Source organism: Arvicola amphibius, chromosome 6, assembly GCF_903992535.2.
Source record: "Arvicola amphibius chromosome 6, mArvAmp1.2, whole genome shotgun sequence".
Classification (NCBI taxonomy): domain Eukaryota; kingdom Metazoa; phylum Chordata; class Mammalia; order Rodentia; family Cricetidae; genus Arvicola; species Arvicola amphibius.
In genome coordinates, this window is record NC_052052.2 from 355,600 (window position 1) to 424,574 (window position 68,975).

General features: G+C 48.3%; 5 protein-coding genes and 1 non-coding gene across 10 annotated transcripts; 3 read left to right on the plus strand and 3 right to left on the minus strand.

The window, feature by feature from the left end:
• The first annotated feature begins 10,050 nt into the window (after positions 1–10,050).
• Positions 10,051–26,579, plus strand: Ttll10 (tubulin tyrosine ligase like 10). 2 transcript variants are annotated; one of them, XM_038335525.2, is made up of 13 exons: positions 10,051–10,154; positions 11,772–12,247; positions 12,920–13,000; positions 13,085–13,217; positions 13,345–13,463; positions 13,543–13,669; positions 14,657–14,742; positions 15,214–15,385; positions 16,282–16,453; positions 16,849–16,989; positions 22,171–22,287; positions 22,595–22,688; positions 22,974–26,579. In XM_038335525.2, the coding sequence occupies exons 2-13, from the start codon at positions 11,779–11,781 to the stop codon at positions 23,432–23,434; spliced, it is 2,172 nt and encodes a 723-aa protein (XP_038191453.1). In that variant the 5' UTR covers positions 10,051–10,154; positions 11,772–11,778; the 3' UTR covers positions 23,435–26,579. The 2 variants fall into 2 exon arrangements, with proteins under 2 accessions (XP_038191453.1, XP_038191454.1); XM_038335526.2 differs by having other exon boundaries at positions 10,056–10,154; positions 11,826–12,247.
• Positions 26,580–28,874: 2,295 nt separating this feature from the next.
• Positions 28,875–32,999, minus strand: Tnfrsf18 (TNF receptor superfamily member 18). Its single transcript, XM_038335151.1, has 6 exons — positions 32,873–32,999; positions 31,170–31,343; positions 30,296–30,418; positions 29,601–29,688; positions 29,248–29,450; positions 28,875–29,180 (listed from the first exon to the last, which is right to left on the minus strand). The coding sequence occupies exons 2-6, from the start codon at positions 31,318–31,320 to the stop codon at positions 29,056–29,058; spliced, it is 690 nt and encodes a 229-aa protein (XP_038191079.1). The 5' UTR covers positions 31,321–31,343; positions 32,873–32,999; the 3' UTR covers positions 28,875–29,055.
• Positions 32,473–32,576, plus strand: LOC119818093. The gene has a single exon (XR_005286008.1). It is a non-coding gene; the product is annotated as a U6 spliceosomal RNA (small nuclear RNA).
• Positions 33,000–35,451: 2,452 nt separating the features above from the next.
• On the minus strand, positions 35,452–38,216 carry Tnfrsf4 (TNF receptor superfamily member 4). The gene is given in 10 exon segments (XM_038335412.1): positions 35,452–35,727; positions 35,818–35,937; positions 36,018–36,090; positions 36,093–36,216; positions 36,657–36,723; positions 37,053–37,086; positions 37,089–37,112; positions 37,114–37,166; positions 37,700–37,822; positions 38,082–38,216. Coding segments are annotated over 10 exon segments (819 nt in total). The 5' UTR covers positions 38,212–38,216; the 3' UTR covers positions 35,452–35,656.
• Positions 38,217–42,013: 3,797 nt separating this feature from the next.
• On the minus strand, positions 42,014–55,325 carry Sdf4 (stromal cell derived factor 4). Of its 4 annotated transcripts, none has more exons than XM_038333943.2 (7): positions 55,210–55,325; positions 51,549–51,878; positions 48,348–48,484; positions 47,289–47,402; positions 43,266–43,424; positions 42,886–43,061; positions 42,014–42,447 (listed from the first exon to the last, which is right to left on the minus strand). In XM_038333943.2, the coding sequence occupies exons 2-7, from the start codon at positions 51,851–51,853 to the stop codon at positions 42,271–42,273; spliced, it is 1,068 nt and encodes a 355-aa protein (XP_038189871.1). In that variant the 5' UTR covers positions 51,854–51,878; positions 55,210–55,325; the 3' UTR covers positions 42,014–42,270. The 4 variants fall into 4 exon arrangements, with proteins under 4 accessions (XP_038189871.1, XP_038189869.1, XP_038189870.1 ...); XM_038333941.2 differs by having other exon boundaries at positions 55,141–55,295; XM_038333942.2 differs by lacking the exon at positions 55,210–55,325 and adding an exon at positions 54,889–55,044.
• Positions 55,326–55,425: 100 nt separating this feature from the next.
• B3galt6 (beta-1,3-galactosyltransferase 6) lies at positions 55,426–57,317 on the plus strand. The gene has a single exon (XM_038333945.1). It carries the CDS (start codon positions 55,569–55,571, stop codon positions 56,544–56,546), a length of 978 nt encoding a protein of 325 aa, XP_038189873.1. The 5' UTR covers positions 55,426–55,568; the 3' UTR covers positions 56,547–57,317.
• The last annotated feature ends 11,658 nt before the right edge of the window (positions 57,318–68,975 follow it).

Sequence of the window (68,975 nt, forward strand, 5' to 3'; positions counted from 1 at the left end):
GCACCATGCCAGCCAGGCCCCACAGGGGCCTCCCTACCCTGGTTTTTGTTCAACCTGGCTTGGCGGGCAAGGTGGGGGCAGGAATGCGTGGGCCTACCGCCCCTTGCCTGCGTCACCAGAGCTGCCTCCCTCTCGTCCTATCGGAGCCCAGGGGACACACCTGTTGGGGGCCAGGAGCAGAGATTGGAGGGGGGGAACAGACACCTGCAGGGGGGTGAGGAGCTACATGTAAGGCGAGCTCAGGCCGAACTGTCCTTCCCCTTCCTGGCTGCGAGCTGTTTCTTTCCTCCCCATTGTCCCTGGATTGTCGGCCTGTGCCAGTCCGCCGTGCACCCTAGTTTTCTTTGTGTTTGAGACTCACCTGAAGGGGAGACAGTCATTCTTCCCTGTGACTCCCCAGCTACAACGCCTGAGGCTGAATCCTGGCCGAGGGAAAGTTTGGGTTGACGCCAAAGCTGGGCGCCCAGCTCTATCCAACACGGCTGACAGGTATATGGGGATGGTAAATGCCTAGGCCTCTCTATATCCTTTATAAACTTCGGTTTACTTCCCACCTGGAGGGTCCTAGGCACAGGCACAGTGCTACCTCAATACTGGGGGTGGAGCGGCTTGCAGCTCTGCTCAGCAGCGGAGGATCCTGTCAGGAACCTGTTGGGGCAGGTAGGGGCGGCAGGCGGGAGGCCAGACAGGCCCCAGAATACCACTCTGTAGGGAGAGGTTGGAGGGCCCCTAAGTGACATGGGAAGGATGAATGGTGGTGACAGACCTGCGGCTCGCAGATCAGCCTCTGGCTAGTGAGTTTCTGTGAATCGGTGGATGCAGAACAGAGCAGGCTTCCTTTCCAAAGAAGAAAGTGTCTCCTTCAACCATGCCACAGCCGGGATTCAGATGTGGAGCCATCTTGGGCTAGGCTTGGGCACCTCCAGGGGTCCACAGGCTGCATCTTTATACCAGGTGGGTTCAAGCACCTGGGGGGCAGAAAGCAGACTCCTGCCATTCCTGGAAATAGATCCTTCTGGAATGTTCTTTCATAAAGCAGCCACTGCTGTTCCTGAGATACTTTTTCCACCATGGTAGGCTGCCGCCTCAGAGGTGGGTACAGAGAAGGGTGCGGCTCGCGGGTATGAGAACCTCATCTCTGTTGTTGGGTTTCTGTGTCGGGAAGAGCTTGCTTTTGCCAGCAGCCATGACCCGTGGTAAGAGGTTGACTGAGACATTTAGGTCGGTGGCGATGTAAGATCAGAATTGGTCACTCTTGAACTCAGCTTTTTCTCGCTTGTTCATTTCTGAAGTGCCAAACAAAGCCGGGACCGAACAGGTTTTTCAAACCATTACTCAGGATCAAGGCCAAAGTCCATTTTTTAAAAAAAAAAAAAAATTTTTTTTTTACTTTAATGCCAAATAATAGCACGGCAGCCATGAATAGCCCATATAGGCGCCTGGTTTGAGGAACATTTAGCCTGTGCTATGGCATCCAGGCATGCTCAGCTTTGAGTTTGCACCCAGACGGCCAGCTCTCTGAGTTTAAACTTAGGAGCTGATAATGTTGAAGGGAAGTAAGGTTAATTTTCTTTAGGCATAATGTCGAGTATGTTGTTTTAACTGTTCTTGAACAAAATCCATAGAATGTAAGAGTATTTTGATTAATATGTGGTGAACATTTTAAGCCTTTTTTATTTTGATTAATATGTGGTGAACATTGTAAGCCTTTTTTATTTTGATTAGTATGTGGTGAACATTTTAAGCCTTTTTTATTTTGATTAGTATGTGGTGAACATTTAAGCCTTTTTTAGGCTGAGCATCCGGAAAAGCAGCACAGCTTTGTTTTGTTTTTCTGGTAACCCAGATAAAAACGTCGGACCAATTGGCAGATTGTTGAATTAAGCAAAATGTTTTGCATTTATGAAAATGCAAATGAGCCATAAAATATGGATGGAGTCCTTTGTTAATTTTCAGGCACCTTGGTAATTTGCAAATACTTTATTTGCAAAATCAGTTTCTCAGGATGTTCTTAGTGTGCTTAGGATCAGGTAAATGGCCTAGGAAGTTTTCCACTGCAGGAACTTGGCACTCAGAGGCGCAGCGGACTTGAAAGGTGTGCTATACAACTGGGAAGGCTGGGGACAAGGCTGACCGCTGTGTGGACGAAATGGCGGCTTTGCCTTGAAGACACGTAGTTCCAACCGACGCTAAGAAGTAGCCTGAGTGTAGCCAAGAGGAGCCGTTCCTGCCCCCGCCCCCCACAGCTACTGGCGTCTAGGTTTGGCTGATCTGCTGTAGGAGAGGTTGAATTTCAGAGCTTTGTTCTCTGGCCTCACCATTGATAAGGCCCGTTGGGCGAGTTTAACCAGAGACTCGCTTTTTCACACTGGGATTGCATTCCTCTGCCACAAAATCCTCAAACTTCTCTGTACTTGAGTGCAGGTGGGGACAAAGGCAACCAGGAAAGGGGGTGGGGATGTTGCTGCAGAGGAGGCTTGGTGGCCCTGGGCTTCTTGATCCATTTCTCAATTTTCCTAAACTGAGCCTAGTGATGCTGATAACTAACTAGCTGTGGGGAACATGATCTGAACCCACTTCCCAGTTACAGCTGACCAGCTGGGGTACCACACAGGGCTCGAAATAGAACCTCTGTTTTAGCTTTTCATTTCTTGACTTGTGGGCTACAGTTCTGTCCTATTCTTGACTATCCCTTAGGACCCCTGTGTTGAATAAAAAACAGGGTAAGCAGGGTCTCCCCAACACTCAGTGGTGCTTTGATACCAGGACACCCATTCCCAACTCATGACTTTTAGCCTGTTCAGCGTTAAGTTTCGCTGGATGCTCTGCGTTTGGGTGATGTCTCTCTCTCTCACACACACACACACACATGCACACCCCACTGCTGTCTGGGCACCTGTCTCTGTACCTCTCAACCTGCTAGGCAAGAATAGGATTCAGTACACAGAGGGTGACCTGTCCATTTGGCTTATGGCCTGGCCAGCTTCATACTTGGCAGGGTCCCCTAGCCTTTCATGTTCCCTGAAATGTGTTCCCTCTGAGTAGTCAAAGACACGGGGGCACCAGTGTCTTTTCCCAGCGTCTTGACCAAACGGAAAAAGGCAACACCCTTGACTCTCACCCTCATCCAGCTCCCACTCTCTTTGTGACTCAGCAGCCACAGAGCAAACTGAAATCCACTTAGTTCTCAAACAGATCCCCAAAGCTCAAGAAAAGAAAAGAAGAGAAGAAGAACAAAAGAAGAGAAGAAGAAAAGAAAGAAAAGAAAGAAAGGAAGAAAAGAAGAAAGCAAGAAGAAAGAAGAAAGAAAGGAAAAGGAAGAAAGAAAGAAGAAAGGAAGAAAGAGAAAAGAAAGAAGAAAGAAAGAAGAAAGGAAAGAAAAAGAAAGAAAGAAAGGAAGGAAGGAAGGAAGGAAGGAAGGAAGAAAGAAAGAAAAAAAGAAAGAAAGGAAAAATAAATCCTTCTTGCAACACTGATTTTTTTATGGGTCTGATAGGATGGAGCTAAAAAAAGCTCAGGAAAGGGGAAGCGTATCTGGGGGGTGTTTGAGAGCACAGGAAGCCTGGAAGTATGATAGATACTTAGGACAGTTATCAAGAAGGCTTCTGCAGTCTTCCCAACCCCATCTGTTAGGCCTGTGCTTGGGTCAGATCCTTTGAGAAATGTTGACTTTGGGGAGAGAGCTGGAGAACCAGCAGCTGCCTGGAGGCAGTGAGGCCTTTGTTGTGATCCAAGGAATCAGTTCAGGGCCTGAGTCACCTGTATGGCCTCTGTGATGGAAGATGCCAGAAAAATGTGAGAAGCTGCTTTGGCAGGCTCTCCAAACTCAGGAAATACTTGTGTAAAGACCGAGATGGGATGCAGGGAGGCATGGACTGGATCTCTTTCAATCCCGAGAGTCCCTAGGGCAGATGCTCAGTCTCCTGGCTCTAAATGGGGATTACAGACTTAGTCCTTAGCAACAGGAGGGTCAAAGAACACACCTATTCTAAACACCCCTACGCAGCTTGGCACTGCAGGCCTGTGGGTGTGATCGTTGTATTTCTGTTGGTGACTGCTGTTCCCATGTGCTTAAAATGTCAGACCCCAGACCATCAGACAACAAATACCACCATCTGGTCCCTCATCCCAGTACCCTTCTTGGGCCCTGAGAAAGGCTGGACAGGAAAGTAAACAATGTCCTGGAGACAGAGGCCAATTGTCCAGTAGCTGAACCTCAAAATACACTGTGGACCCTGATGGGACTGGTCCTGATGTTTAGGCTATTCTCTGGTGGGTATACTTAGATGGAGAGCCCATCCATGACCTGATCCCAACACGGCCCTTGGTCACATGGAACTCTAGCCTGCCTCCCAGATCTGTGGGGGTGTCAGCCTCTGGAAGAGACTCTTTGGCCCTCCCAAGTTCTCACCTTGGCTCCAAGCTAGTCCACTGTAGGCCACCATTTGTGGCCGAGGCAGACAGAGGCCCCAGGGTTCATGAGACCCATTCTAACTGTTTTCCACCACATTTCTCAGAGATGACTTGATTCTACTTCATGCTGTTTGGAGTTGTAAGGTGCTACAGGGTCAGCCCCTCTCTGACCTCTAGAACAAAGGGCTTCCTACTGTTGTCCTGGGGGGCGGGGGCCTGCCCATGGAATCTAGTCCTCTTCAACTCCCTGCCAGGCGGCCTCCATATCCAACTTGGGCAGCCGTGGCCATCTTACTGGGCAGCATTGGATAGTGTCTGATCTCTAATACTGCCTGGTAATGATGGCGGCGGAGCCCTGCATGCAGCAGTGGGGCCGCCTCCTGATCCCAGCCCTCGGGGGCTCTAGTTCCACACCTCATCTACCCTGTCCTGAGATGAGGGGTTCACTACCATTGCCCTGGAGGTGCCGCCTCCCAGTGCTCTGGGGGCGAGGACACTCAGGTACCAGGGTACTGCCTACAACACCCCCAGGCAGGTGTGCTGCACCACACTAGCAGGTGTGGGCTGGGTTAGAACTGTAACAAAGCTCTAACTAAAGCCCAACCTGGGCTCAGAGGGCCTCATGCCAAATTTTGCCTCACCTAGATCTGAGAGATGTGTGCTGACCCCTAGTGGGGCTACTCCAGGCCTAGGATGCCTTCCCTTCCTGCATCAAGTGGGCACTGACCTACAGACCAACAGCACCTCTATCATAGGTATCGGCCCAATGTGTACAGTCCCCTTGCTTTGGATGAACCAGACAGTAGAGTCTAGGTCAGCTCTCTCTTGCTGGCCTGTCCCAATGCGAATATAATGCCTAGTTGTTCACCGGCACCAGGGCTCTACTGGTCCTCCCTTGAGGGTGGAAACCACCAAATCCTACTCTACTCTGTGTCTTCCTGCCAAAGCTACCTGGGCCTATGTGGGCATCTTACAGGACACGTGGCTGGATTTTTTGGCTTGACCTCTAACATACTGTCATGGTAACGATGTTCAAAGATGACCCACCACTCGCCGAAGACAGTCTGATGATGCTCTTGCCCTAGCTCCTGGACTACAGATAGGGCCAAGGCTAAGGATGTGCTGGGCTTGCAATGGGCCTGGCTCAGCTCTACAGCTCAGCAGTCAGTGGAGGCTGGGCTCATGCCCCAGTGGGAATCCTGTCTATTACTTGGGGCAAGGACTGGTTTCTCCATTGCCAGGGGGTACTGGGGTAGAGGGTAGCATTGTCACTTATTCCTAGAGCAGCTATGCCCATCTTTGCCAACTCCTCTGTTGTCTAGATTTTGGGGTTCATTGATTCCTAGAGATTGTTGGGGTTGGTCAGGATGCTGGGCAAAACAAGGAGGTACGGTGGACGGCACTGTTTGCATAAGGATCAACCGTGCTTTTGGGACTAGTGGCAAGGGCGGGCTCAGGAAACCTGAGCCTTGCACACAGCATTGTGATGTCCAACCAGCTGGTTCCTAATTAAGGACAAGGAATCTCCATTCCTTCCCAGTGGCTGTCCAGAAGAGGAACTTTGCTCCCAAACTCGAATCCAGGATTACTTCTTATCTTTCTTTATTTGAAGCCAGAGTACAGGGACAGGGAACCCCACCCAGCATGAGACCAGGTGCCTCTCCCTGGGGAGGGGGTGGGGGTGGGGGGGTCTGTTCCTGGCCTCAATGTTACTCATTAACCTGAGCCATTCAGAGCACCAAAGAGGTGCTGTGATGAGCATTTGCCAAGTAAGAACAAGAAGTGAACAGATGACTCTCCTGGTTCACCCACAGATTTACACACTGGGGGACCAGGCGCTGGGCTGAGGCCTGGTAAGAAAGTCCTCAGAGTAATCCCAGGTCCTAGGAGGACCCAGCCACCCCCATAAATAGCCCTTGGATCAGCTCTGCAGAAAGATGAGGGAGGAGAGCAGTCAGGGACCGCACCCCACCCTACCTTCCCTTCGCAGGTACTGGATCAGAACTAACAGCCCAGATGGGGAGGTCCTTGCACAGTTCACTGCCTGCTGATGGATGTCTTACCAGACATGGTTAGATCTGGATGCCTCTGTCTAATACTGTCTGGTAATGCCGTCCATCCATGGCCTTATCGCCGCTGGAGACGACGTCCTCACCTCCTCAAGGCCACTGGAAAGAGAGCAAGGCCTAAGTACAATAGCACAACTGTCCAGGGCTGGGGCCATCACGCCCTTATCCAAAGAGACCACAGTCTGAGCCTACAGGCCCCCTGGGCCTGACTACCTCCCTCCGACCCAGCCACAGAAGATGTTGTATAACAAGGATGTGAGGCCCTGAGGCCTCTCTGTCTGTTCCTTTCAGGAGCAGTCAGTGTAGCCCTCACAGTGCCTGTGGCCCCCGTAGCCCACTGGGCGTCACACCGAGACACCTCAAGCTGTAGTCAGCCAGCTCCTGCAGATTCTGCAGTACCTGTACGGTCAACACTGGCGTGCAGCCAGAGAAGGCCCAAAGCCTTGGTCCTCAGTTCCCTCCCTGATGTCTCAGGTCACGGGGCCAAGGAGAACAGAAATGACTCTGATCACTGTGCCGAAATCCAGAGTGGAGAATAGGGCATATGGGTTTCAGGGATGGAGGTACTGCCCAGGTACCAGACCAGGTGAACATGACCCAGTCCAGGAATGTGCGGAAGGCTGTAGAGTCCTGCATTGCCATCTGTTCATGAGCCCTCTCTCTGCAGGCCACCTCCAGTTTTTAGGATCAGAGAGCCACCCTTCAACCTAACGCTGGATGCTGAAGACCCTGCTCCCCTAGCCCTGAGAATTTTCAAAAAGGCCTCTTTCTAAAACTGCACTTCAGAATAATCCCCAACTCTTACATCATTTATTGTATGAGCAGCATGTATTTTGCTGTGATAAGAACTAGAACTGGCCAGGTGGTGGTGGCACATGCCTTTAATCCCAACACTTGGAAGGCAGAGGCAGGAGGATCTCTGAGTTCGAGGCTAGACTGCTCTACAAAATAACTTCCAGGACAGTCAGTACTATTGTACAAAGAAACCCTGTCTCAAAAAAAAAAAAAAAAGAGCTAGAACTGAACCTCTTCTCTTCTCAGACCCCTCATAACCGTCATTTACCTCTGCGCCTCGACTCATGCAAACCTGAAGTTGGTCAATACAGCCTGAGTCCAGCACAGCCAAGTCCTGCCTCACCTACTGCCCCTCTAGAAAGGACCCAACATGTTCTTCCAGGGTTCTTAGTACTGGTCAGGCCATTCCCTCCAGAGAACCATTATATGAAAATTGAACTTTACCTCCTACAGAAGCTTGCTGTGCCCCAAGTGAGTAACTGGACCCTGCATTGAAGGTTGTTTTCTATGTGGCTGAGGGGTTGTCTGTCCATTGTGCTCCCTGTGATGGACAGTCCTCCTTATTGTCCTCTCTTTAAGCATTGTAAACAAAGGCAGTAAAAAAAAACTATAAGACAATAAATTTTATGCTTTGTAAAATTATATTTGATCATCTCATTTTAACCCTACAAAACATTGACAAGCAGCTTTGCAAAGGACCAGGCTGAGGAAACAGGGATTCCAATGGTCTGTGCTCCCACCAGAGAGAAGGCCTGCAGAAGTGAGATATAGAGCTCACTATACCCCACCATACACAAGCTGGCTCTGGTATGCAATCTATATGCCACAAAATACACCAAGTCAAGTGATCCCTGGAAATAGGGCTTCCATCCCAAGCCAAGAGTCAGCATCGGAGTGAGAAGTGGGTGGTGGTGTTTGTGCAGTGCCGAGAGCCCAGGGTCTCATGAATGTAAAGATCATTCTAACCACTGAAGTGAGAATGGAAATGCCCTTCATACCCCAGGGTCAGTGACTCTGGCTACTTGTCCAAAGCCTCTCCAGGACTGGATGTGCTACCTGCTCAGGCTGGGGACCATAAGCCCAAATATTCAGCCCAGGCCTCGGCTGAAGTGCTGTGTGAGCCAACTCACCTGCAGTCCCACCCTACTAATCTGGGGCAGAGGAGTTTCTTGGGCCAGCTCTAGACTGGCTTCAAAGACCCCTGACCCCTACACAGCATAGAAAGGGCAGGATCCATGACAGTAAGCAGTCCCACAAGTAGAGAATGACATCTCATGGGGGCCACTCCTATTCCCACAGGGCTCTGGGCACAGCTGGGAGAAGAATGCCTTGCCAGCTATGCTAGCACAAACCTCCTGCTCCCGCAGCTTAGACTGGGGAAGAGACCCCAAAGGAGGAGCCATATTAGTAGAGCCTAGGGGTGGGTGCACAGCCTCTAAGGGGATGACGGAGCTGCTTAGCATGGGCAGAACCACAAAGAAACCTGAGGGTGAGGAGGGCTAGAGGGTAGCCTAAAACAACAGAAGTTGTTTTTCAAAATTTCCAAAATTCACCCAACACCTCACCAAGGCCCTAAGGGGAGCCCCTGTGTTTCCTCCTCTTAGTTCACAGGTCCTGTGGCTTATAGCCGCATACCCTTATATCTGCTTCCCTCTGAGGACATTATCAGTCGTTGGGTTTAGGGCAAGATGATTCTCGCAAGATTCTAACTCAATCACATCTGTACAGACCTTTCTTTATAAAATAGTCATGTCCATGGGCTCCAAGACACAAGATATGGTTTTGTTTTTTGAAAGCACCATATATCCCATCAAACTTTGTAGCCCTTACAAGGCTCTGAAAGATGACATATGTGGTTCATATGGATGGAAACCTGGGGTCAAAAGCAGGACCTCACACTGAGTCCTAAGGACCTCAGGAGGAAAACTACAAATTGGCACAAGAGCCACTTTGAGCCGTGCTTGGTGTCAGAGCCTAGATTACTAGGTCTGGATTAAGGAGTCCCCGTGAATGCTCGGGATGATGCTGGAAGAATTCACGAGAGGATGCACAAAGAGGATGGTTCAGACAAAAGGGGGTGTCTATACCAGACCCCTACTTATCCTCAGCCTCCTCAGACCAGTTTGACTTCCCTTCTGAAACTCTTGCTTTGCCTCTCAGCTCACACAATGGCCCCTTTCACCATCCACCTGAAACTTTTGTTTACCTCTGGGCAGCTGCTGAATCATAGTTCCTTGGTAACAGTTGCCTGGAGACAGTTGCCAGGTCACCACTGTTGTATCCCAGCAAAGAGTTCCTAAGACCTTGCAGAGCAGGTAAGAGACACTGGCTGGTCACCAGCTGAGGGTCCTGACCAGGGCTGAGGCTTGTCCTCCTGTACCCTGTTATTTGCCCTTCCCAGAAGTAGACAAACAGGAGAGAGGACCGGCCAGAGACTGGGCAGCTTGGCTGAGCTCAGTCCTCTGCCGAGGCCACTCTCTCTCCAAACCCCGGTGTTTTAGCCAAGAGAAGAATGTCTTGTGGGGTGGGGCTGACCCATGTGGGTAACTCAAGCTCTGGGGAGGGCTGGGATCCCTCAGGATGAGCTCTTTGCCTAGAGCCATGTCTGTCTCCCCAGAACTGACCCCTCAGAAGGGCCACCTCCTGAGATCCACAGAGAACGCATCCCCAGACAGTGAGCGCTGCTCGGGAGGCACCAGCCCTTCAAAAAAATGTCAGCACCTTCTCAGAGCCCTGTGTTGCCAAACGTTGTGTCTGGGGAAAACTTCAGCAGAACACTGATGTGGTCATTTTCTTGGCCGTCTTCTTCAGGTTTAAACGCATCTCCTGCCCATTGTACCGGGGTGTGATTTCCTGCCGGTCTTTTTATCTGACCAGGTAAAAAGTTTATTTTAAATTTATTATAAAGACTTGACGCTTCTGTCTAGCTCCTCGCCTGGAGCTTTCCCCAAGACCCATGACCACATGACTTGTTCCACTATTGGACAGCTTGCTTTCTGAAATAGTAACTGACATTCTTACTGTGAAACTTTCTTTCTGGATTCTGGGTCTCACCCTCAGAGAGACTCTGGAACACACTCCTTAGACTGGGGCAGCCGCTGGCAGTGTCCCAGCTTAGATGCTGCCTCGCAGCCCTTCCTCTCTCGGGTAGACATATTCCTACTCACCCAGTAGGGTTTTTAAAGAAAGTTTTTGTCATTTTGTGGGTTTTTTTTTTTTTATTTTTGAAAGAAGCTCAGGCTAGTTTCCAACTTCCCTAGGTTCCTGGAGTTGGCACTCCAACGTGTGCCCTTCTCAAAGGGTAGAGGGCTCTCTCTGGTTGACCACAGGGCAACCCCGCCCCTAACTCCAAATAGTATGTCCAACTTCCTTTCTTTCCTCGTCTCTCAACTAGCTATAATGTTGAGTCTCTTTGGATTTGTATTTGGTTTGATCCTTTTGGCCCTGTCCTCAGTTCTTCCTGAACAATTTCCTGGACTTAATTCTGACCTTTGTGTTTCATGTTTAATTCCCACAGGCTCCTTCCTGTCCTGTTAGAATTCAGCACCTTTTTAGGAAACAGTATCTCTCCCACTCCCAAACACATTCTAGAAGTGAGTTAGAGTCCTTCAGTTTCCACATTCTTCTTCCTCTGTGTGTGTCTGTATGCTCATCTTGTTCATACCTAGAAGACCTCCTAAGAGCTCCCTGGGGTCAGGCCGCCTCTTATGCTGTAGACAATACTGGACACCGGTGTCTTAAGGTCCCATTTCCATAGCAGGTCCCCATGGCTCTAGGTTCTGGAAACCCACTGGAGTGCACTAAGGCTTCCCCAGTGATTGCAGACTGCACGCCCACACCTACAATCCTGCTCAGTTTTAAAGCTCCTACCTCAGCCTCTTCCTGGAAGCTTTTCTAAGTGAAAATGGATCTCCAGACACTCTGGATTCCTCCACATTTGCAGCCTACCCTCTACAGAAGTATGAGGTTCTCAATCTAGGCTTTCTCTCCACCCTACAGAACTTTTTGAAAATTTTTTCCTGTCTTGTCAGTTCAGGGGGCGTGGAATTGGTAGACATATGTAATGCCTGAATGGCTTGACTTTCATTTGGTTACTGTCCTTGGCTTTTTTTTGCCAAAGTCAGTCACTCCATAGCCACAGACCTGCTTCCTTTTTAGAGCTGACCTTCTCCTATCCAAGGGCAGCAACTTGTCTTCCCCTCCCAGTCACAAGACTCTGTGTGCTGTCTCCTCACTCAGTCCTATCCAACAAACTGGGTTTATTTCCTTAAAGTGAGGCACAAAGATTCATCTAGGAATAGATTTTAAATGCCTTAAAATGTTCTAAAGATGGAAAATAAAGAAAAATGGCAGTGTCCAGGGCAGGAGTGGTAGGGAAGGAAAAGTGACGTTGGCTTTAAATAGGTGGTGTTAGTAGAACCAGGACTGAGCACCTGGGTAGCCATAAACTGGTAGGAATTTTGATCGGGGCTAGGAGCCTTTTTGCCCTTCAAGCCTGCAGATGGGACACCCTATCAACAGCAAGACTGATGGGCACCCTGTTTGCAGCAGACACAGAGGCCACACTCGTCGAGGTCGGGGCCGTCTTGGCCGAAGGAGACTCACCCGGCGGAGACGGAATGCAAAGATGGCCTTGCACCCACGGGCTGGAAGGTCCCATGGCCATCACAGAGTTGGGAGTGAGCCACAAGCTGAAGCCACAGCCCAGAACATGGGGAGTCAGCCTTCCCCAGGCAGGGTGGGCCCAGCTGTCTGCCCCATCCGAGGGCTGGGATCTCAAGCTGCTCGAAGACCCCGAAGGGGTGTAGGGACTACATCTTCCTCAAAGGTTCATCGCCCTGGTGCCCTCCTGCCTGCAACACGCAGTCGTACAAGATTCATCCACTGCCGGGGTAAGCCCCCTCGGACACATGTCAGCTCCAAGAGACCCAAACGGTCCAGGATCCGTCGATGCCACACTCGGGCACCAGGTGAATGCAGAGTATCCCTGAGACTGGTTCCACATACGCTCAAGTCAGGGCCTCCAGGGACAGCATTTCACAGGAAAGGGAACTAGGCTTACCCCAGGCCATGTCCAGTCAGCCAGCCAGGCTCTGAGAGAAGCTAGCAGGGGACAACATACTAGGGACACTATGCTCAAGAATCTGCATGAATCACATGGTTCTACCTGTCCGTGCCATTACAGTGGGCACTCTCTGCCCCAACTCCACTTAGTGCAGCCTCTCATCTCTCCTGGTTGATCATAGACCCTTGGGTCACCCATGATGTCATCATAGACATTGTGACCCCTGCCCTCTGGAGATATACATCCCCACATCATGTCTGTAAGGGCTCCTGCCTCACACCTCGGCCCACTCCCTGCATGGAGCCGGCCCTGCTGGTAAGGAGGGTGGAGGTGGGGTCACCCTTTTCATCCCCTCTGTAGTCTCTACATTACCTGGACTCTGCGTGACTTAAGGCTGGTGGAAACTGCCTCCTTTCAAGGGTGCAATGACCCTCAGACCCATCAGGCAGGTCTGTGTTGGGCCAAAGAGAGGTCCAGAGAGGTTGGGTTAGTTCCCAGCAGCTTCTGGCATTGGCTGGGCTTGGGCAGATAGAGTGGGTACCTCCCCATTCCTCTACCTGACAGCACTGATCTCCAGGCTGGACCCATGAGAAACGGATGGCGAGCAGTGTCGAGGAGGGCCTCCAGCCTGAGCCAAGTCAGCTGGACCAAGATGCAGGTGGGGCCTCTGGCAGCTGGCAGGGGCAGGAAAAACCCTACTGAGCCAGAAGCCTGAGGCCTCTGACCACCTACCTGCCCACAGACCTCTTGGAGGAAGAAGAAGCTGCCAGACTCCCTGTGACCTCCCTGGAGGGGCTCTTTCTGGAAGGGGACAAGCAGCCCAGTCCAGGTCAGGGCCCTTTCTTTTACATCGGAGGCACCAACGGAGCATCAGTGTGAGTGGACTTTGGGCAGCCCTGGTGTGGACTTAGCCCATGATGCTGCTATAGGGTGGCCACTCCTGCCCTGTCTTCCTCAGACAACCCCAGGGCCCCCCAGTTACTACTGCCTTTTACCCCACAGAATCAGCAGCTACTGTGAGAGCAAGGGCTGGCAACGCACGCAGGATAGCCGCTGTGAGGATTACAAGCTGAAGTGGTGTGAGATCAAGTCTAGGGAAAACTACTGCAGCTTCCGGGAAGGTAGAGGTCACCCTGAGGGAAGCGGATGTGGCAGAGCAGCTTCAAGGCACCACCCACATAATCCTTTCTGTCCTGCCAGGCCAGCAGTTGCTGTTCCAGCTCCCCAACAATAAGCTGCTTACCACCAAGATCGGGTTGCTCAGTGCCCTGCGGGAGCATGCACGCACTTTGAGCAAAGCCAGGCTGCTGCCCAGTGCCCAAGCCAAGTGAGCCCACCCTGCCCAACCCCAGGGGCGCACCCACTTCTACCTCTGTCTGTCTCTTTAGGACCGTTTTCCCCATTCCATAAATGTTCCTCAGCAACCACTCTCCTTTAAATGTTCCTCCCCTCTCCCTGCTGGTCTACCAATCTGCTTCTCCTCCAGTACATGCCCACCATCCTTTGCTCAGATATCTTTACTCTCTGCCCACAATAGTCACCCATGGATGTCCTTCTGTATTCATCCATTGCTCCACCCACTTAGCCAACATTTTGCTCCCACTCATTCTTGTCCACTGAGCCATATCCATCTGGTTTCCTCTAACCCTACCAAGCTGAACCACTCAATGGTTCACTGATTACCTGCCCAGCCATTTATTCACCCAAATGTTTATTTAGAGATCTATCTTCTCATCCAACCAACTGCTCACCGTCAGCCCCTCAAGGTAGCATTTAAACACAGCCATCTATAACACCATTTAGACATCTGTGTCTCCAGCTGTCTACTTCTTACTAACTTTGACCAGCAACTCGTCTGCCAGCCTACCCTCAGACCCCCTCCCCCCCTTGGGAGCTTCCATGGCCCAGCTCAGGATGCCTTGGGCCACAGGGGTAGATGGCTGAGAGAGACCAGAACTGCGTTATAATAAAAGGCAGTTTGGGAGCTCAGAAACATACTATGATTCTATGCCAGGCACAGTCTTGGCATTGGAAGTCAACCCACATAGAAGAGAGCAATGGGGAGAGAGAAAGCAAGGAGATGGGATGGAGGAGCCACAGTGGGTCTGGCAGCCAGAAGGCTGGCTGCCGCAGAGAAGCTGAGAGTATGAGACACATAAAAGGATATTCTGCAAGGACACGGCCTTGCAAAGGAAATAGCTGGGGGACACCTGGTAGCCCCTTCCAGCCAGCCTACAGGTCACACTACCAGATCATTGGCCAAGTTGAAGTCGGAGGACAGCCCTCCCATGTCTTCACTCCCTGCTCTCCCAAGGGTCTTGAAAATGGACGAGTTTTTCCCAGAGACCTATCGGCTGGACATCAGGGACGAGAGACAGACTTTCTTCACGCTATTTGATGGTGAGAGGCCTCTGGGTAGGGCCAGGCACTCTAAAAGGGTAGACAAGATGAGGTTGGGAGCCCAGCAGGGTGGGCAGAGGGTTGGGCGGGCGAGGCCTGGAAAAAGTGGAATAGTTCTTGAGAGGAAGCAAAACCACGGCTTGGGACTTGGTGGCTCCTGGTGTTAAGGGGTTGGAAAAAGAGGGTGGTGGTAGCCTTAGTTAGGGGTAGGGGTGTGGCAGGGCCATAGCCAGATTACGGGTGTGATTAAGGTGAGACAAAGGAACCGCCCTCTAAACTGGGGTGAGGTAGTGAAATCAGGGTAGGACAACGGTTGGAGCCAGTTGGAGCTGGTCGAAGTGGTCAGGGCTGAGGGGGAGGGGTAAAGAAAGGGAAGGTCAAGGCTGGGGTGTGGTCAGGGCCAGGGCAGGGTGAGGGATGGGAGGGGCAAGGAGTACTCAGGGCCAGAGGCTCAGGGGTTACTCCCTGCAGAAACCGAGATATGGATCTGCAAGCCCACGGCCTCCAACCAGGGAAAGGGCATCTTTCTGATCAGGAGCCAGGAGGAGGCTGCTGCCCTGCAGGCCAAGACCCAGAGCATTGAGGACGACCCCATCTACCGCAAGATGCCCTTCCGTGCACCTCAGGCGCGGGTGGTGCAGAGGTGTGGGCGTGGATGCCAGGAAGGGCCTGGGTCTCAGCTGGGATAATCCAGATTAGTTAACAGTGCTGCGGAGAAGCCCTCGGCCATTGCAGGCTGTAGCGTCCAAACAACTCGCCTCCACGTCTAGCCCCACAGCCTGCGCAGAGGAGGTGCCACTTTTAGCTGGGGTGGCAGATAAGACTGCCCCTAAACACAGGCTCAGTAGGGAGTGGGGGCGGGACTTGTCAAGGAGGGCTCGGTCCCTAGGTCCTCTGTCCTATATCTGTCTTCCCTACTCTCCAGCCTAGCTACAACCTATTTGCAACACAGAGCTGACCAATGGCCCATCTGCCTACAGTGGGGTCCAGATCCTCAGCGTCACATAGGACTAGGAGGGAAAATTCAGATCACCCTTAGAAAGGTCCTAGTAGTGCCTTACCCTCTGCCAATATTTACCCCCTTCTCTGGCCATGGCTGCTATTTCCTGCCTTGTTCCCCTTCTGTAGGGCCCTCCCAAACATGCTCTCCCTACCTTAAGTCTTGAAGATCTGAAGACTATATAGAACGCCCTCTCCCTTCTAAAGCCATTCACCATTCAGGATCCAGTGTCAGCCTTCCTCCTCCAGATGGCCCTCCCTGCCACAGGGGCCCAATCTGCTCCCATAAGCTTCCTAAGGGAGCTACACTTTAAGGTGGCCAGACACTTGCAGTAGATAGAGATTTGGTTATGAGGCCCTCTTCGCAATTCCTCTGACCAGTTCAAACTCAGAAATGTCCTCTGACCATGGACAGTGTTCAGCTAGCTGTCATGTCTAGGACAGGAGGGAGGCAATGAGGAATGGTTCTTGTGAGGATGACAGCTCTAGGCCAGCTGGCCAAGCAACTCAGTCCCAGGTGCCCCTTATGGTACCCCCTAGATATATCCAGAACCCGCTGCTGCTAGATGGGAAGAAGTTTGATGTGCGCTCCTACCTGCTCATCGCCTGTGCCATGCCCTACATGGTCTTTTTTGGCCATGGCTATGCCCGCCTCACCCTCAGCCTGTATGACCCTCATTCCAGTGATCTCAGTGGTCACTTGACCAATCAGGTAAGAACCCCTTATGGATGAAGCCCCTTTTCTATAGGCATGGATGAGCTCAGAGAAACACTCTGATTGCTTGGGAGCATAGAGGAAGGGTCTGGTTATAGACTGCCTGCCCAGGGTTGGGAGTAACTTAGTAGCCTTTGTTTATTACCCCAGCAGAGACTCAGGTGTCCTACAGAAGGACCTTAGAGCCAAAGGTCGAACGGAGTCTGGAACAAGAGATCCCTTGTTTAGGGTCTGTGGGGATTTTCTGACTGGGAGGTGTATGCATGAGCATCTCAGAGGCAGTTGTCATGGGAGACAGGAATGGAGCTTCTGTGAAGGTCAGAAGGTTAGGATAAAGCCTCCATAGAGTGGTCTCACTGGAGAGTGACCTCTAAGCTCTGCTTTTGCTGTAGTTCATGCAGAAGAAGAGTCCACTGTACATGCTTCTGAAAGAAGGCACTGTGTGGAGCATGGAGCACCTCAACCGATACATCAATGAAAAGTTTAGAAAGACCAAGGGCCTCCCCAGAGACTGGGTCTTCACCACCTTCACGGTCAGTCTGGCTTGGAGTTGGGGATCTGTGTCCATCCTGCCCTTGGGTTGGGCGAGGCTCATGGCTTTTCGTGGGTCAATGTGTAGTTGTAGTAAAGCTATGTCTAATTGTTCTAGGTGTCATTTTCAATATCACATTGAAGAGGCAAAAGTAGACATCCTTATATTTCTTCCGATTTGAGAGAAAGTCTCACAAATTCCCTTCTCTCCCTAGTGTACTAAGTATTTTTTAAGGGTAGGATGCTGTAAAATGCTATTCCTATACTGATGAAGATGATCATGTGTTATTTTTCCAACATTCTGTTTGTGTGTATTACACTGATTAACTTTCACTGCTCTACGTATCCGGAATAAATTCCAGGTGGTAGTGGTATGTAATAGTTCTAATAAGCTTTTGAGTATGATTTTATTGTATTTAAGTATTTTTGTGTCTGTGCTCATAAGTAATGCTGATCTATAGCTTTTCTTTAATGTTTTATCTGATTTTGATATGAAAATGTATCATTTCCCTTTACTATAGAAAATGTCTTGATGTTTGTTTTTTTTTTTTTTTTTTTTGGTTTTTCGAGACAGGGTTTCTCTGCAGCTTTAGAGCCTGTCCTGGAACTAGCTCTTGTAGACCAGGCTGGTCTCGAACTCACAGAGATCCGCCTGCCTCTGCCTCCCGAGTGCTGGGATTAAAGGCGTGCGCCACCACCGCCCGGCTTGATGTTTTATTCTGGCTCATAATTTTAGAAGTTTGAGGTCTATGATCAAATTGATGAAGAGGTGAGCAGGCTCTGACACATTCTCGCTCCTGTGATGGTTTGCCCTGCTCAAACCTGAGAAACTGTAGTTGGAAACCTATGAAACTATGAAGCAAAAAGTCCTTACTCTTTGAAAGTAATTCTCTCAGGTATTTGCTTTTAATGAGAAAAACAAAAACAAAAAATTGGCACACCCTGTGAAATAGCCTGGACTTTTTGTTGGAGGGAAGGTTTGTTATTAACACTGGTTTCCCATTACCCCTCAGTCTCACTTGGTTGATGTCGATTAAGATTTTATTTTCTTGTTTGTTTTTAATTTTGATATTTATTAGTTTTTCCTAGTGATTTTTGCAGTTCTCCTTGCTTATATAATATATTTAGTGTACAGATATTTACAGTGTTTCCTTAAATTCATTTTACTATGCTGGGCATGGTGGTACACAACTTTCATCCCAACACATGGGAGGCAGAGGCAAACATCTCTGTGAGTTCAAAGCCAGTCTGATCTATATAGCTTCAGGCCAATTAGGTCTACTGGGGGGCAAGGGAAGAGGAGAGGAGAGAGAAGAGAAGGAAGAGAAAGAGAGAGAGAAAGGAAGGGAGAGAAAGAAGAAAGGAAGGAAGAAAAAAAGAAAGAAATAGAAAGGAAAGAAGAAAGAAAAAGGAAAGCAAGAAGGAAGAGGGAAGGAAGGAAGAGGAAAGGAAGGAAGGAAGCAAGGAAGAAAGGAAGGAAAGGAAAGGAAAGAAAAGTTGAGCAAGAAAAAGCCAGGAGCCAGGTGGGGTAGCACAGTGCCTGTAATCCTACCATTTGGGAGGTAGAGGCAGGAGTTTCAATAACTCAACATATATTCAGCTACACAGAGAATTCAAAGATAGCCTGGTTTATATGAGATCCTGACTCAAACAAAACAAAATGTTGAGGGCTAGGATTACGCTCAGTGGTAGAGCATTTACCTAGCATGCACAAGAGCTTTGGGCTCTAACCTACAACACAAAAAAAAATAATAAATAAACACCTTTTACCCCAATATATGTTGTATCTTTAAAATGTTCTTTGGAGGCTAAGGAGCTTAATCTGTGGTCAAGAGCACTTTATCTACAAGCATGAGTTAGAGTCTCCAACAACCATGTAAAGAGCCATATGTGGCTGTGCATGCCTGGGACCCAGCACTGAAGAGTGGAGGCAGTTAGATCCTAGGATCTAATCCTAGCCTCCTGAGTGCTAGGATTAAAGGCATAGGCTACCACATTCAATGTTAAATACATTTTTAACATCCTTTTTGGGGTGGGGAGGAAGGTCACCACACATATTTGGAGGTCAAAGGATGACTTTCAGGAATTCTCCCTCCACCATGTGGGTCCTGGAACGAAACTTGTGGTTAGGCTTGGCATCAAGCACCCTTACTAGCTAAGCCACCTTACCTGCCCTTGTTTTATACATTATTGTATGTGTGTGAGCGCAGGCAAACACGTGCCATGGTGAGAATGTTGAGGTCAGAGGGCAGCATCTTTCATCCTCTGTGGGACCTGGGGGCTGAGCTCACATCCTGAGACTGGTGTGACAAGTGTCCTTACCCACTGAGCCATCTTGTTGTCCACTGTGTGTGTGTGTGGTGTGTGTGATGTTGTATGTGCTGAGGCCACAACAGGTTCTAGGAATCACCAGGCTTGCACAGCGAGCACCATCATCCACTAAGCCATCTTACAAGTCCTGTCCAACCCATTTGTTCATAGTACTGGTCAAGTCTTCTGCTTGCTTTTTAGCCATCTATGTATGTAGTCCAACCGTTATCTATCTATCTATCTATCTGTCTGTCTGTCTGTCTGTCTGTCTCTATCTATCTATCTATCTATCTATATCTATCTATCTATCTATCTACCTATCTATCATCTATCTGTCTGTCTATCTCTATCTATCTATCTATCTATCTATCATCTATCTATCTATCTATCTATCATCTATCTATCTATCTATCTATCTATCTATCTATCTATCTATCATCTATCTATCTATCTATCTATCTATCATCTATCTATCTATCTATCAATCATCTATCTATCCTACCTATCATCTATCTATCTGTCTGTCTATCTCTATCTATCTATCTACCTATCTATCATCTATCTACCTATCATCTATCTATCTATCATCTATCTATCTACCTATTTATCTACCTATCTATTATTTATTTTGTCTTTTTAAGACAAGGTTTTTCTGTGTATCCCTGGCTGTCCTGACACTCTGTAGACCAGATTTGCTTTGAACTCACAGAAATCCCCCTGCCTCTGCTTCCTAAGTGCTGGGATTAAAGGTTCTGGCCTTCACTGCCTGGCATTGTTTATTTTCTATGTCTCATATGTCTTCTGTTTACTTCCTCAACTACTACTTCTTATTGGAGCAGATATATGTTTTCTAGTGTGTCTTTTAGTTGTAATCTTATTGTTTTCTTAGTGGTTGTATTTGGGATTACCATTAACATCTTAATCCTAATTATTCTGATTCACATAGTTAATTTCAATAACATAGAAAAACATTGTTCCTATTTTATAGCTCTATTCTCATTGTGCTGACTTTAGATCTGATTTCTTCAGTTGTCTTTTTAGGAAAATCAATTTCAGGTTATAAAAAAAACCACGTATGCTCTCTTTTACTTAACGTAGTCACCTTTACTAGGGTTCTTATTTTAATTTCTTCATGTGAGTTCAAGTTACTGTTGGAAAGACTACAGGGCAGGCATGCCTCTGCTTTTCCTTATGTGGAAATGCCTTTTTGTTTATATATTTTTTGAGACTGAATCTCACCATGTAGATCAGGCTGGCCTCAAACTCACAGAGATCTGCCTGCCTCTTCCTCTTGAGTGCTGGTATTAAAGGAATGCGCCACCACACCTGGCCTTATGTGGGAATGTCTTAATTTTTTCATTAAAAAAAAAGATTTAAAAACTTTTTATGTGCTTGAGTGCCTGCATGTATGTATGGGTACCATGTATGTGCCTGGCACTCACAGAGGCCAGAGGAAGGCTTTGGATCCCTTGGGACTGGAGTTAGAGGAGATTGTGGACGGCCTTATGTGGACTCTGGAAACCTAAATGGGGTCCTTTGCAAGAACAGTCAAGTGTTCTTAACAGCTGAGCCATTTCTCCAGTTCCTAATGTCCCTATTCTTGAAATATGATTTTGCTGTTTAGAGACATTCTTTTTACTATTTGTGTGTGCATATGTGCTGTGCATGTATGTGATGTCTGTACATGTAGCACATGCATGTGGAGGCCTGTAGCCGATGTCTTGTGTCTGTCCTCGGTCACTCTCCACCTTTATTTTTGGGACAGGGTCTCTTATAAGAGAATCTGCCTCTATCACCACCAAAGACTAGGGTTACAGGCATGCACTTGCTATCTTTGGCTATTTATATATTCTAGGGCACCAAAATCAGTCTGTGCTTGTACAGATGGCACTTGGCCAACTAAACATTTCTCTTTTTAGCCTCTGTAGAGAGAATTCTTGGTTGGCAGTTTTTCCTGTCAGCATTTAGAATAAGTCATTCCATTCGGGCCTCATGGTTTCTGATGAGAAATTGACTATTAATCTTATTGACTATCCCTTTTATGTGATGAATAGGTTCTCTCTTGCTAATTTCAACATTTTTTGTCTTAGATTTTGTATGTGCATGTATGTCTGTGTATATGTTCATGCCTGTGGGTATGTGTGTGCAATTATGGAGGTCAGAGGTCAACCTCAGATGCTGTTCCCCAGATGGCATCCTCATTATTAAAGACAGAGTCATGTCTTCATTGAATTGAAGTTTACTGGATCTGTTTTTCTCTGCTGTCCCGGCACAAGGACTGCAAATAAAGAACCATCCCACCAGCGTACACGGGTTCTGAGGCCCGAACTCAAGTCCTCATGCTTGTTAACCTGTGCTTTGTTGACTGGGCTGCCACCCAAGCCCTCTTTATCCTTTGAAAGTCTGATTATGATATGATAAGTCTATTAATTTATCCTTCTCGGGCTTAATTGCATCATTTAAATTTAGAGATTAATGTCTTACATCAAATTTAGGAACTTTTGTATCATTTCTTACAATACCTTGCCCCTTTCCTTTCTTTCTGGGGTTCTCAGTACCTATACCTGCGGGGTTGATTCCTCTCCCCAAGCTTCTAACTAAGGCAACTTGAAGTGCTAGAGTGTTCTCTGTTCTACCAGGGTTTTGTGTGTTCTAGCTGTCTGTCTCTCTGCTGCGAGTTCTAATTTTCTTCACTTTTGTATCTCCTGGCACCTGCCTCACAGTATGATTTTGCTGAATGTGTTTCTGACTGTGAGCCTGTAACTCTGAGCATGGGAAAGTGCAGGCAGTTAGAGCTACGCGAGGGCGGGAGAGAGGTGACTTCACCTGGGTCAACCCACCACAGCCAGGATCTCTCCCTGCTTTCCCCACAGAAGCGGATGCAACAGATCATGGCCCACTGCTTCCTGGCAGTCAAGTCCAAGCTGGAATGCAAGCTGGGTTACTTTGATCTCATTGGCTGTGATTTCCTGATTGATGAGAACTTCAAGGTGCTGTCTTGGGAAGATGAGGTCTGGTAGGCTGGCACAAGGAGGTAGGGCCCATCTGTACAATGAGCACGTAAGCAGGCCCAGTGGGTGGGCTCAGCCCTAAAGTCAGGTGTGTCATAAAGCTCTCCTACTGGAACTGAGCAGCCCTCAAGAGCAGTCTTAACTCCTTGAGCAAACATGGGGAAGAAAGCCGTGGAAAGATACAATCTGCCCAGAATCACATAGCTTGATAGGGACCAGAGTACAATCTTCTTACTGGCCATCTGGGCTGTCGGTGGATAGGGATGCTGACCGCTGTCTGCCGCAGGTGTGGCTGCTGGAGATGAACTCCAATCCTGCCCTACATACCAACTGTGAAGTCCTGAAGGAGGTGATCCCTAGAGTGGTTATGGAGACTTTGGGTGAGCTCTGAGCAGCCCCTTGTCACAGTATTCCCATCTGCTTTTTTGTCTGGTTCTGGGTAACCCATCCAGCTTGCCTCCAAGTTCAGACTCCACAAGTCTGGTTTCCCAACACCCCATAATCTGCAAGGCCCCCAAGCCCTCTTTCTGCTCCAACGTCTCTGTCACCTGACCCACCTACGCCTAACCCTTCACGGATCCCTTTCCTCCGTTATTTCCAGACATGCTGGAGAAGTTGCCCTGCTCCAAACTGACCTCTCATCAGTCACCTTGTCCTCCTCACAGATCTAGCTCTTGAGACCTGCCAAAAGAGCTTGCATTGTCAGAAGATGCTGCCTTTGCTGTCACAGCGTCGCTTTGTGCTCCTTTACAACGGGGAGACTATGGACATGTGGCCGCGCTTCGGGGGCTCGCGCCCCCTTGCCCGCCTGCCTCCGCCGCCGCCGCCGCCGCCGCCGCCTCCCAGGCCCGCCAGTGAGGTAGCATCCTCCACACTGTCCTCAGCACGTGCCACAGCAGACCGACCTGGAGCACGCAAGCCGGTGCCTTCCAGGGCTGCTCCCATATGCGCCTTCCGCAAATCGCGGCTGCCTGACTCCAGCGGAGGGCCCGGAGCGGAGTCCGAGCCCTCTCTTTGTCCTGGGTCCCCAGAAGACAGCAGGGACGCGACTGGGGAGCCCTCCCTGGGGCCGTCCGAGGAAGAGCGCGAGGAGGAACAGAGGAGCGCGAGCCACCGGGGCTCCTAGCCGCCACAAGCAACCAGCGACCCTGATTTGGGCCGTGCCCTCTCCGGGACCTATAAAAGCTACTTTGTGACAAACGCGGCCTCCAGAAGCCGGTCCCACCTGGGCGCCCCAAGCCCTTCCTTCACCCTCCTCTCTTTGCTCCTCGGTTGTCCTTAGCGGAAGGAGAGGGAGCTGCATGCAGAATGGGAGTGCATCCTTCAGAAAGGGAAAAACTTCGCTGACCTGTTTTTCCTTCTATGGGGCAGCCCACCAAATTCTGGGTTCCCACTTATTGCTCTTTCTCATTCTGTAAGATCCTCCTGAAACTCCATGGCCTTCATGACCTCTGCAGCCTGGCTTTGGGACTCACCCTCTGTTCCATGGAGTCCCCAGGAAAGGTCTTGGATGCCCATGGAACTCTGGAAGTCCTACCCTGCTCCATTACTATTCTGGAGCAGTGCCCGGGTTCATCCTCATTCTGCCCACCACCTTTCTTCTGGCCTTTCAGACACAATGGAACAGGGTCTACAGCCTACTTCCCCACAAAGGCCCTGGAGTTTGTCAGGGGTGGGAGGTACAGAGGAATTGGCCAAGACAGGGTAGTTCCCATGAGAAGGAAGACATTAAGCTGACATTCGAGATTGCTCTCCCTCCTCCCCTGCCACCCCCTGCAATAATCACGTTCCTAGTTAGCATGGAGGTTTGAAAGGAGACCTCTGACCACCTCACATTTTACACCAAAGTGGCCAGAATCCTGCCTTTAAGTCCCTGCAGCCAACTCCTATCCCCTCAAGTTACCCCACCCCTAAAAAACTCCAAAGACAACCTCCTACCAACATCCAAAAGGATCTGCTCAGCTTGAATACTCTCTTGCATATCCTCTTCCTTGTTCTCCCTTCTGACCTTTAATTGGTCCCAAACATCAGGCTTAGCTCCATCACATGGGAGAAATGCCAGACTGGTCCCTGTTCTTTATTGGAGCAAAATCCCTCGGGAAGTAAGGGATCTTTCCTTGCACAACAATCTAAACTGTGGCAGTTTCTAAGATGCAATGCCTGGCCACCAGTAGAGGGCTCTGTCAGCATACAGGGAAGTTCCCTTCCAGGAACTCCTCACAGTTGAACAACTGAGGCTCAGATCCCAAGGAAATTATCATAGAGACCCTACTTTAGCTCGTGAGCATCCCACATCTCTGCACACCCCTACAACCCTTCTCCATTCAGACTTCCTGCTCCACCCCAGATGCTCTAAGTTCATTCTTGCTGTGGCCTAGGGAATGAGGTACAAGGTGTAGTACAAACACAGTCTTGTCTGTAGGTGACCAAGCCCAGCGTTTCCTGTAACAGTCCAGGAAAAACCTGTCCCTAGTCAGAGGGTCTCTGGTCTATTGGCTCTGAAGCCCACTAAAGCTAAGCAAATGGAAACAAGCCTCCCCCAAAAGTGCCCTAGGTCTTCGCGAATCCACATCTGTTCCTGGCAGCCATGGTGCTACTAGCCATGTCCCTTGGGGCCACCTGTCACTACATTCTCAACTTGTGCCCCCTCTAAGACCTAGGTTTCCCAAAGCCACTCCCCCTCCTCACAGTTCCCTGACCATGTATCCCCATCACTGGCCTCACAAATATTTCTGCTCTCAGCACCACATGGAGCTACAGCCCTGTCCCCCTCCCGTGGTGCGGGGGTCGTCTCATGTCAGTACAGGCTACAAAGCTCTCAGGAGGAAGATGGCTTCCTCTGCTGTTGTGGGGGCATGGAGCCTCTACTCAGACCACGATGTAACAAATACTTGTTGGCAGTAGCCTGTCCTGCTGTGCCAACCACAGGCTCCCCAAGGGCTTGGGCTGTCTGCTACCCTTCATTCCTGGCAGCTGCAGAGCATGTCAAAGAATACGGGTTTCAGGGACCTCTTGCTGCCCACTCATTCCACGGGAGCCATAAGCGATGGCCCCATCAACCCCCTCCAGGCCCTCCTCAACTCTTTGTTTTTGTTTTTGTTGTTTTTTGAGACAGGGTTTCCCTGTAGTTTCTAGAGCCTGTCCTGGAACTAGCTCTTGTAGACCAGGCTGACCTCGAACTCAGAGATCCGCCTGCCTCTGCCTCCTCAACTCTTTACAGCCCACGTGCAAGTCCCCCAGAGCCCTGAGTTTAGGACCTCATCAGACTCTGGGGAGAGAGGGACTGTGGGACATCTGAGCATCTGGCACCTGGCAGCTTCAAGGTATTCTCTAATATTCAAACAATATGACAGAACCAGGGGTTAAGGAGCTGAATGGCATCAACTCTGGGCTGGCCCTACAGAGCAACCGATTGCTACTGGAGTTGGCCACCCAAGAACAGGGCTCCTGGCAGCTGAATACATATTGTCTCTTGCTTCTATATCACCCTTTCCCTGTTCTCCTGAGAGAATCCTGAGACCCTCCTGTTAAAAGTGTCAAGAGTTTCCTTCAGAAGATGTGGGGAACTGAGCTACTCACGGCTCTGACCCAAGCACCCTGTGCCTTCTGTTGTCCCTGCAGTCAGACCTTTACCACACACATGCACACACGTGCACACATGTGCACACGCACACACGCACACACATGTACATGCATAGGGTCTGGAGCTTTCTGCGTGTTTTAGCTTCGGTCAGACAATAGTGGGACATCCTACATACCTTCCCACTCTAGTCCCCCCCCCCATCTAAAAAAGGGGCTAGAACAGATAGTTCCTGGTCTTCAGAAAATCACCCTAATTCATGGAGCTTCTTGGGAAGATGGGGTAGGTAAGGGATGGATGGCTACCTTCTTTCCCACTCAGCTGCTTCCCATAGGGGCTAGTGGCTGCACAAGGGACAGTCCCTGAAATGTAAGCCCAGCCCAATAGAAGACCTAGACGTTGAGGTACTTCCTGGTCAGTGGGACAGTCATTACCCACCTGCCGCCCAAGGTCTCTGGACAGCTGTCTGGAGTTGGGGGAGGGGTTGTCGAGTTGTAAAAAGGAAGCGACCTCTCACTTTCCATGATACAGGTCCTCCTCTCAAGCTGGGGCAAGTCTCACACTGAATAAAGTGTGGGCTCTCAGCAAGTGAGAGGGTGGAGGCTGGGCAGGAGTCACCAGCTGTGGCCGGAAGCATTTCTGGGAACTGAGCTGGTGGCGCTTTATCTGAGAACAAAACTTATGAAATCAAGGCCAAGGGGTGTGGTGTGTGTGTGTGCTGTGGTTTTCCGGAAGAAATGGAGAGCGGCTACTGTGGGGTAGGGGTTTCTGGGAATTGCAGTGAAACCACCCTCCTGCTAGTCTAGGCCTAGCAGAGACACCCCTCAGCTGCTGTGGCTGCCAGACTCTGCAGGTGGGTAAATGCCATCCCTGCTTCAGAAGGCAGGGTCTGGAATGGTCTCTGCAGGGTGGCAGGAGGTGGCAGGAGGCTTCTGCAGCAGAATCTTTTCAGCCAATCCTCTTCCCCACGTTTCTAGTACTCCTGGATTTCACACTCACCTGCTTGCAGTTATGGGCACTGTCCCTACTTGACTACAAACTCTCAGCCCTGCACAGCTCACGGTTCTCGTGGAAATCCCCACATCTAACAGGCTGGCACAGTTTATATTATGACCCTGAGGTGAACATGAGTGGCCCCCTGCAGGGCAAGGGCACATGGGAGACTATAGCATCCCTCACCCCACCCTGCAGAATCTCCCGCCATCTCTATCACACCCATCAGTCACCCACAGAGGAGTTTCCAGAAGATAGTAGTCTGCACACGTCATGCTATTTGGGGATGCCCCACTTGTGGCAGTTCCAGGGGAAGGCAGGACTGCCTATGGCTCAGAATCTAGGGGTGTGGTGTGATAGGCAAGCTGGGAGATGCCCCCAGCCTCCACCTCCCTTCCCAGGCTCACTCTAGACTTTGCAGATTGTGCCTGACTCCTAACCCACTCAAAAGGGGACAGAAGAAGCAGCTCCAGGCAATGAAGGTGCTGGTACATCCCCAAGAGACTTCATGTGGCCCTGAGCGCTGTGTGTTCTGATCCCAATGTCCTCCACTTCCATGGCAATTTTTCCATCTCCTCCTCCAGTCTCTTCCAAGGACCTGTGTGTTGATGGTTTGTTAGCATCAGAAGTTGCAGATACATCCCCCAATCCCTATTTACCTGCTATGAGATAAAAGACAGGAGACATTAAGCGGGACGAGGGACAAGTAAGTGCCCAGGTGTGCAAATACCTTAAGGTGCTGCTACAATTCCTTCCCTCAGGCCTGCCACTCCCTGGATATCCATGCCAGGATGACCCTATTGAATTACTTTTTCTTTGAGATAGGGTTTCACTATGTAGCTCTGGCTGTCCTGGTCACTTAGTAGACCATGTTGGCCTCGGACTCCCAAGTGCTGGGATTAAAGACATGCGTCACTGCACCCTGCTCTTACTGGATCTTTCTATGAGCAGCCCCTACAACTGCCAAGAGGCAGGAAAGATGTTTTGCTTGGAGGGCTTCAGAGCCAAAACTATGCACTGTGCACTTCAGAGAATTTGCCTCGTGCTGGGAAATGCTAATATGGAAACTGGCTAACGCTTGATTTTTAAAGTTAGGCCAAGACAAATGTCCTAAAGTGCCATCAAACTCAGTCTCCCCAGGCATCCCAAAGGGCAGTATCCCGAAGACTACAGGCTCAGTACATGGTTGCCTAATATGGACCAGACAGAGGTGAGGGGAAGTGGTTTGGACAAGAAGCCAAGAGAAGAACTGGAGAGCTGGCTCAGCACCTGCTGCTCTCTCTCGCCTGCGTTCAGTTCCCAGCACCTATGTGGTAGCTCACAACTATCAACTCCTGCTCCAGAGAGTTATACACGATACAAAGAAACTTACAGAGGAATTAATACACACATAAATAAAAAATAGATAAAGCAAAGAAGGCAGGTATTCAGTATAGACTACCTCCTTCCAAAAGCCTCTCTAGTCTGACGGTCCCTCCTGAGGATTTGTGGCTAAGATTAACCTTGACTTGTGCCCCCACCACTGCCACCCCAAGAGAGTGCTGAGGACAGGCTCGGATGCCCCTTCCTTAAAAATTATTCTAAAAGTATTACATTTTTGTACATGCGTGTGTGCTTGTGTGTACACTCACAGGCATGTGCCATAGCATACATTTGGAAGTCAGAGGACAACTTGTCAGGGTTGACAGATTTTCCTATCATGTGGGGTCAAACTCATCAGGCTTAGAGGCAGGAGCCTTTGCCAAGATATCTCACTAGACCATCCTTTCCATTCTACGCCCTGGAAATGACCGTGGGCATAGGATGACAAAGGGGTGTCCTTAAATGCAGCTCTGGGGACCTTACTTTCCTCTGTCCCTAGAACACAGTCACTCAGGTTACTAGAAAAATATTTATTGAAAACCACTTGTACAAGGTCTTGTCCTGAACACTCACTGCTCTCTCTTAGAGAGCCTAAAGACCCCACTCCAACAGAGCTGACAAAAGAGGAAGGCAGCCACAGGACCCAATGGAGTCACGACTCTTCACCACCGTCAACATCTCACACCCACTTCCACCGTCGAGGGGAGCAGGGCCAGGCCCAGGGAAGGATGCAGTCGAGCCCTTGCTCTCACTGGAGTAGGTCTGGGCAAGCCTTAGAGGGTCTGGCTTGGAGTACAGAGGAAGAAGAGCCCTCATGGCCACCGGTCTCCCAGACGATTCTTTTCCTCCGTTTGTTCCCCACGCTCCTCCTCGGGGAACTGAAAGCTGCAAGCATCCTCAGCTGGTGGAAGCTGCACCTCCAAGAGTGGCTGGGTATCTGTAGTAAAAACGTGGTCAGCGAGTAGCCTGAGATGCACGTTCCCCTTCCCAGGGACACAACTGACCTCGGGGATACATGTGCTGCCTCCTCAGCTGCCATATGTGCAGGCAGAGCTGGACTGTGGTCAAGAAGAGAATGCAAACAGCCACGGCCAGGAGGATGACAATCAAATGGCCATGTTGCTCAGTGGGCAGCGGTTCCGGGATGCACACAGCATTGTGAGTCTTGTTCCCAGGGAATATGGTGAGAAATCCAAACTGGGTACAGCTGGGACACAGACACAGACACTGTCAGGACTGGCTACCCAAGCAGTCACACTAGGATGACCGTTGGCCTCTGAGACATCTGGGAGATGAATGGGGGCCTTTGAGGGTTACTACAAGGGAGGGGTGGGAGAGGCTGCTCATCCAGACTTACTCGGCCCAAGGTTTGCAGCGGCCCTCGCGGCCTGCGGAGAAGGTGCCCGTGGCACAGTCAATACACTCGAAGCCAAACTTAATATTCCCTGTGGATAGACAGACAGACTATAGGGACTACTGAAGTTAAAGAAGAAGGAGTCTGCACTCAGGAGGCAGAGGCAGGCGGATCTCTGTGAGTTCGAGGCCAGCCTGGTCTACAAGAGCTAGTGCCAGGACACGCTCCAAAGCTACAGAGAAACCCTGTCTTGAAAAACAAACAACAACAACAACAACAACAAAAAAGTCAGACTAGGGTCTATCAGTTCACCAGATCTAATGCCCACAGGACTAGAGGCTGGACAGGCAGTACTATGTACGCCTATTCCAGAACTAGAATGATACATTGGTCCCTATGAAGATGGATAGGATTAGCCAGCCCTGAGAAGATAGCAACACCCTCATTATGATGGAGAATCCCAGGCTAATAGGAAGAATAACTTAAGTACTCTGAGACCACTTGGCCTACCTATCCCTTCTAGAATCTAGAATGCAGATCCCTGTCTACCCAGAGTATATGCCCATGAGCCCTGTATGTGCAAGCATTCTTACATGCCTATACATGCTCACTGGGCATCTCTACCAGTTTGGCTCTAGATTAAACTCGTGGTTAGCTTGGGGATATCTGTGGCCTTCAGCAGTTTCCCAGGGACATACCATGAGGCTGCACCTTCTGGCCTGGTTGGCAAGGGTGGTGCTTGCAAGTCTTGCACTGAGGGTCTTCACAGTGGTACTCCGGCATGACACATATACAATCTCCTTCAGGACAGGTCTCCTTGTCTTGGCAAGAATAAGAGTCTCAGAAACTAGGCAGAGCCCCCTTCCCTCTTCAGAGCTCCTACTGGTCCTTCAAGTGCTTAGGGTGCTAGGCCTCCATCCTCAGTCAACCCCAGTGCAAGATCCTAGGCTTTGTCCAGCTCAGTGTTCCATCTCAGATGGCTGACTGCTAATATACATACCGCCCACTGTTCTGAAGTTATGACTTCATAAATCCCATTAGATATGGGAGTCACCTGGGGCTTTCTAAGGTCCCTGGGCCCATGCTGCCTCAGGGTACTAGGAACACCTTCGCAGCTGCAGTCCCTGCTGTCCACATTTCTTCCACAGACACATGGGTCCTCAGAGCTGCCTCTTTCTATATCAGAGGGATGGAGGTGCTAAGGTATTTTTCTTTGAGGGGTCCTCAGACTGCCCTATACCTTCTAGGTAACACAGACAGTGGATAGGGCAGAGGAGAGTGTTGGGACACCAACCCAGACAGAGCTAAGGTTTGACCCACCCAGCAGACCCTGAGATGCTCCTCTTCCACCTTGGACCCCAGATCCCTCTTGAAGGAGAAGTTTCCAGCCCCTGATGGCCCTGTTCCCACACTTCTGATCTTGAGCAAGTGACTCATATGGACCCTCTACCTCCTTCTCAGTTCCAGAATCATGGTTCCAGACTCAGAAAGTCTGACTACCCACCCTCCCTGTGTGAGAGCTGGGCAGGGCGCTGGTGCACATCCTGGCTCCTGCTCCCCTCCTTGCCTTACCTGGAGCACACCGATTGCAACACCGTGTGTTGTTGCCAGTCCCACGCTGGAAGCTGCCAGGGCCACAGCTGGGCTCCTCAACCAGGCTCTGATGACCTAGGTCCAGCACCCAAATCAATGAGACTCCACACAGCATAGCCCATGCTCCCATAGTGTTTCTCCTGGGTCTTCTTCCTGTTGGTTGATTTTTAGTAGTCCCCAACCTGCTCCAGCATGCTTTGTCCCGCCCCTGCCTCAGTCCCCACCCCCTCAGATTGGGCTCCAGACCAGCTCCACCTCCATCTTCCGGCAGGCATGTGGTGTTTGTAAAGTGTGCAACAAAGTCATATCATCTTCCTTGAGACCTCCTGAACCCCACCAAGCCTCTTCCAACTCCAGCAGACACACCCAGGACAGGCTGCAGGGGAAAAGGATCCCCCATTCACACATGCTGCTTGTGGGTACCCTTTATTGTGTAAAACTCCTCCTTTCCTCTTCCACCTCAGAGAGCCAGTGAGGGGAGTCCAGAGCATATATGCCTTTCAGAGAAAGTGGTCATAAGCTGGGCATTCCTAGAAGGCGCCTGAAGTCAAGAACAGTATGTCCTGCCCAGATCCAGCCCTGGGAGTTCCAGCTTGGATCTCTTGGCTGTCTCTGGAGCCACTTTTATTCACCTCCTCACAAATTCTAGATAACAAGAAGGACTCCCTGATGCAGCCTTCCGGGCCTCTTCCTCATGGTGAGACTGTATTGTCTTTCTCAGCCTCATTTTCCTCATGTGGTCACTAGCAGGGTCTGGAATACTGCCTCTACAGGGAAGCCTCTCTGGATTGTTCAGCCCCACTTCCCACATCTTCCAGTTGAAACTAAGTACGGGGAAACATGGTGAGGACTTCGGGGAGTGTTGGAGGTGAATATGGGCATCTCTGGATTTGTGGGTTGTACCCACAAATGGAAGGTGTGGTGACCACTGTGATTGTTGAAGGCTTAGGGAACCTGGTCTGCCACCCTTTTAAGATGCTGTTGGAGGAGGCTGAGGAAGCAGGGAATGTTAAGAGTTACCAGCTGTGCAACTGCTACTATTCTCTGGTCTCAGGTGTGTAAGCGTCCTGAGAGGCAGCCCTGGTCACTGCAGGGGTGGGGGGCTCTGGGTAGTCCACTCTAGGCTAGCCTTAGCAGAACCTCTCCTTTGAGAAACAGCTCCAGGCCAAGGAAGTGGGTCTGAGTACAAGGGAAGAAGGGAAACCACATGGCTTTGTTCCACATAAAGATACTGAGGGCAGTATTGCCTATGCTCCTAACCATTTAAAAAAAATTATGGGGAGCGCTCACTTTGGAAGCACATACACAGAAATTGGAACAATACAAAAATTAACATGGCCCCTCTGTAAGGATAACAGAAAAATTTGTGAATCATTCCATATTTGGGGCTGGACATAGTGGGACACACCTTTAATGACGGCACTCAAGAGGCAGAGGCAGGTGGACCTCTAAGTTTGAGGCCAGCATGGACTATACAGTGAACAGGACAGCCAGAGTTATGCACAGAGACCCTATCTCAAACAAACAAAAATCTAAAAGGTCAGCCGGGACCACGCCTCCATAGCATTACCCCAACCCTGGCGAGTTCACGGTATACACATGCAATCTCCTGCCAGCTATGATATTCTCACATTCTCTAGGCAATAGCCTCTTCCACGGGGGAGAGATAATAAAACACTCACCTCCAAAACACTGCCATGCATTGTACCTTGAAGGTGTCCCTTGGGAATTTTTGCCTTGGTGTTGTATCCGAGCTCTGCTATGGGCAAAGTCTGCTTGATAGAGACTTGCAAGGCTACAAGCTGCTAGTGAGCGTCATAGAGGTTCTTTCCAGGAGACAACCACACGCAGATCACAAAGATAAAAAGACACAGGTCATATACCTAGGGAGATGTTTTCACGCAGATGACATCAGTAAATGTCAGCACCTATGTCAGACTTCCTGTCCTACCCACTTCTAGGTGCCCACTGCAAGGAACTGCCAAAAATGAGCAGCTTCCATAACCAGACAGTGGGCAGGGGTGATTTTATCTGCTCACTGCTATCTCCTTTATTTTATGAGCAACTCCTTGGGTTTGTATTTCCATGTGGTTTGTTTCACAGGACTCGGTGAGTATGTTCCAGGCGGCAGAGGGTCCTGGCAGTTTGACCCTGTGGGGAATTCCCAGACTGATATGGGGCGAGCAGCAGAGGTAGTTGGGGAGTTTTTGAGATGGGGGGGGGGTTAGAGAATGTACTTTGGGACAGCATCAGAATGAAGAGAAAATAAATCCAGTGTCTGTGCAGGTGGGGTCATGGGTATGTAACCTGGGAAGGGACCCAAGGAGCCCCAAAATGAGCAGGAGACGGCATGAAAACTGGAATCCTGTGTGCAGTAAGGAGGGGCACAGATATGGCCTACCTAGAGTGAGAATAACACCTCTTTCCTATCAGCTCTAACCTCCCAAGCCCCACAGCATTCTTCCTCCCCCCTCCTCTCTAGGCATGGACTTCTCTATGGGGTGGGAGCTGCCAATTGGCCTATGGCTCCATCCCCAGCTTAAGGTGTGGTTGGTTGTACAAGCACCCAGCAAAGGACATTTAGTAGTTCAGTGGGTGTTTCCTTTGGCTGCGGGCAGTTGTCAGAGAATGGAAAGAGAGAGACGGGAAGGGAACCAGGATCAGAGAGTTTTGTCCAGCCAACCCATGGGGGTCGCAGTGACTTGGGCTACAAGTTATAGGGTGCCCCACCATGCAGATGAAGATCATCATATATGGCCTGGAGGTGGTGGTACACACCTTTTATCCCAGGACTTGGGAGGCAGAGGCAGGCAGATCTCTGAGTTCAAGGCCAGCCTGATCTATAGAGTGAGTTCCAGAATAATCGGGGCTACACAGAGAAACCCTATCTCAAAACACAAAGAAACAAAAATACTATACCTGGCCACGGGCAGATCAAGTAAAAGATGGGAGGGGTAACAAGTTGCTTTAATGCCAGGCCAGTGGCTTCATGGTGGCAAGAGGCAGGAAACAAGGAAACAGTTATCTTTATAGTTCCTTATGGTTCCTATGCCTCCTCAAAGCGCAGCTGACACAGCCTGGCACCACCCCCAGCACCAGGATGTCTGGTGACTCCTTTCTTGTTTGGGGTTTTTTCTTTTCTTTTTTCTTTTTCTTTCTTTTTTTAAATTTTTATTTGAGACAGGGTCTCCCTATGTAGCTCTGGTCAACCTGGAACTTGCTATGTAGATTAGGCTGGCCTCGAACTCACAGAGATCCTCCTGCTTCTGCCTTCTCAGTGTTGGGATTGAAGGCATACACCACCAAGCTTGGCCACCTAGTGACTTTTAACATCTATCACATAACACCAGTTTTGGCTCTCTGGTTTCACTTGCAAGATCAGGCAGAACCGCTTGACTATCTCCAAGAGCAGTTTGGCACCTTCTGCCTGTAGTTCATTGAGCTTTTGGGTACCTGTGCTCTCTGAGCAACACGGCCATTGCCGCTTCCAGAACCCCTTGTAGTAGAGCACAGCGTAAAACCCTGGGTCTTCAAAGTGTCCATGTTCTTGTCAGAGAACATTTGTTTCTAGAGAAATGATCTCAGGACAGACGAGGTTTGGCTCAAGAAGCAGACTGGTTTTCCAACACAGCTGGCTGACCGGCTGCTACATGGAGTCATAGCCATCCGCGTCCAGAGATTCTAAGGTAGTACCTAGGTAGTGTGCAAGGACCACCAAACACTCCTCACCATCCATGTGGCTGGAGAGAAAGGATAACCCTGAGTTATCTGCCTGAGTCACAGAGGTCAAAAGGGGCACAATGGTTCATGAGCCCCTCTGGTGATCGGGATACTCAAGCTGTTTGCCAGGGTGCTTTCCTTTTGGCTAAGACTCTTAGGTCCCCTTAGAACAGTGGTTCTCAACCTGTGAGCTGTGACCCCTTTGGTGAAACTCTAGCTCCAAAAATATTTACATTACAATTCATAGCAGTAATAAAATTACAGTATGAAGTAGCAAGAAAAATAATTTTATGGTTGGGGGGTCGCTACAACATGAGGAGCTGTATTAAAGGGTTGAAGCATTAGGAAGGTTAAAAGCCACTGCCTTGGGGCACAGACTCTGGGCTGCTCACCAAGCCGCCAGTTGGCTTCCCTAGTACTATCCCCTTGGCATTTCAGACTTCCCCTACTCCATACCTCTATTCACACTGGAGTACACGTGACTAAGTGTGAGTCTGTGAGCAGACCTTCACCTTGGCCTAAGACTCTTCCCCCACCAGAAGAGGATGCAACCTCAGCCCCCTAGTGCCAGTCAGAGACTCACAGTTGCTAGCACGTTTATTGGTGGTACCACCAGGCAGGCAGTATGCATAGCATACATAGAAGAGCCCAGAGCCAGCCCAGCACCTAGAACGGTGTGGAGGGTACTGGCAGGCACCAGGATATAGATTGTCCGTGCTCCATCAAACCCATTCCTGAGGTACTGTTCAGATCTTGGCCAGAGTAAAGTGTGTGTCAGCTTGTTCCTCCTGGATGGGGATCCTGAAGCTGTTCCCCCCTAGGAGAAGCAAAGAAGGAAGAAGCAGTGAGGAGATATATCTCATCCCTCTAGGAAGTAAGCTTTATTAAGCCCACAGCGAGTACTCACAGTAGGGTTTGGGAGCATCAGGCAACCTCCAGACCCTTCGGAGAAGGTACAAGGCCAGCAGAACAGTCAAGGGAGCCAGCAGGCCCAGGCCTAGGCCTAGGAAACCAGTGAATACTGGGCCTATGAGAAGAGTCTAACTGAGTGAACTCACGCACCCTCATCTCCTCTCCCCTCCCTTCCACTGGGCTAGTGTCCCTTACCCCTAGGAGCCACCTGGGTGGATGTAGAGAGCAACTGAGAAGTCCTGGGCCAGACTGTGGTGAAACTGGACAGTGGTTTGGTGTGAATGTAGAGCCCTGGGTCTCCCAGAGCACTGTGGCTGAGAGGCTTCTGTCCTCACAGACTGCGTCCAAGCTGGGACTGGCTGGGTGCCGGGTCTGCTTCCCAGATAGGGTGCAGCTGTGGGGTGAGCGTGTCCGTTAGCTAGAGACAACGGTGGAAGTTGCACTGGGCCATCCTCAGCTCTGCCAAGTCCTCCACTCCAAGCCACACATCTATGTCTGTTTCTGGCTATCCCTGTCCTGCTCCTACATGAGGTTCTGCACTCTCAAAACCCACCCGGTACTTCTCCAGCCCTCTGAAGAATCACAACTTGAGAGCAAACATGTTTCTACAGCCTGGACTAGAATCTCACATGTCCCCACTCCACTTGCAGGGCTCCCCATGGGGGCTGTGTTGAAGGGAAGATGTCAGAAGACCCCCTGCTCCGTGGATTTCTGTTCTTTGAACTGGTCCGTCACATAGTCATCTAGGCACCAGCTCTTAAATGACCAAACCTTTCCGGTTCCATTCCTTCCACACCCCCAGTCCTCAGTGTTCCAGCCAGCCACAATACTCACTTGGTCCAGGGCTTGCAGGCCTGGTTGTTGCCTGGAGAAAAGTGGCCAGGAGGACAGGGGACACAGTCTGCAGCAAAGACATAAGTCAACTTAGATGCTGAGGCTGCTGGAGGCGGGGCCTGAAGTGGGGGACAGTGTTAACGCTCACTCTCTAGTGCCAGTGCATGGGAATCTTGGTCTCTGCAAGCTCCTTCCTTCCCACATGCCTCCCACTGGCACTGACCCAAGTCTTAACATGACCCAATGGGAGAGGGGCTTTTGGCCAAGACTAGATAGAAAGATGCTGGGGGAGGTGACAATGTACCAAGTGGGAACATGGCTTGTTTTATACCATTATCATGAAGGGCGTCAACACACATGAACCTGCCTGGTGTAGGGGGCCACCCTGAGGCTCACCAACTCCAAGTTTGTGGCTGCTGTCTTGCCGGGGGGCTGGGTGCCTGGCCTGCACTGGCAGGACAGTATCCTGAGTTCGGGTTGTGCAATTCTGCTTGAGTTCACTCCCACTTCCTAGGAAGATCAAATAGAGACTGTGAATGAGGCTTAACTAGCCCTGACCAATGCACAAGGCAGGGCAAAATGGATTTTGCCATCCTCAGTGGCGCAGGAACAAAGTTGAAGCTGAGGGAACTCTGCAGCCTGACGTTAGGCTTCTTCTCTCCTAAGACTCTCTCTCTGGTTACTCTGTTCTTCCTGGTCATAAAGCCCTGTAGAAAGCTACTGAGCTAGCACAGGGCAGCTCTGGCCTCCCTTTTCTACCCTTCCCCAACCTGTCTCCAGACTAGAGCATCTGAATCAGAAAGATACTCTCAACATCCACATCAGGCCTTACCCACTAGGACAGCTTGGGCAAGGCCAGTTCCAACAGGCCCTGGCTGAGCCTTCACCGCAGAGGACAGAAGTGTCCCCTGAAAAATTCCCTGGCTACTAAGGACTATCATGGCTTGGAGTTACTTCTGCAATCATATGGGAAATATGGGCACCCATTGGTGTAGCTGCTTCCTTGCTGGGCTGGACAGTGAGTCAGGGTAGGAGGAGCTCACGTTGGTTGCACTGTGTACACTGCTTGCAGCTTTCATAATTGACTGCCTCGTTGTAGAAGCCAGGTTCACACGGGTGGCATACAGTGTCCCTGTTGGCATCACAGCGGCTCACCATACCATTGCCTGTAGTGGAGCCCAGAGAGTTAAACAGGTCAGCTAAGGCCCAGGACGGTGGAGACACAGCACCCTGACTCCTATAGAACCAGCCTTTTGGTTGGCTGTCTCAGACCTGGGACAGGATCCATGGAGCATCACCTGATATCACCTGAATTCACTAACCCATCCCGCCCCCCAGAATATCTGTACCTGTGTCTCTATCACTGTCCTCCAACAATCATGCCTTCCCCACTCCACCACTACATCCCAAAGCTGGGCCACTCACCTGGCTGGCACTCATGACAGCACCTGTGACCACTGGGGTATGTATCTTCAACACAGTTGAGCCTGAATGCAACCCCAAATGTGAGTCCCAGGAGCAGAAGTGCTGTGGGCTGCTGAACCCACACATACATCCTTGTCTGGGCTCTGCCTTCGCAGGAGTCTGGGGTTTTTCCTTGCAGGATGTGGCTATAAGAGCTATGGGGGAGGGGCGAGAGGAGTAGGCGGAGAGGCGGGAACGTGTGTTCCAGTGTGTATGGCACAGGTTTAGAGTCCCATAACGAGCTAGTGTTTGGGGCCACTGGGCATGTGAAGGGAGGGACAGATACCCAACATATGCATATGGAGGCACACAGAGAAACACATGCACACAAGCATTTTAAAAAAGGATTTTATTTTTAATTATATTTTTTTCTTTTTTGGGGGGGAGCATATGTATATGGTAAGTATATAACCCAAGGAGGTCAGAGAGCTAGAGTTATAGGAAGTTGTGAGCTACCAGCGTGAAAATTAGGAACTGAACTTGGGTCCTCTGCAGGAACACTTGCTTTTACCACTGGGCATGGTAGCTCACTCCTTTAATCCCAGCACAAGTTCCAGGACAACCAGTGCTATAGAGAAACCCTGTCATGAAAAACCAAACCAAACCAAAAAAAGAAAAGATTTAGTTTTTTGTTTTTTTGAGACAGACTTTCTCTATAGTTTTGGTGCTCTTATAGACCAGGGCTGGCCTCGAACTCAGAGATCCGCCTGCCTCTTCCTCCCGAGTGCTGGGATTAAAGACGTGCGCCACCACCGCCCTGTCAAAAAGATTTAGTTTATTTTTAATTGTGTTTAAGTGTGTGTGTAGGGAATGTATGCACGTGGTACTGGAGCCCAAAGAGGCCAGGTGTCTGATCCCCAGGAGCTGGAGTTATAGGAGTTGTGAGCTTCCTGATATGGATATTAGGAACCAAATTTGGGTTCTGGCCTTGAACTTCTCATCCTCTCGTTTCCATCTCTCAAATGCTGGGACTATAGGTGTCACAGGCTCGGCAGGCTTTCTTTTCTTACATACAAACTACCGCACTGAAGGAGGAAATGGGTTAACTGGGAGGCACTGTCCCTTATCATACACTTAAACTGTGACATGGCCTAATTCTCAAATTAGCTGGAAAGTTCCATGCTAGCTATGCATATGGGTGCACATCTGTAATCCCAGTTTTCAGGAAAGGCATGATGACTGCAAATTACAGGCCAGTCTGGATTACAGATGAAGTCTGGTTTTTAGGTTTTAAAAAAAAAGTGCAGGGATATAGTCCTGCTGCAGAAGGAGACACAAGCCTGGGGCTGGAAATCCCCCACCCAAGATCACATGTGAAAGCAAAAGTCCCCAGCTCTCTTATGGAAACTTCTAATATGGAAGGTCGGGCTGGGCTAGCAAATAGGTGGAAGAAGCCAGAGTAGGCCAGAGATTGCCTTCCCCACGCTTCTGAAGGACAGTGAAGGTCCCAGAGAGGAATCCTCAAGGCATCCTGGGCAGCACTCCCCAGTCCTTCCGTAAGGAGAAAGGAAGGTAAATCTCACATTTGACACACGGTCTCTCCTGAGGTCAGGTAGCACTAAGGTGCCCTTCCTCCCCTCAGAACTCTGCTGTCCTTGGCTGTTACACCTGGACAAAGAGCTTAGCATCAGCACACAGGTAACCAGAGGTGCAGAGAAGACTAGATGTGCCCTGTATTCCTAGGGACTCCCTACAGAGGATCTGTACAGGACAGCAGGCCCCTTCTGCTTGGACCACACTGAAACTGAGTAGCTTCCCTGTAACTGAGAAGAGCACTGGCAGTGGCTGGTCTCACTGTGTCCCCTGGGCTGGTGGCTCCTAAGCACTATGGGGAAACAGCTCTGGGATAAGGCACTAGGGGCTACAGTGGGGCCCTACTTGCCTCCCTCTCCCACAGGCTGCTGCCCTTGAGTACCAGACTGGAAGCCATCAGACTCTCTAAAAGACCCGGTGCTTGCCAGGGAGGCACTACATCTTCATCTCAGCCAATCTTCATCTCAGCCATCTCACTCCAGGCCAAGGGCATGAGCAGGAGCAGGACGGTGATGAAGTCTGATAGTCTGCCGAGAAATCCCTATTTCAAAGCAGTGTGTCCTACTCTTTGGGATACTCAGAGGCTGGGATCTGCTTATGCACATTATCATTCTAAGTACTGAAGTCTCGTCTTTGCCTAGAAACAAGCTCAGGTACAACCACACTCCAATGACGATGAGGAGCCATGGTCCACCACAGCCACCCTGCCACCTCTACCACCACCACCCCCCGCCACCCCTGATACACCACTGATGTGGGATTCCCCTCCATATGCTGTGAATGTTTTACTACCATTGGTTAATAAAAAAGCTGATTCCGCCTAGGGCAGGGCAGAATAGAACCAGGCAGGAAAACCAAACAAAGATACAGGGAGAGAGTAGGTGGAGTCAAGGAGACACCATAAAGATGCAGCTGTCAGAAACTTTCTGGTAAGCCACAGCCTCGTGGCGATACACAGATTAATAGAAATGGGTTAATTTAAGATATAAGAGTTAGTTAATAAGAAGCCTGAGCTAATAGGTCAAACAGTGTTGTAATCAATCAATCAATCAATCAATCAATCAATCAATAAATAAATAAAGTTTCGGGTCTAATAAATAAATAAATAAATAAATAAATAAATAAATAAAGTTTCGGGTCTGGGTGGCCGAGAAACGAACAAGAAGTCTTCCCTTACACACCACACAGAAGTAGGTTCCTGTATACAGGTCATCTAGAGCAGGCCTAGGATTGTGACGAGCCATCAGCTGTCCTGACAAGCCTGCTCTGCCCCTGTTTAATACCAAGACAATGGCCCTGAGCACCAAAACAGATCTTCAAAAACACTGGCCCTGGAACTTTGACCAGCTCAGACTCCGTTGCTGATCCCAACCTCAAGGCCCAACTTGATCCCACATAACCTTTCCCATGCATGAAATTCCATCACTTTTTCATGTCTTGCCTTCAGGTCCTGTTTTCACTTCTACCATGAGGAGAATCCATATCTATTGAAAGCTAGACACCCATTTAACCAGTGTCCACCTCCAAAGTGTCTAGTCACAATGTTTTCTTTTTTTCATCTAAAGAATGACGTGGGGCTGGAGAGATGGCTCAAAGGTTAAGAGCACTGGCTGATCTTCCGGAGGTCCTGAGTTCAATTCCCAGCAGCCACATGGTGGCTCACAACCATCTGTACTGAGATCTGGTGCCCTCTTCTAGCCTGCAGGCATACAAGGAGGCTGAACACTGTGTACACAATAAATAAATCTTAAAAAAAAAAAAGAATGACAATGTGTTGCTGGGCATTGGTGGCACACGCCTTTAATTCCAGCATTTGGGAAGTAGAGGCAGGTGGATCTCTGGATTCCAGAAAAGCCAGGGCTACATAAAGAAACCCTGTCTCAAAAAATAAACAAGAAAGCAAGAAAAGAAAAACAAGAGGTGAGAAGGTAATTCTATTTTAAAGGAATGATTCTTGTGATGACAAATATCTGCACTTTCTCACAGGGGGTGGTGCTGGATAGTATCCTGCAAGGTTCTGAGGAGTTTGACCTACCAGACCCTACCAAGGAGGTAGCACCTGCAGAACTGTACGGCTGATTAATTCCAGAGAAATGTGATCTACTTTATGTTAATCTTTCAGTTTTCAAGGAAATTGCAAGAGTTGCAGTTATTCCGCACAGTGTGGTGAGCCCACGGAGGGGCCCAGCCCAGAGCTCCTGGACCTGACCTTTGAAGCACCTCAACTGAACCAACCACTCCAAGCAATTCTCAGAAGTAGAATGTAGCAATTGAGAGAGATTTAGCAAGCCAATGCAGCTCAGCCCATGACTGGTACAGAAGGGCCGCTGCCTCAGATACATGCTGGAAAGGACAGATAGTCTAGTAAGCATATCTTTAATGAGTCTGGGCCATGCTGTGGCGGAAGCTGAGCCAGAGCATATGGACACAGCACAAGAAAGGAGGTTCTGGGACAGCACTTTTAGGGGTCATGGTAGCCCCCAGACACAGAGTAGGTAGCCTTTCAAACCCACCCTGGGACCCAGTCAACCACAGGTCTCACTAGACCACAGGCCCCTCAAGGTGTAGGAAGGGTCAGACAGGAGACTGGCAGCCTGGCTCAGGCAGAGGGGCATGCTCAGAACTCCTCATGCACGTTGCGGGCATAGTCCATCAGCTTGCTGCCAGTGAAGAACTCGCTATACTTGAGGATCTCCTCAGGTTCCAGGTGGTGGTTCTGGTTCTCATCAGCAATGGCGATCATCTGTTTGGCTTCATTGAGGGCATTGTATTCATTCATGGGGTCCATGTAGTTCTGTGAGATCCAGACATAGGTCAGTGGCCTATACCTGGCACCCTATCAACAGGGAGGCCCTGTGCCCAGGGGTCACTTCAGAAGTGGGGCTAGTATGTGCTTCCTATACTGGTCCCATGCAAAAGGGGCCTTAAGAGTCCCTAACACAGGGTTGAGGATGTAGCTCTATGATGGAACAATTATTTAGCATGTTTAAAGGCCCTGGAATTCATCCTGAGCACCAAAACAAATTTCCAGATGCCTTTCACAGACTAGGGAGTTGCTTTCCAAAGGCTACAGGTTTCACAAGACGTTCTATCTCTTGAACCCGAGTCCTAATGCTGATGCTCACTGCCTCATCATCATGTCGGCAAGCCCCCTTCTCTTTGGGACCTTACTATGTAGGATTAACCCACAGCCCCCGAACCCACACCAGCGTTCATAAGCACCCTTGCTCACCTCCAGCTCCTCCATGGTCACAATCCCATCATGGTTGGAATCAATCAGTTCCTCAAACTCCTTCTTCCTGTCTTTCACCCAATTGTCATCAATGTCTTGGCCCTGCTGGTTCTCAACAGTGCCCACAGGCAAGGAGATGAATTCAGGCAGAGACAGCTGCTTATCACCATCCTGGTCTACAGATAAAGGGAGGGAAGAGGTCGTGTTCAGCTTGGGCTTTACCTAAAACTCACTGGGCACCACTTAAGAACCTCCTCAGAAACCAAAACAGGATAAGCCCACCTACCCCGAGGCGTGGTGTCCCTTTCAGCAGTGTAGTGCTCCCAGCCCACTGGTCACCCTCAGGCCCAGAACAGTGTCATAATGGGGACAGGCCTTACCCAAGTCCCGAACAATCTCCTTGACCATGAACTTGAGCATGCCCCGGCTGTGCTCAGGGTGAAGGAATGAAAGGAACTCATCCTCAGTCAGCAGCAGGTCTGCAGGTGGATTGTCTGCCTGGTACCAGCGACCTTTGAGGTTCTCAAGGACTTCCTGTGCTGCGAGAGGCAGGTCAGTGAATACTTAGGCATGCTGGACACTAATGCCAGCACCCACAAGGTTTTACTTGAACTTAAGACAGCTGTTATTTCCAGGGCTCAAGACTAAGGGTGCTAGCCCACCACCCAGAAGAGCCTGGTCCTTGGGAGGAGACAAACAGGACCCCCGGACACTGCCCAACCTGCCTTCCCTGCACGCTCCAAGGTGTTTATTCCTCATCAGAAACGGAAATTTCACCGAGACTGAGGCTGACTCACCCTTATTGACGTCTATAGGAACAAAGGTGTCATTTTTGTTCCTCTGTATGTTTTTCATGTGCATTATCATTCGGAGAGTATAGAATGCAAAAAACCCAGTTTCTAGAAATGACTGCGGTAGTGAGCAAAGCTTCCCATGAACTCTAGAAATGATTGCCTATGCATCCTCTAATGTCTCCCATGTTCCCAGGGCAGAAATGAATCTTCCTCCATCTGGGACTCAACACAGTCAGTGACTATGTACCATTGCCTAGGCTTCTGAGTTGCTCAGCTCCAGGAAGCCTAAAAATCATTGCCTGCCTTCATGGCCTGAGGCTGACTCTGGCCACATCCTGACTGTAGCAGCCCCTCCACGAACCATTAAGTGCCTGATCACCACAGACAGACCAAATGGCCAAATGCACAGTATTTCCTGTGTTAATCTAACCTGTCTAACAGGACTCACTTAAAAAATGGTGGGGAATGGGTGGGATACATTGGCACAGCCCTATAGTCCCAGCTGCTTGGGAGGCTGAAGCAGGCAGCTCATTTGAATGATTATCTCAAAAAGTAAAAATAAAGACAAAAAAAAAAGTGATAGAAGGCAGACTTCTCTGCCAAGACTCCCACCATGCACCGAGGGAGACCTCTTAGCATTATAAAAAGGAGATTATACAGTGTAGGCCTCTCCTCTAGGATACTATCAAGTGCTTAGATCACCCCAGTCAAAGGCCCTTCAGTGGGTTGAGGACAGGATGTGAATACACAGGCTTTAACTGTTGTAATGATAAATGTCCCTCACTGTCTAGGGCACTTGAATACATGATCCCCAGTAATGCTATCTGGAGAGGTTTAGGAGGTGAGGCCTTGTTGGAGAAAGTACATTCCTAGGGGCAGGCTTTGAGTGCTTATAGTCTCTCACTTCCAATTCGTGTGCTCTCCTTCAAGCCTGCAGTTCAAGATGTAAGCTTTTGGCTTCTTGCTCCTGCCACCATTCTGGACTCTAATCCTCTGGAACCATAAGTTGCTTTGGTCATGGTACTCTATCACAGCAACAGAAAAGACTAATAGAGAAGTTGGCACCAGACAGAAGGGTGTTGCTGTAAAGAATCTGACCTGCTGGTTTTGAAAAATGACTCAGAAAGTGTGTGAATGCTGTAAGCAGAGCTTATAGGGCCATGATAGGAGCCTGGAAGACAGTAGTGCTAGAAGCAAGGCTGTCTGTGGAGGCCTAGCTCAAAAGGTTTCAGAGGGAAACAATATTAGCAACTGGGCTAGAGGGCATTCTGGTAATATTTTGGTGAATAATCTGGCTGCCTTTTGCCACTGTCCTGAGAATTTATCCAAAGCTAAATTTAAAAGTAATGAAATAGAAGCTGAAGAGATTGTCCCGTGATTAAGAGCATGGATTGCCTTTGCAAAGGACCTAGGTTCAATTCCCAGCATCCATATGGTACTATGGGGTAATCCTTCTGTATTTTGTGAATATGTATTACTCTCATTGGTTAATAAAAAAGCTGATTGGCCTATAGCAAGGCAGAATAAGGCTAGGCAGAAAAGTCACACTGAAAATGCTAGGAGAAAGAAGAGTCAGAGAGATGGCAACTGTCATTAGCCACATGGCATACAGAGATCAACAGAAATGGGTTACCTTAAATGTAAGAGCTTAAGCTATGGGCCGAGCATTTATATTCATATATTCAGCCTCTGAGTCGGTTATTTGGGACTGGCGAATCAGGACAGAGAAAACTCTGTTTACACATGGTGCCCAATGTGGGGCGTGGATCTACATAAGACCTGAGAAAGCTTTAAAAAGTTTCTAAATGAATAGAAACAGAGCCACACTGGACTATCTAGTCTCTCATGCTGGCCACGTTACAGAGACATCTCCAGACAACTGTTTGGGACGGTCTAGGAGTAGAGGCCTTGCTAGAAGTAAATCACTGAGAGTGGGCTTTTGAGTCTTGCCTACTGCCAGTTCACTCTGTTTTATGCTTGTAGTTCAAGATGTGAGTTCTCGGCTTCCTGTTCCTGTGCCCATACTTCCTTCCTGCTGCTGGTATGGACTCTAACCCTCTGGAACCGAAGGCCCAAATAAAGTCTTTCTAAGTTGTCTTTGGCAGTGCTTTAGCACAACAGAAACGTAGCTAATACACAGGCTCAAGAAGGTCAGATGTGGCTGAGTAGGGACCTCAGGCACGGAGATCTTTAATAGTGTAAGATCTAAACACCTCCAACTAAGTCATGAGGGCAGATCAGGCTCCAGAGACACAGGAGTGGCGATAGGTCTCACTCAGGATAGACACAAAGTGGCCAGAGTCAGAAGTCACAGAGGGGATAGCTGTGAGGGCACCAAACGCCCTGTAGCTCTGAAAGGTATCTTCAAAACTGCCAACAACCTGGACAGGCATATACTAGCCTCACTACAAGAGAAGGACAAGGACCTTCAGGAACCTCCACCTGTCAGCATGAAATGAAGGACAAGTAATGGAAACATAAAACAGAATAAAGGAGAGGAAAATCAGATAATCTCTTTGGGAGGGAAGAAGAGAATAATTGAAGGTTTAGAACTTAGCCATGTAGAATTCCTCTAACCAACAATGCTAGTTCTACAGAAGCTAAGGCAGGAAAACTGCTTTAAGTGCAAGGCTCTCACCTACGGTGTGAGATCTTGCCAAAAAAACAAAAACAAAAACAAAAACGCTGGGCAGAAGCAGGCAGATCTCTGAGTTTGAGGTCAGCCTTTTCTACAGTTCAAGTTCCTGGACAGCCATCGCTACACAAAAAAAAAAAAACCAAAAACCTTGTCTTGAAAAACAAAAAACAAATAAGCAAAACAACAACTTAAAAAAAAAGGAAGAGGAAAGAAATAGAAAAAAAAGGCAGAATTAAAATACTGGTCATCATGGTAGTCAGTGTGCGTGATCATGTGATCACGGCAGTAAACGTTTCCAGTGTCTGTGCTGCTAGAAAGACGTGAGTTGCTGCTCGGTAGACTGTGGCCGCTATTGAAGTCAGCTGCACAAACAGACTGAGGAGGAAGAGCATAGGTGATAGTGTGTACATCTGCCAAGAACTATACATAATGTGACCAGCCCAGGAGCGGCAACATTGGGAGTAACAGGACACGAGTCCTTACCCTCCACAGAGCCGGATAAGGGCTGTAAATGAATCACCAGATATGGCCAGGAAATGAGGTGAAGGGGAAAAGGTCCAGGGCTGGAGGCCTAACAAGTAAGGTCCTTTAGTTATGCGTTACAAACCAGCCATCCAGACCTCCCTTCCTGACAACCGCCCTGAGGAAGCTATTACTCCCAGCTTCCTCTAAGTCCTGCTCCAAGTCCCCAAGACCAGCACGCCTGACATTAACTCCAAACCAGACTGTCCACATCTCCGTCTGGAAGTGATGTCACTCTTGAGGTCCCAGGGCACTGCTGAAAGTTGTGGCTGTCAGTGCCCAGCTCTGATGTCTCAAGGCCTTGACAAAGGCTGCTCCCTCTACTAAAGTCTCTCTCACTGGATTCAGGTCCTAAAACACCAAACCCCAAGTTCCAAGACAAGGTAGAGGCAGCCCCCACTCTTAGCCAGGCTACCCTAGGCCAGCAGTGACAAGGACCCAGCACTTACTCTCCTCATCCACTTTGAGCTCCTCATGGTTCCTGATGGCGTCAGCAATTTCCTTCTCATTGTGGCCTTTGCTTGCCAAAAACTTCACTTTATATTCATCCCAGGACACACGGCCTAAGAAGAGATCACCCGTCAAGACTTAGCAAAGAAAGCTGGTCATGAAGACGTTGTTCTAGGACGTCTGCTAAACCCTGGCAAACTCCTCTGCGCCGACTGCCTAGTACCACGGGAGGCTGACGACATATGCGGCCCAGGTATCCTGCCAGGGTGGCATTCAGGGGCAGAGCAACCAGCATCCAGCTCTCAGCTTTGGTCAGTACCCTATATCTACTTCCTCACCAGCAGAGTCAACTCAAACTTTTATCCCCCAGGGCCAAGAGATGCTGGTTGGCAGCACACGGTATGAGAACCAGGGAGGGATCTCAGACTTTTAAAAGCTACTGGGTTTTTGGCTTATTGAGTAGGAGTAGTCTCAGTCTGTAGCCCCGGCTAGCTCTGAACTCTCAGATTCCTGTTTCAGTTTCCTGAGCACTGAGACTATAAACTAGGATCGGCAATACTTTTAAATTAAAATACTTGGGTCACAGCTAAGGAGACGGCTGGGAAATAAAGCATTTCCTGCGTAAGCATGAGGACCAGAATTTGAATCCTAAAATCTATGTAAAAGCTGGGTGGATGTGGAGGTCCATCTATAATTCCAGCAGAGAGAGGCAGAGACAGGGAATCCCTGGCATAAGCTGGCTAGTTAGGCTAATGGAATCAGTGAGCTCTGGACTCAAACACCCAATGCTAATTTGAGCCTTCACAGGCATACACACGTATGCGCCCACCCCCACATAGGAATACACTCACATCAGAATTCACAAAGAAACCACTTAGGTCCGTGTGGTACCTGCTGTGCCCTTTGGTTTCAACAAGCACACAGCTACTGTCAGAAACTTGAGCATTCCTACTCTTCTGTCCCTTGGCCTGGGGACATCTTCAGGTCCTTCCCATAAGGCTGGGGTATCCTGGCCGACTCCACCACTTTCCCTAGCTCTGCCACTTGGCCCACTGTACCGTCACCATCGGGGTCCACAGCCCTAAAGTGTAGTTTGTTTTCCTTCACAGCCTCCTGGAAGTGCTCTGCTGTTTTCTCCATAATCCAGTGCTGCATCTCCTTAGCGCTGATCCTCCGGTCGGTGTTCACATCTACCCTAGGAGCAGGTAATGGTAAGCATCAGACCAGGCGCTAGGGCCTTCAACAAAGAGGCAAATGCTGCTAGTTCCAGGAATTTCACAGGCAGTTGAGAACCTGCCACAAGGAGCTACTTCCCTCATTTGGAAGTGTCATAGAAAACCCAGAGGCTGCAGCTCACTAGGGGCCACCAAAGAGGACCAGGAGCCGTCAGAAAGATTGTGAGGGAGCAATTAAGTCAGGAGCTGCTACTTGAGGACAGAATAAACCATCATCAGGAACAAACTCTCTCCCACTTGAGGTACAATGGGCAGAATCATAACCCTTCACTTAATCATTCATTAATAACTATTCATTAATTTATTAACAGCCCATTTAATTAATTAATTAGGTTTGTCAGGGCAGGGTTTTTCTGTGTAGCACTAGCTGTTCTGGAACTGGCTCTGTAGAGCAGGTTGGCCTCGAACTCACAGAGATCCACCTGCCTCTGCACCCCAAGTGCTGGAATTAAAGGCACTACCATATCAAGCTTATAACCCTTCTAATCATAGCACAGTCTTCATACTTTACATAAACACCTTCACATGAAATCAACATATAGCAAAAGCTCTTTGGGAAAACTGATATTTTGTTCAAGGATAGAACCAAGGTCTTGGTGAGAGAGACCTTGGGACTTGGGGAGAGATTGTAGGAATCCCTAAAGACACAGTAGAGGAAATGTCAGGAAGAGTCTGTGTCAGGGCCAATGAAATGGCGCAGTCTCTGTGAGAAAAGGCACTTGCTACCAAGCCTCCTGACAATCTGAGTTTTATCTCTCTCTCTCTCTCTCTCTCTCTCTCTCTCTCTCTCTCTCTCTCTCTCTCTCTCATCATATACAGAGAGAGCGCGTGCACGCAAATAAGTAAGTAAATAAACAAATATGGACAGTCCTTACATGATGTGGGATTCCCCTCTATATGTTGTGAATATATTTTATTACCATTAGTTAATAAAGAAGCTGCTTTGGCCTATAGCAGGGCAGGAAACCCAAGCAGAGATGGAAGAGGAAAGAAGGCAGAGTCAGAGAGACGCCATGCAGCTGCCAAAGAAGATGTCAAAACTTTGCCAGGAAGCCACAGCCTGGTGGCAATACACAGATTAATAGAAATGGGTTAATTCAAGATATAAGAGCTAGCTAGGAATATGCCTGAGCCACTGGCCAAACTGTGTTGTAATTAATATAGCTTTTGTGTGATTATTTGGGTCTGGGTAGCTGGGAAATGAAAGCCCAGTCTCTGTTTACACTTATAGTTAGACTTATCAATCTATTCCCAAGAGAATGTTGAGACCAAAGACACTCCACTTGGAGCTTGTCTTCTTCTTGGCAAAACTGGCCATTGGGCAAGGAACTGCCCATACCTCAACCACTGACAAAATGCATAGTATCTGGAAATGGATAAGCAGGACTGTCAAATCTTGCCAAGACAGGGTAAGATGGTTTTGAAAATTTTCTTGACTTTGAAAATAGTCTGTCAGTTATTCTAGGCCTTAGTCAAAGTTGGTTGCCTCAATGTTGCAAATGAGACTTTGGGTGATTGCCCAGGTAGCCAGTTGTCTCTGTGATTTGTTGCATGTTTTGGAGGTTGCTTAACTGCACTTCCTAATCACTCAGGTAACATTATTTCCCTTCTTAGATCTTCGAAGGGGTTGAAAACTAGATGAATGTAGTTACTTTCCTGTCATGTCTTGGCCAAGTTATTTATTATACAAGACTTAAGCTAGTTAGAATAGGATATTTGTTCTTATTGTATATAATTTTGTATTAGGTTTAGAACTCTCCTAGTTAAACAAAAGGGGGAGGTGCTGCGGGAAGGTTTACAGCTAGTAACTACCCGCCTACTGGGGCGTGGCCTCATAGACTATTTACCCGGATATGGAAGCATGTCCACATGTCTGTCCGGCCTGTCGTCTCTCGTCCCCCTGGTTCCCACTTGGCTAGTTCAGATTGTTTTGGATCTCATTTCCATCCGCCATTCAAGCAGAGAATCCTGGTTTTGTAAGTTTTCCCTCTAAATAAATAACTGTCTATCTCTCAGTTTTGAGCCAGTGTGAGATTTCTTTTAAGTGCCCAATATCTCTGCCCATCAGGTAAAAGGCAGACACGGTTACAGAAACCTTTATCCTAGCACTGAGAAAGCAGAGATAAAGCCGGGTGTGATGGTGTGGCGCATATCTTTAATCCCAGGATTTGGGAGGCGGAGGCCAGCCTGGTCTATATAGTGAGTTCCAGGATAGTCAGGGCTACATAATAGAGAGATCCTGTCTTAAAACACACAAAGCAAGCAAGCAAGCAGGCAAGCAAGCAAACACGCACACACGCAGAAGCAAGTGGATCACTGTGAGTCCAAGGCTAGCCAGGGATACACAGTAAGATCTTATCTCAGAAAAAAGAAAGGGAGGAGTGAGGGAGGCAGGAAGGGAGGAAAGGCACAAGAACCTGTGTCCTCCTCCCCTCATCAGCTCTTGACCTATTTTAGGTTTGTCAGATCTTTTTCCTGACAGCCCAGGGCCATCCCTACTCCACCTTGAATTATTATAACCTGCTGGGACCACGCCACTTTCCACTTGGCCTGACTTTAGGTTTTTCAATTGATAAACTTATAGTTGGAACAGTCATGCACAGAATCCTTGAGAGGTGGGGTGGGGGTAGAGGTCTACCTATCCTGAGGTCTTTCTGGCCATGAGGGCCTAAACATCAGTGTTGGCCCTACAGGTCCATCAAAGTACAAGGTGCTAGACAGAGCAGTGGTTCTCGACCTTCCTAATTCTGTGACCTTTCAACACAGTTCCTAATGTTGTGGTGAGCACCAACCATGAAATTATTTTTGTTGTTACTTCATAATTGTAATTTTGTTACTGTTATGATATTTGTATTTTCCAACGGTCTTAAGCAACCCCTGTGAAAGGGCCATTCGATCCCAAAGGAGTGGTGACCCACACGTTGAGAGCCATTGTGCTAGAGAAACAGCTTATGACAAATGGGTTATCATCTCAAATGCTGCATCCTTTGACACACACTCATAAGGGACACATGAGACACCTACTTGGAAAAGATGACCATCAGCTTCCTCCGGCTTCTTCTTGGCTCTGAGTCCTCATCAAACCCGTCCATATCCTTCCCCAGGAAAACTTCCTGGTGGAAGTCCTTGTTCAGGTGCCCGTCCATCTCCAGCTTCACCCCGTTCAAATGGTCTGGGGGTAGGATCTCATTTTCCTCCCTGTTGGTCGCTCTTTCCCGGGTGGATGAGTGGTTGGCTGGTCTGGCAGCTGCATCCATCAGGAGGACAAGGCCCAAGAGCCAGAGGCCATGAGCAGCCAGACCACAGAGGGAGCTCTGCCTGGACGTCATTGCTACCAGTTAGACCATGGGACTCCTGCAAGTGGTGAACCAGAAGTAGCAGTAAGAAGAAAGGGAAACCACAGATCAAACGAGAGCCTGGGGTAGTACAAAAGTTCTGAGTTACTGGCACTGCCAAGAAAGCTGAAGGCTGAGGGCAGGCTCAACCCGACAGTCTACAAAGACAAACCAGGCCAGGTGGTAATGGCACATCCCAGCACTTGGTGACTCTCTATGAGTTTGAGGTCAGCCTGGTTTACAGATCAAGTTTCAGGACAGCCAGGGCTACACAGAGAAAATACGCCATACAGAGAAAGAGCGTATTTATTTTATAACATGATTTAATAATCAGGATCAACCACATATTCAAGCAGGATATGATGGCATTCACCTTTAATCCCAGAACACAGGAGGTAGTCACAGGCGGAACTTTATGAGTTCAAGGCCAGTCTGGCCTACAGTGTAAGCTCTGAGCTAGCCATGGATAAACAGAAAGATTCTGCCTCAAAAACCAAACAAAATCCATGCATATGGAGCTGGTACTGTAGCTCAGTCCTGGGGGGTTGATCCCCAGCACCACAGAAAAAGATGAAGAGGGAAAAAGGAAAAAAGAAAGGTAATGGGTGGTATTTTTACTTTTTAAGAAGAAACTGGAGGAATGTAACAGGAATGTTCTTTGGGCCACCAACCAGCTCCCAAATAAAGACACAGAGACTTATTATCAATTAAGAATACTCAGCCTTAGCGTAGGCTTCTCCCACTAGCTCTTTTAACTTAACTTAACCTGTTTCTATTCATCTACATTTTGGCTCACGGCTTTTTACCTTTCTTTCATTCTGTATGTCCCATTTTGCTGCTTCTTCTGTGTCTGTCTAGCTGGCCCCTGGCATCTCCCTATTATCTTTCTTTCTCCTCAATCCTAAATTTCTCCTCCTACTTCATCTCCCTGCCTGGAAGTTCCACCTATACTTCCTCCCTTGCTATTGGCCATTCAGTTTTTTATTAGATCAATCAAGTACCTTAGGCAGGCAAGGTAAAACAGCAACACATCTTTACATAATTAAACAAATATTCAGCAACAGAGGAAGGCACTTGGCCAGGCTGAAGTCCCAACTCAAAATTGTCACCACTTCCAGACGCTGATCTATACGGTACGCCACCCCTACACACCAACAGTACAGCCTGCCAACAACACAGCAAAGCAAAACTGACCCCCTCCCTCCCTGGTTCCTATTACAATGTCTGGTATATGACTGTGGTCATGCACTCGCTCTAAGAGCTTGGTTAAGTCTTCTGACCTCTGTGTGTCTGTTCCTCACTAATCGCCCCTACTTTCCACCTCAGTGTTCTGTGTGGAGTGGGGGCACACACTGTGTGCTGAACAGAGACTACACACATACATCTACATTTGTGCTTCCATCAGCGTGTATCACTAAGAAACGCTAGGGAACCTGAAGTCTTATTTGACCAGAACACGGAAAGCATGTTTACTTCTTCTCAGTCTGTCTTCCTGCCAATTTGCTGGCCTTCTGTCTGCAGCCTGGCCCCACTGATGTGCAGTAGCTGTCTCCCGTTCTGCCCCTGGAAAGGACCCTGTCTGACTTAGCTTCTTTATCCCAACACTGCCAGTATTAGAACCTAAAAGACAGTTAGTCAATGTTGTCTTCAGAGACACTAAATACTACTCAAAAGCATAGAGTAAATCCATTGGAATAGTACTTAAGATGTGCCCTGGGAAGTACAGCCTGCCAAGAGCCAGGAGCTAAAGGAGACTGTTGTCACCCAAGGCAAGGAGCCCTGAAATGTGGTTCTATTCCTGATGTCTCTACTCTTCTGGCCATGGAAACACCAGAACCAACGCAACTTCCTCCTGGTATTATTAATTATACTTTGCTCCTTGAAGAACAAAGTTCTCAATCTAACTATTCTGATAAACGATGTGGAACAGTCACTTATATATCATACATAAAAAGCAACCCAAAACAACCAAGACTCTATCAACTGATTTCCTCATACTGGTTCAGTTTTTTCCTTGCCCATGCTAGGCAAGAGTCCCCACTACCTCCCCACAATGGTTATTTATCTTAATGCAAAAGTTTGCTGCATAGCTAAACAAGTTGGGCAGCTGCTCTCTTCCTCCCCACCTAACCTGAAATCCCTAAGTCAGGATTTCAAGGAGCTTCATCTTGTCATAGCCCCTACACAAATCAGCTCTCAGCAAGTGGTCAAGAAGATACTAAGACCTTCAGAGGTGACAATGGTACCTCCTGACCTGCCATCAACCGCAGTCCAGTGACATATTTATCAAAGTAAGTCACAACTGTTCTATGTTATGATTAGCTGTTAATCTCTTTCTGGGCCTAATTTATAAGTTAAATTTTGCTGTAACTATAAACCTGAGTTTCCGGCTTCAGGCACCCACAGAGTGGTTGGGGGAATATTTGTACTTATTTGCCATCCTTACATTACAACTCTGGTGAAACCAGGCATTTGTTTGTTTGTTTGCTTTTGTTTTTGTTTGGAGACAGGGTCTCACTATTGAGCCTTGATTGGCTAGGAGCTTGCCAAGTAGAGCAGGTTGGACTTGAAAGTGTTGCGCAAACTTCCTGCGCATTGGGATAACAGGCCAGAGGATCAAGAGTTCAAGGCCAGCAGCCTCAGCTAAATTCCGGCCAATCTGAGCTACGTGAGACCCTGTCTCAAAACTCACAATAACAACAGCAAAAAGAAAAAAAAAATTAAAAAAAGACCATCACAATCTAAAAAACAACTACATAATCTAAAACCGTCCAAAGGCTGTTAGAGGACTGGGGTCTTGGCCCAGTTAGTAGAGTATTTGCCCCGCATTTGTAAGGTCCTGGATTCGATCTCCTCCAGTAACACAAAATAAGGATGTAAATAAAAATAAATAAAAGCTCTGTCAATTTAGGAACTGCACTCAATAGTACCAAACAGAACTACCACCAAAGCCGGGCCAGGTATGAAGGTTTTAGCACAGGCCTTCAATTTCCAACTCGTAGTACTAGAACTCATGGCGCACATTTTACCGAAGATAAAACCGGGATAGAGATGCTGGAACACAAGTTGAGGTCACAACGCCAGCCGGTAACACAGCCCCGAGCCTCAGTCCCCCGCGGCTCCGTGAGTTCCGGAATAAGCAGCCGGGCAAGAGGGCGGGCACACTCTTAACAGGGCGACCGCGGGGTCAAGCGGGATCAGAACCAAAGCGACCCGAACGGTGGATGCGTGGCCTTCCAAGCCCGCCCCTCACAAAGCAGCTTCAGGGACCCCTCACTCACCCCCGGCTTTCTGGAGCGCCGGGTCTAGGGAGCGCAGCTGGGCGCCCGCAAAGTCTTACGCGGACTTACACTCAGGCCGCCGCCATCATTCTTCCGGGAAGGGGCGAGTAAGACAACCGGGAACCGTGAGAGCGGGCACGGCCTCTGGAGCGAATCTCGGAGGCGCCATCTTTATCATGGGCGGAAGCAGCCTCCTAAAAACAACCAATAAAGCTGGCGCGCGAGGTCACGTGGCACGCATCCTTGACCCAGGCCTCGCCTTCAACACCGCCCTGGCTGTCAGATCCTGGGAATCCAGGCACCCAGTGAGCGGGTTTCTCGGGGCTCCTCCTACCGCTGCCAGGGCGAGCCCGCTATGCGGGTCTCCGGGTAGCGCAGGCGCTTTCCGGCCTCCGCGCTTGCGCACTCGGCGACCTCCCGCCCGCACCATGAAGGTACTCCGGCGGGCTTGGCGGCACCGGGTGGTGCTGGCCCTGAGCGGCCTGGCGTTTTGCAGCACCACGCTGTTGTATCTGGCGCGCTGTGCATCCGAGGGCGAGACGCCCGCAGCGGCCGGAGCCGCTCAGCCCCGCGCTAAGGCCTTCCTGGCGGTGCTAGTGGCTAGTGCGCCCCGCGCGGTGGAGCGTCGCAGCGCGGTGCGCAGCACGTGGCTGGCACAGGGGAGGCGCGGCGGCCCCAAGGACGTGTGGGCGCGCTTTGCTGTGGGCACCAGCGGCCTGGGCTCAGAGGAGCGGCGCACGCTGGAGCTCGAGCAAGCACAGCACGGGGACCTGCTGCTGCTGCCCTCCCTGCGCGATGCCTACGAGAACCTCACGGCCAAGGTCCTGGCCATGTTGACTTGGCTGGACGAGCACGTAGACTTCGAGTTCGTGCTCAAGGCGGATGACGACTCCTTTGCGCGCCTGGACGCCCTACTGGCAGAGCTACGCGCACGTGAGCCTGCACGCCGCCGTCGCCTCTACTGGGGCTTCTTTTCTGGGCGCGGGCGAGTCAAGCCCGGAGGTCGCTGGCGAGAAGCTGCCTGGCAACTCTGCGACTACTACCTGCCCTATGCTCTGGGCGGTGGGTACATCCTCTCTTCGGACCTGGTGCACTACCTGCGCCTCAGCCGGGAGTACCTGCGTGCATGGCACAGTGAAGATGTATCGCTGGGTGCGTGGCTGGCACCCGTGGATGTGCAGCGGGAACACGACCCGCGCTTCGACACAGAGTACAAATCACGGGGCTGCAGCAATCAGTACCTGGTGACACACAAACAGAGCCCGGAGGACATGCTGGAGAAGCAACAGATGCTGCTTCATGAGGGCCGATTGTGCAAGCAAGAGGTGCAATTGCGCCTCTCCTATGTCTATGATTGGTCAGCGCCACCCTCCCAGTGCTGCCAGCGCAAGGAGGGCATTCCCTGATGTCACTGCATGTGCTAGGGCCTCTCCGGACCCAGGTCAAGCTGCCTGGACAATCTGGCCAATTGTCTGGGGTGAGCCTGGTTTATACAATTACTGTTGAGGCCTTGGGACCTCAATTCATTTACTGATGGCCAGAGGCAGCTAACAACATCTAGTCCGTTCCTTGGAGGGTGTGCTCATTCATGGTCTCCTGTAAGGCCTGTCCAGGGGGCATCTTGTATGGGTTTGTACATTGCATCTGCACCCCCCACACACACCTTCAGCCAGAGTAATGTCAGCCATCTGGGGTGTGAAGGCAGGGGGCCTTCTCCCTTGATGAATTTATTATAGTACGGCAGTCGGTCCCTACTTGCGCTGTGCAGCTCATGCGCTGTCCGCAGACTGACGTGTTAGATTCATCTGTATATTGCCATCAAAGTGTTACTTGCCAAAATTGTCATTGTATTGTTTGGACAAAGTTCTATTCTGTTGTGTCTCCCGTTTTTATCCTTTGTCATGTACAAGTCTAAGATTTGACTTAATTTTCAAGTCAGCTAGCTTAGAGAGTATTTTGTCTCTGAAGATAGTTTGGTAAATGTAATTCAGTTTGCTTGAAAACTATTTATAAATACTGTAAATTTGTGTAGATAAGAATTTTAAGTTGAAAGTTGGTGGTGCACAACTTTAATCCCAGCACTTGGGAGGCAGAGGCAGGCGGGTCTCTGAGTTCAAGGCCAGCCTGCTCTGCAGAGAAAGTTCTAGGACAACCAGGGCTACACAGAAAAACCCTGTCTCAACCTCCACCCCACCCCAAAAAAATAATTTGAGTATGTGCAAGTCTTAATTTTTTTTAACTTTTTAAGAAAAATACTTTAATGTCAAAACTTGTATCTGTGGATTAATCTATCGACACCCTGAGTGGCCAACAATTTCTGGGCATATTTAAAACAAAAGATTGTTTCATCAGTCCATTTCTCTTTCAGGTCTCCTAATAAGTCCCTTTGTTTTTGTTTTTCTCTGAATAGACCACTTTTAAGGCTTTTCAGAGAGCATGAGCCTATGACTTTAAGGCACTCAGCAACTAGGATGTTCCACACAAAGTTTGTCTTTCAAATATGCTTGGTTTATTCACACAGACATTCCTAGCAATATCATGTCAATATATAAGTTAAACAGATGTCTCAGCTGGGTAGTGGTGGCACTTGAAAGGCAGAAGAAGGTGGATCTCTGGGAGTTCAAGGCCAATCTGGTCTGCCTATTGAGGAAACCTGTCTCAAAAAAAAATGCAGACGTCTCACCAAGCTGGGACCAGCCGTTTGGGCAGAAACGCCGCTGCGCGGTTCCACTGAGTAATCTCCAGTGCATTTTTGCAGCGTGCACTCGACCGCTGCCCACTGTGCCGTCCCGTCCTTCAGTTGTAGACTGAGAGGATGGCACCAAAGTCCAGGAGAGCCTTGAGAGCGTAGGCCGATGGCCAGCACTAACAGGCAGGCTTGAGGGGCCAAGCATCAGTGCTCACTGAGGCCAGAACCACAAAGAGAGTCTCGAATCCTCTTGGTGTCAACACAAACTATAGAAGCCTTGTCATGGGAACTTGGCAGTGTGATCCTAGAGACCTTTTCCAAACTTCCGATTTTTGTATCATTTCACTGGGTAGCCGCTTTGGACTAAGGGTTCATTGGCATACCATCCCCACCTTGGGGTTAGCTCATTAGCATATCACGACCTGTCCTGAATTAGGCTTGTATGTGGGCTGCTAGGGGGCTTGCTTCTGACACCTGGCTCTTATCAAAGCTATCTGGTGGCAAACTCAAACATATTTCAAGCTCCTATCTTTATAGTATGAGGGGATCAAGTTTTGAGACCTGTAAGGGTCAGATTAGGAGGCCTAATACGCTTTCTGTAGTGCTCCTGAAGAAGGGATGAGCTGGCCTGTCTATAACATTGTTCTTAGATAGAGTCTGTGAGATGCAATGGGGCTTAAAGGGGTCATGCCCTCTGTGGCAGCATGAATAAAAATGAACCACATAGGTCCATAGGGAGTGGCACTATGAGGAGATGTGGCCTTGTTGGAGGAGGTGTGTCACTGGGGAGGGGGTGGACTTTGAGATTTCAGGGGCACAAGCCAGTTCAAGATGTAGAACTCTCAGCTACCTCTCCAGCACTGTGTCTGCCTGCATGCCACCATGCTTCCTGTCATGATGATAACGGACTAAACCTCTTAACTGTAAGCCAGCGCCAGTTAAATGTTTTCCTTTATCGAGTTGCTGTGGCCATGGTGTCTCTTCACAGCAATAAAACCCCTAAGACGTCCTCACAAGACTGGTGGCTTCCTGGAGATGTTGATAGCAGGACCAAGACTCATACCAACCATTTTCTCATGGGATGTTTCACTTGAACTTGGAATTGCTTGAGGAATGGTTAAATCTCTGTCCTTCAGATGAAGAGATGAGCTTTACGGAAAGCCATGTGGCCATAGGCAGGCAGAACCCAAGCTAAGTGCTCCAGACGACTGCACAGAACATGGCACAGGTCCCAAAATAAAGGGTAAAAAGTCTAGACATCCACAATTTATGTAGGCTGTAGAGATGATTCAGTCAATAAAGTGCTTGCCACATAATTATGAAAACCAGAGTTTGACCTCCACCCCTGGAACTCATGTAAAAAGCCAGGTGTAGTCGTGGGCTTGTAACCCAGTATGAGGAGAGGCAGAAATAAGAATGTTCCTGAGTCTTACTGGCCAGCCAGGCTACAAGTGATCCGTAGGTACCAGTTTCAGACCCTCTCTCAAAACCAAACAAAGTATGCAGCTCCTGAGAAATACTCAAAGTTGGCCTCTCTCTAGGCTCCATGTGTATGTGCACATGCACGTGCGCGCGCACACACACACACATTTTTTGCTAACTTCAGGGTGTTGTGTGATACTAGTCCAAGAAGACAGACATCACCTGTTACACCATGTCCATTATGTACTATGAGGAAACATGAAAGAGAGAGATGGGCTCATGAAACAGCAAAGCCTTTAATAAATATCCACACAAGTGTGGTCACTGATCCATCAGGGCTGCAGCACAAGGACTCATTTCTCCTGGAAGCCCTGGGCAGGAGCAGAAGCAGAGTTTCTAAGCATAAAAACCATGAACAGACCCAGAAAGACAATTATTACATGTATTCACTAGTAAGTGGTTTTTAAACATAAAATAAAGAAAACTAGCCCACAAATCTCAATCCCAGAGAACCTAGACAACAATGAGGACCCTAAAAGAGTCATACATGGAAAGTAGAAAAAGACAAGATCTCCTGAGTCAATTGGGAGCATGGGGACATGGGAGAGGGTTGAAACGGAGGGGAGAGGCAAGGAGGGGAGCAGAGAAAAATGTAGAGCTTAATAAATATCAATTTAAAAAAAACCATGAACACCTATTGCCAACTCATAGTTAAAATTTTCCACTGGTCAGGATTCAAAGATTAGGGGTTATCCCTGTGTGTTCCGTCATTGTCAACTGACACAGAATGTAAGCTTTTGAGTCCAGCCAATCAGATTCATTTGTTCTTTCTGTTGTCAAGAACAGACACAATGTTTTAGAGAACTAAACATGCATAATAAGTACTTCTGTTGTTTAAGGAGTTGGTCAGTTATTGGAGACTTCCCTGTTCCACTTATAAAACATAGAGGTAGTTTAACATGTTGGAGAGCATCTTGTCCAAGCATAGTTAAGTTGGTCTAAGAGCCGCCACCACCTCCTGACCACCAACTCCGTTGGTCTCTGCCTCTTTATCTCCTTTAGGTGACTCAGACTGTCTGAGGCTGTTTTTCAACAGCCCTTATACCTTGCATATGCTTGGGGAATGTAAGTGTTACAGCTCTGAGGGGAAAGGCTTTCCCAATGGAAGTGTTACAGCTCTGATCAGGCAAGGGGAAGGTTTCCCCAGCACAAGTGTTACAGTTCTGCTGGGAAAGGTATCCTGACCATCAAGAGCCATGGAATACCACAAAGTCATTCTGCACAACAAACTTCACACAAGAGATTTATTGGGAGGGAAAAACCCAGGAGGGTGGCTGCCTCTGCTTGGATGAGAAGCAACAGGGAACTGACTAAGCAAGCTTTATATAGGGTTTAATGGGGGGCAGGGATGGAGCTTTCCAGGGTAGCCTGAAATTGGTGGGATTTTTGTGACCTGATCTTGGGGAAAGCTTAGGGATTGGTAGGATTCTGTGGTCTGATCTTGAGGCAAGTTGAGAAATTGGTGGGTTTCTGGTTTTTGGTCCTGGTCTTGAGCTTTGGGTCAGGTCAGGGTCAGGGTGTTCTTTCCTTGGCCCTAGTCTCAGGGTCAGGGTCAAGTCAGGGGCAGGACATTTTTCCTTGCCCTGGCCATGGGGTTGTAATCAGACCTTTTTGTCAGGACCTCCGGCTTCCTAGTAATGATATGAAGACTTATTATTAATTATAAATGCTTGGCCATAGCTTAGACTTGTTACTAACTAGCTCTTACAACTTAAATTAACCCATGTCTATTAATCAACATGTTACCACATTGCTTGTAGCTTTACCTGTCTTACAGCATGTATTGCTTTCTCTGCAACTTCTGGCGACTCTGCCTTTCTTCCCAGAGTTCTCTCTGTCTGGCACTACTCTCTATTCCTCCTGCCTAGCTAATGGCCATTTAGTTTTTTATTAAACCAATCAGAAGGCACCTTAGCAAAGATACATCTTCACAGTGTACAAAAAGATTATTCAACATTTCCCCCCTTTTTGTCTATAAAAATGAAAGTATTTAACTTTAATACAGTAAAACGATATACAATAAGAATGATTATTGAGTAAGAATTACATTTACAATGTTCAGTCCATTTGTGTTTGGCAATTTCAGAGAAAATACTCCATTATTTATCCTATCTTGGTGAGTCCAAAGTTCTGTGTCTAATTTATCTTCTATCATAACTAAGGAAAACTATAATTATGATTATCTATCTAGTCTTCAATTCCATCAAAGACCCCAGAAGGATATATTATCTTAGTAAACAGGAAGTGCATTGTACACAATGTCCAAAACTATAAGAAATGATAGAAACAGTTGGATGCCTGGACAGTCACCCAAGGTTTCTCTTGCATCTCCAGCCTACAGGCCTAGAATATCAGACAGACTTTTCTGTGAAGCAGGTATTTTTGAAGAACTGTCCTGCCCTGTCTTGGCAAAGTTCATCAGTCACTTTCTTTTCTGTCCTGCTTGTTCATCTTGGACAGCATACTGTTAGCAGCTGAGGTAAAGGCAGTTTCTTGCCCAAATGCTAGCTTTTTGCCACAAAGAAAGCAAACTCCACATGGAGGTTCTTTGAACCCCATCATCCTTTATTAAAGAAAACTGGTGTTGCCTGGGGTATATGTTTCACTGTCATGAAAAGTCTTATGCTATCAAAACATTTTAAATATCACCAGGTGATGGTGGTGCACACCTTTAATCCCAGCACTTGGGAGGCAGAGGCAGGCAGATCTCTGTGAGTTTGAGGCCAGCTTGGTCTACCGGCTCCAAAGCTACACAGAGAAACCTTATCTCAAAAAAAAAAACCACATTTTAAATGTCATATTCTGAAGTGTTTGAATACCATCTATTTATTTAAAATATATCTGTTTAGGCCGGGCGGTGGTGGCGCACGCCTTTAATCCCAGCACTCAGGAGGCAGAGGCAGGCGGATCTCTGAGTTCGAGGCCAGCCTGGTCTACAAGAGCTAGTTCCAGGACAGGCTCTAAAGCTACAGAGAAACCCTGTCTCGAAAAAAAACAAAAAAATATATCTGTTTAACCTTGAAAACATTCCTAATATGACTACTAACTACTACCTTGCATTTCTTTTGTTTTGTTTTGTTTTGTTTTGTTTTTCGAGACAGGGTTTCTCTGTAGCTTTGGAGCCTGTCCTGGAACTAGCTCTTGTAGACCAGGCTGGTCTCGAACTCACAGAGATCCGCCTGTCTCTGCCTCCCGAGTGCTGGGATTAAAGGCGTGCGCCACCACCGCCCGGCTTACCTTGCCTTTCTTAATTATCCTGAACAGTTTGTAATAATAGCTTTTAAGAGATAGAACTTTACATTATGTTTTAAAATGAGTTGCATAGGTAAAGTACCTTAAGCAAGAATAGAAGCATATGTAGAGTATGTTCTAACAAAAATAACCTTAAATTTGTATCCATATATGAAAATCCACACTAATGTAAAATATTTGAGGCTAGTGGTTGTTCAAAAGTATACTCAACAATCCACCCTTTTATCCCATTATTTCTATACTATTCCCCCTTTTTTCCTTCAGATGCCTGAATCTACTCTCCTTTGTCCATACTTTTTCTGACCATTACCAATAGCAACTTGTAGCCAATCCCTCTAAATAATGATAAGCATCCATAACCTACTGAATGACCAAAACCCACCCATTCCACCTCTTGAGAATGTGGGTGTCATGTTTTATAGACTGCTTCCTATTGTCTAGGGACGCTGGTACCTTTAGGGGGTCCTGAGAAAACTGGGATAATGGTCAGATCCTGGGAGAGCTAGCTGTCATCCGGTCTCTGTGGAATGGAAAAGTGAAGGGCTTATCCGAAGTCCTAGCTGGAGTAGTCTGTGAGACTGGACTACCTCAGCCAACAGTCTTGAAGCTGTTTGGGATGCAGAACAGCTGGGGTCAGGATGTTCTTTCCTTGACCCTTTTACCCTATATCCCACCTGGTAGTCAGACATTTTCATTTGGACCATTGGCTCCCTAATAATGCAATGGAGACTTATTATTAATTATGAAAACTCAACCAATAGCTTAGACTTGTTTTTAACTAATTCTTTTGTTGTTGTTGTTGTTGTTTTTCAAGACAGGGTTTCTCTGTAGCTTTTGTGCCTGTCCTGGAACTAGCTCTTGTAGACCAGGCTGGCCTCAAACTCACAGAGATCTGCCTGCCTCTGCCTCCTGAGTGCTGGGATTAAAGGTATGCACCACCACCACCCCACTTAACTAATTCTTATAAGTAAATTAACCCATTTCTATTAATTTATGTGCTGCCACGTGGCTCGTGGCTTGTTATCTCATCTCCTATGTGTCATGCTTTCTCTGTATCTGGCTGATGACTTCACCTTCTTCCCAGCATTTTCTCTGCCCCCAAATCCTGACTAGCTATTGGCCATTTAGTTTTTTATTAACCAATCACAGTGACATATCTTCACACAGTATAAAAGAATGTTTTATAACACCCCCTTTTTGTTTATTATTAATAAAGAATTGGGGATTGGAAAGGGGGCAGTGTCATCATTAGACAGCTTTCTGTTGAATGGTGGCATCAAAGTCTTTGGGGAAATCTTGATCTTCATCATCAGGATATAATTGGGTGCTACAGGCCTCTGGCTCTGTAGCCAGGGACCAGGAATCCTGTAATAACAACTTATTGAAAGTCTGTTTAGAAATCTTTGGGCTCTGTTGTTGAAGAAATCTAGATAAGACATTTATAAGGCAAGGCACAATTAGTGGAATTAAGAAAAGGAGGAGGAGAGGGGTTAAGAAGAGTAGTATCCAGTTCCACATTGAACTGTCAATGATCCACTGGCCAGAGGCATCAAGATATTTCTTACATTTCTGAAGATCCTGGGGTTGTCAGATCTTGTCTTTTACTATATGTACGTGGTTGGTTAACATAGAAGCAACGTTCTTCCCTGAGGAAGAGACAAAGACCATTCCTCTCTGCTGTTAGTAAATCTAATCCCCACCAATTTTGTTGTATGATGGTGGCCAGCAAAGCTATTTGGCCCTGAAGGGTTAGGATAGTTTGAGACACCCACTGGAGATCCTGAACTGAGAGGAGAGCCTAGGGTAAATATCTAGGGAGGCAGCCAGTCCTGCCACTCCCGTGGTGACGCCAGCAGTTATGCCCAGGACAGCTAGAAAGCGTATGACCTGAATTGTCTGTCTGTCATGCCGTGCTGCTATAAACCCAGTGCTAGGAATTGGCAAGGGTTCGTCACCAGGTACCACCCCTAGTTTTGGAAAAAGGAACACCAGGGCATTTAGTATACTTTTCCTAAACCTTTGAAATCATAATATAAAAATAGCATCGAGGAGGAAAGAAATCCAAAACATTTTCCATCACCCTAAGTCACTTCCTTATAGCTTCAGAATCTTCCTTTACAGGCCTTAACACACTTTCTTATGCCTTCATAACTTTGATTTACGTAACACTTTCTTGGACCCCTCAAAACTTAATTAAGCTTTCGCATTCTCAGACCTTCATAATGCTCTCTTAGACTCTTACTGCAACTGGGCTGCATGCTCACCAATAGTCTCTGCTGTGGAACAATCCTTTTCTACACTATGAATATGTATTACTCTCATTGGTTAATAAAAGGCTGACAGGCCAGTAGCTGGGCAGGAACTAGGTGGGAAAGCCAAACTGAGAATGATGGGAAGAAGGAGGGCAGAGTCTAGAGATGTCAGTCAGCCGCTGAGCAAGCAGGACATGTAGAAAATGAGGTAAAGCCATGAGTCACGTGGCAATACATAGATGAATAGAAATGGGTTGATTTAAATGTAAGAGTTGGCTAGTAATAAGCCTGAGCTACCAGCTGAGCATTTGGTTATTTGGGACTGGGCAATTGGGGCAGGGAACATCCATTTGCAAGTCTCTCCTAAGCTCTCTTTAGGAATTTCAGTCCTGCTGCAGTTGGGACGGGAGATGTCCATTTTCAAGTCTCTCCTGAGCTCTCTTTAGGAATTTCAGTCCAGCCACAGAGTGCCAAGTCTTAGTAGCTCTCCATGAGCCCTTCATGTCTTCTAAAAATAATACCATCTAGGTGACTATTATATTACAAAGTTTAGCCACCAGCATGAGGTACATTCCTGTATGAGTACATGGAGGTACAGCTTTAATACCTTTTAAATAGGCATTGTGTTTTAATCCTATCATAAACCCTATTTTTTTGATCTTTGTTTTCAGGGCAGGAATTATCATATAAAAATAGAGAAAACATTTATAGAGGAGAAGCCCCAGTGAAGGAGTGACAGATAAGGGAATTAGTTATAGAAAACTGAATAAGCCTTTGACAACTTGATACTGAGTAATTTTCAGGCCCTGTTAGGACGACAGGTTGTTGGTTAGTGGGGGGGGGGGTTCTTGGACGATAAACATCTGTATGTAAGAGTTACCCCCAGACAAGTGTAAATAAGAAGAAATAGAGGAAGAAAGAGCAAGTTTAGATATAAACGTGTTTTGGATCATTTGTGCAGCGGCAGAAGTTGTCATCATTGAAAACTGAGCATGTTGGGTTGGAGAGATGGCTCAGTGGTTAAGAGCCCTGCCTGCTCTTCCAAAGGTCCTGAGTTCAATTCCCAGCAATCACATGGTGGCTCACAACCATCTGTAATGGGGTCTGGTGCCCTCTTCTGGCATACAGACATATATGAAGACAGAATACTGAGAATATGGTATACATAATAAATAAATAAATCGAAAGAAAGAAAGAAAGAAAGAAAGAAAGAAAGAAAGAAAGAAAGAAAGAAAGAAAATTGAGGATGTCAATTTTGACCATTTTAACTGTACAGAGGCCAGAAGTTTTAATAAAATCACAGTCTGTGAAAGAAGAAAGGAAGGCTCACAAGATGAACTCCACTGGAGGGAGTTTTCGTAAGCTCTAAGTGGGAACTGAGAGACAGGAGGGAGAAGGTTACAGAGGCTCAGATGGGCTTAAGGAAGCAATGGTGCTTAGCAGGCAGCTACTAGGGGAGGAGGCTGGAAAATGGGAGAGTTCCAATGGAGGGAGACGCACAAGTGTCTTAGTAACTGGAGAGTTGACTGCTTGGTGGGGTCCCAGAGGGGTAGCAGGTCCCAGGAGCCAGAGAAAGGTGGATGGTTGGAGCAGGCAGAAGGAAGAAGCAGCTGAAAAGTTTGGAACCAAATACGATGAGTGGCAGAAGACAGCAGAAACAAATGAGCTGCATACACTTTAAGAGTCAAATCATCAGCCAGGTGGTGATGGTACATGTCTTTAATCCCAACACTAGGGAGGCAGAGGCAGGTGGATCTCTGTGAGTTCGAGGCCAACCTGGTCTACAGAGTAAATTCTAGGACAGTAACACAGAGAAGCCCTGTCTCAAAAAAAAAAAAAAAAAAAACAAAAAAAAAAAAAACAAAACAAAAAAAAAAAAACTAAAGAAAGTCCAAATCAGCAATTGAGTCATTTTGAAATGTTGAGACATAGGTAAGGCTGAAAGGTAGATATAGAATTCTCTGCCAACCTTGTGTGTCAGAAGGTGGGACAGGTGGTGAGGAGAGAAGATAGTGGTGAGTGACCTAGAGATTAACCTTTTTGAGTTTTTTTTTAAGATTTATTTATTTATTATGTATACCATATTCTCAGTATTCTGTCTGCATGCATGCCTGCAGGCCAGAAGAGAGCACCAGATCTCATTACAGATGGTTGTGAGCCACCATGTGGTTGCTGGGAATTAAACTCAGGACCTTTGGAAGAGCAGGCAGTGCTCTTAACCGCTGAGCTATCTCTCCAGCCCCACCTTTTTGAGTTTTGATCCGTATATAAGAAGTTTGGCTGTGGCCAGAGTATGCAGACAAGGTATCCATCTTTAGATAGTAAGGTCCTTTTTTTCTTTTGATAAGTATGTGATGGGAGCAAAGGAAGGTCCCAGTTGGTGACCCAGGACCCGAGGGCATCTCCTTTCCTGTAACAGAGAGATGGGGTGAGTTAAGTCCAGAAGGTACCTGGAGGAGGACCTATTGAAGCTTACAAAATGCTTGGCAATGGACACAAGCAAACGTTCACATGAGAGGCCAACTGCTGCCTCAGAAGAGGGGCAGGTGAGAAGAGAGAAAGAAGTAATCCAAGAGTGTAGGAAACCTTACCCATCCACTGGAAGGATAGAGCTTCATCCTTGGTGGTGGGGACTGTAAGCGCCTGAATTAAGTGTGTTCTGTCTAGGGTAATGGCCTTGTGAGTTGGAGCAATAACTAAGACAAGATAAGTAACTTGAGGAATGGACATCTGGACCTCAGAGGGTGAGACCCTACATCTCCAGCTGGACAGAAACGTTATTAAGGTAGAGGTGCCAAACTTGCTAATTTGCAGAGATGGATGATGAAGAAGAAGTTCATCTACACATTGTATAATCTGTTTTGGAAGAGACAAAAAGGATAAGTCAGAGACTAGAACCTGGCCAAATAAATGGCTCTCCTGGAGCCCCAAGGGTAGGACAGTCCAAGTGAGTTGGGGAGACAGGTGAGTGTCCAGGTCAGTCTAAGTAAAGACAAAAGTACTTGGTGACTGGGGTCCAGCGAAATAGAAAAGAAGGGGTCCTTGAGGTTCAGGACAAAACACTGGAAGTTCTGAGGGGTTGGTAGAGAGAATAACAGGGGTGAGGTCCTCTAGGGTGAAGGTGAATTCCTGCTGAGTTGATAAGAGAAACTGAACCAAGCCGTACATTCCATTGGGTTTGTTTTTAACTGTGAGTATGGGGGTCTAAAGGAAAAACTGGGAGATTCTTTTTTGTTTGTCCATTTCTTGTTTCTCTGTGTAACAGCTCTGACTGTCCTACTCTCTCTGTAGGATATATATATCCTAGCTATGGGCAACATGATGTCAGAATTGAGAGGGTCCTTCAAAGCTGAAGCCTGGCTGTGACTTGCAGCTACCTATCTACTTCCTTTGGTCTTGAAGCCAGACAGGCTGTAAACTTCAGAGCCCAGGAAAATGACATCTTCTGGACACTGGGGCCACTTTTCAGTCCTGATGAATTTCTGAGGACCCACTTCTCCTTATTGTTCCTCTATGGCCGGAGTAAGGTGACAGCCTTTCCAAGCTGATCAAACCCCACCAATTGGCTATCTTTAGGGGTATTCCCCTTGTTTGTTCCTTCCTACTGATACAGACATGACCCATCCCCTTTCTGGGAGGGGACCTCCTAGACAAAGTGGGAACTTCTATTTCTTTCATTCCCCTTATCGACTTGCCCCCAGGTTTGCTAGCCATTCCCCTCCTACTCCAAATCACACAATCTGACTCGCCTTTTCCCTTACTGGCCTCACAGGTAGATTGCTGGGTATGGTACACCCAAAACCCCTCTATAGACAGACATCACCCTCCTCATCAACTACAAAATCTCTCCAAATATATAACTCAGACTCAATACCCACTCTTTCTTCAATGCCTCAGGGGACTTAAGTCTCTTATCTATGAACTCTTAGGAAAGAATCTACCAGACATGGTACATGGCTTTAATCCCAGGACTTGAGAGGCAGAAACAGGCAAATGGTTTTTTGAGACAGGGTTTCTCTGTGTAACATTCCTAGCTGTCCTGGTTCTTGTAGACCAGGCTGGCTTCAAACTCATGGAAATCCACCTGTCTCTGTCTCCCGAGTGCTGGGATTAAAGGTGTGCACCACCACCGCCCGGCTCTATTCAGCTTTAAATGTTAA

Coding starts and splice junctions, on each gene's coding strand:
- B3galt6 (XM_038333945.1), top strand. CDS start 55,569: ATGAAGGTACTCCGGCGGGCTTGGCGGCACCGGGTGGTGCTGGCCCTG.
- Ttll10 (XM_038335525.2), top strand. CDS start 11,779: ATGGGACACCCTATCAACAGCAAGACTGATGGGCACCCTGTTTGCAGC. Junction 13,001..13,084: donor TCAGCTGGACCAAGATGCAG/GTGGGGCCTCTG, acceptor ACCTGCCCACAG/ACCTCTTGGAGGAAGAAGAA. Junction 15,386..16,281: donor CAGGCGCGGGTGGTGCAGAG/GTGTGGGCGTGG, acceptor GGTACCCCCTAG/ATATATCCAGAACCCGCTGC.
- Tnfrsf18 (XM_038335151.1), bottom strand. CDS start 31,320: ATGGGAGCATGGGCTATGCTGTGTGGAGTCTCATTGATTTGGGTGCTG. Junction 30,419..31,169: donor TTGCAATCGGTGTGCTCCAG/GTAAGGCAAGGA, acceptor ATTCTTGCCAAG/ACAAGGAGACCTGTCCTGAA. Junction 29,181..29,247: donor GCAGCACATGTATCCCCGAG/GTCAGTTGTGTC, acceptor TTTTTACTACAG/ATACCCAGCCACTCTTGGAG.
- Sdf4 (XM_038333943.2), bottom strand. CDS start 51,853: ATGACGTCCAGGCAGAGCTCCCTCTGTGGTCTGGCTGCTCATGGCCTC. Junction 43,425..47,288: donor GCTCAAAGTGGATGAGGAGA/GTAAGTGCTGGG, acceptor TGCCTCTCGCAG/CACAGGAAGTCCTTGAGAAC. Junction 43,062..43,265: donor GGAGATTGTTCGGGACTTGG/GTAAGGCCTGTC, acceptor CTTTATCTGTAG/ACCAGGATGGTGATAAGCAG.